This window comes from Coptis chinensis, chromosome 1 (assembly GCF_015680905.1).
Source record: "Coptis chinensis isolate HL-2020 chromosome 1, ASM1568090v1, whole genome shotgun sequence".
NCBI classification, from domain to species: Eukaryota; Viridiplantae; Streptophyta; class Magnoliopsida; order Ranunculales; family Ranunculaceae; genus Coptis; species Coptis chinensis.
In genome coordinates, this window is record NC_141456.1 from 35,667,824 (window position 1) to 35,739,912 (window position 72,089).

Below are 72,089 nucleotides of genomic sequence, written 5' to 3' on the forward strand. Positions count from 1 at the left end.
TGGCCTAGAGGAAGAATTTCCACCCAAATAGTTGTCCCAAAGGTACTGTGCTACTTGCTTTGCATCTTGAGTTGATGTTAAGAGGTAAGCACCATCACCTCCTATCACAGCCCGAATTTCTAAACAATTACAAAGTGAATATTTGAAATATAAATCTAGCTCAAACATCACTCGGTTCAATTGTCTAAAAACTCAGGCTATGACGGGGTGGATACAACACATGTCAAAACCTAAAACCCACATCATACAAGAATCTACTTAAATTAAAATAATCCCAACAATTTTCCACCATCACTTTATTAAGCTATCTCCTGTCCAAACAAAACATCAAACAGACTCTCTGAATAATAGTCCTCACTACCATGTTCTCATGTCATGCTAAAAAAAATATATAAACTACGTTATTACATCCTTTCAATAAGAATCAGACCTAAAAAAGAACTAACGGACTGCTTCAGGCAAAAATCCAAATCACATGCCGCGGTTCCACTGCCTTCCACCTATGTTCCCAAGAACACACCCACGTTACCAAAACAAAACAAACATGGGTCAGCAAAATGGAATTTGCTGATATGAGTAAACGACTAACCACATATAAATATTTCCAATCTTTACTTATCCAACTAACACCTTAAATATATCATAATATAATCATTCTTAGCTTGGAAGACAGGTAGTTCCGTCATTTCAACCGGCATAGTTTCTTCCCAAGCAAGACTCCTGTCACACCCCGAATTTCGACAGAATTCGGAAAAACATTATTTGTTCCCGACTCTTCGATCTCCGAGGTGTGACGCACTCTCAATTCCCAAAAACCCATAAACAGTTTAAATGTGTGGATAAATAAAACCAATAAAAATTTTAACTTAAACAAAAGTTTTCTTCATTACAAAAATTTACAAATGAAAATACAAATAACTTTGTCTCGACTGAAACTCTATATCACCTCAAAGGAAAACAAAACATATCCTGAGATGCAACGCTAACGCAAGCCACAAGCAGCAACCAATCATCTTCAACACTAAACCTGTCAAGACTTATCAACTGTGTTCATTTAATGAGCACACCCGATAAGCAAACATGCAAATCGGTCAAGATTATAAAAATGCTGGTGTGAGTAGCTCTAAAATATAAAATATAATTATACATATATATACACCATCCATAATGCAGTTAGTTCCTTCCCCGAGGCCTTTGAACTTTCAACAACTAAAACAACATCCTTAAGTACAATAATCTAGGTAGGTAGTTCCTCCAATCGGCCTTTAACTTCCAACAACTAATACAACATACCATACACATAATAAAAGGCATTTAGTTCCTCCACGAGGCCTTTAGGTTCTAACTAAACTACTAACCAATATTCCAAACATATACAATCATCTATCTAGAGATATATCATTTACCAACATATTACCATAATTATATTAGTTTAGACTTTCTTTGTGTGTCCCTAAAATTCACGTCATATCTATGTCTTACCTAGTTTCCCTGGCTACCACAATCGCTACCCAACGCCGAACATGTACATCCACATGCCTCCCCTTACATAATGAACCACTCCGTATGTAACCACCACCCGAAATGATGCCGCGACACCGTAAATCCTCACACGGAAGCAATTATGTAAGTAATGCCACTATTCGGCATAAAATATCGCGCGTCTCGTTCTATTTTGCGAACGGAATAATCAAACCACTATTCGGCTACGATTGCCCAACACATGGGTCAATCAACATCTTATATATACAACATCTTATATATCATATACCACACACGTATGATCACATGAGTTGTGGTAGTCGTTCTAGGATTTTTGTTACGTAATTTATTCGGTGTCATACATTTATGACTCATAAACATTCCACTATATCAATGCGGTCAAATACCTTATTGCACTAAACCACAATATTTAGAAATATCTCAATTATATCTCATAACCAATTTCATTCTTTCACGTGCCAATATATTATTGCACTACGCCATACTCCCGTGGGAAATATCCACAAATACTCTACTAGCATCTCATAAATATAATAATGGAGCGTTTATACATTTATTCCTCCAAAACTATTGCATGTAATATATATATATATATATATATATATCCAAACATATTATATAATGTAACAATATCAACGTCAAATCTTAATTAGATAATGACAACCAAATTTATATCAGCTTCCACATCATTTCAACATTTGATTTGTCCATACAATTTACAACATAAAATGTAGCACAATTAAACAATCTACAGTCCACAATCAAAGCCCAATATATATATGTTTTACACACTACTCACGTCAAATCATAATTAGATAATGACAAACAACGTTATATAATGTTCGACAACATTTTATTACTATATTTGTCCATATTCTTAAATATGTGAAAAACTGGAAAAAGTCAACATTCCACAGTCAACGGTCAAAGTCAAACGGTCAAATGTCAAAGTCAACGGTCGACGGTCAAAGCCAAAGTCAACACATCATGGTCAAAGTCAACACATCATGGTCAAAGTCAAAGTCAACACATCATGGTCAAAATCAAAGTCAACCCATCATGGTCAAAGTCAACACATCATGGTCAAAGCCAAAGTCCACCCATCATGGTCAAAGTCCAATGTCAACGGTCAAAGTCAAACTGGCATGGTCAAAGTCAACGGTCGACGGACAAAGCCAAAGTCAACACATCATGGTCAAAATCAAAGTCAACACATCATGGTCAAAGTCAAAGTCAAAGTCAACCCATCATGGTCAAAGTCAACACATCATGGTCAACGTCAAAATCAACACGTCATGGTCGGTCAAACAAACCGCATTGTTGCGAAGTCAAACTGCCGTTTCCATGTTCGACAAGTTTAGTCATAGTTATGGTTCATGGCTAAAGTCAACGCATGGCTCGTGGGCTCGTGACTAAGGTAATGGTTCGGACCTAACCGCCCAAAATTTAAACCTTAGAACGAAAGTCTAAAACCAACTTATTTATTCTACGACCCAATTGGGATCTATATTAAGTCCTATGGACCGCCCCCAAATATTAAACGCCCCAAAAACTTATAATCGACCGCCCAAAACATAATTGGATTCGCCCAAAAACTTTAAATTGAACTCGGTCCACAAAATAAGAGAAAACCGCCCATAATTACAAAAATTAGAACGGCCCATAACAAGTTAACAACTAATAGGAAAAAGGCCCAAACAAACAAAAATAGAACCTACCCAACATAGCTAATGTGTTTGGCTCCAACCGACAGGCCCAAGCCCAAAATTGGTTCTTGTTCATCTTCCTCCCTAAATTTTCTTCCACCACCGCCACCAAAGTCCTCCACACGACCACCCCCTTTCAAACCCACGGTTTTTGATCCCCATACCAACCCATACAACTTTAATGAAAACGAAAACCACAAATATTAGTAAATCAAACTCTTCTCAACCTAGATCTACAATTTTTGGGCCACCATCAAAGCTTGTTTCAAGCTCTTACATACCTCACTCGACGTTCCCACTACCACCATACATCAAACCGCCAACCCACCATACAAAACACAGTTCAAAACACAAACAAATAAACACAAATATCAAAACCTTCAAGAGCTCAAGAATGACGCGTTTTTTCTAACAGGGGAGGAGGTGTGGGGCTCGCGCCTCCATAGACGCTCCCTTCAAGCTTCCATAGCCCCCTCCAAACCAACAATCCATCCCCAACAACCAGTTCCAACCAAAACCCAAGCAACAAGTTTAATTTAAACTGGCGATTTCTGGCCGCCATTAATGGAGCTTCGACAGCTCCCATCTATCGCCCTCACACACCCTACACGACCCCATCACTACAAACCATTCAAGCTGACAACTTACAAAAAAAACAAAGTGACAGGCGACGCCATTACGCCTGTTCAGAGCTTGAACAGAGCTTCCACAGTTTAATTACAAAAAACGAAATTCAACAAAGTTAAATAATACAAATGACACGAAGTCCAATACAACAGGATAATGAGCAGTACATACAAAACATAAATATTAGACAGTATACACCGATACCCGAAAACCATAAATCCGGTGAAATAGCAAAATAGCTACTCACCTTTACGTAACAGCTCGACGAATCCTCCTAGTCCGAATCGTCGCGCTCCAACGCTCGAGCAAACAAGCTTCAAGCTCTGCCTCCATTTTCATTATTTTTATTATTTTTAAAACCCTATTCTCTATAAAAATGTGTTTATATACTTGGGTCCGAAACCCAAGCCCAAAACAGACTCGGGCCCAAAAACCAGGCCCACATGTCCCGAGTCCAATCCAACCAATTTTTTTAAATAAATAAATTAATTAATAAATAAATAAATAAAAACGTATTTTAAAAAATACGGGCGTTACAACTCCCATCTTATTAACTCGTTATAATAACTTGTTTTGATAACTAAGTAATTAAACTAAAACTTACCGATATCCATCGGCCAGATTAGGGTAGGACCGGCCCACGCACAAAATATTATTAAGTCCTACCCTCCTGCAAAAGAAAGTTAGAAATCTTATATAACATATGTAGATCTCCTATAGGTATTCAAATATAAGCTCAAACACACTCGCATAATCAAATCAATTTCTCTTATCAATTAATCAATTACTTTTCTTATACACCCACCCTTTAGTACCTACTCCACGATTTGCACTCCACACATTTGCCAAATCACACATTCATGTGTGCCTCTCTCCCACCGAATACCTCAATATCATAGCCACCTCTGGGCTTTCATACACATATTTCACAGCCTCTTTGGGCACAAAACTCAGGTAATTCATGGCACATTCAATGAATACCTTAGGTCATTCCCGCCACATTCAAGAAATACCTATCATATCACTAACGGACTATTCATGGCACATTCAATGAATGCCCTGGGTCATTCCCGCCACATTCAAGGAATACCCAACCCTACATTCCCGTACACTCAAGGAATACAACTAACCCGCAAGGCGAATACCTTAGTTCCTCTTTAGGGCAGTCCAAACAATCTGGTCATTCATGGCACATTCAATGAATACCCATATATAACGCTAACGGGCCATTTATGGCATATTCAATAAATGCCCACCTAACATATGACATCATCAGTCATAAAACTCAATTCCAAAACTTGAGGCGTGGAGAGTTCTAAAAGGGTGCGGTAAATTTGCTTACGCATTATTGAACTTTATTGCATATATTATTTCAGAGAACGACGGAGTATCTTGATTCATGTATATTTGGTTTACGCGTTATTAATTTTATGGATGTATAAGTGTCATAACGTTGTATATCGTAAAAGACTGAAATATCATATAGTAGTCAATACACGTACACAAGTATATATAGAAAGGTCTTAGCCTAAAGCCAAACATGCTACTAGTCCTAGACCGAATCATAATCCGAGTTAAAAGTCAAATTGGGTCAATTGGTCAAAGTCAACCCTGGTCAACAGTCAAAGTCAACCTGCCCATGGTCAACAGTCAAAGTCAACCTGCCCATGGTCAACTAGCCACTGGTCAACAGCAGTTAACCAGACCTAAACTCCTCTAACCCAAAAGCCCAAAGCTTAAGGCCCAAAGTCTAACTTAAGTCCAAAATGAAAAATCTAAAATTTTAAACACGTAAGCCCACCCACGATTTGGCCCAAGCCCAAATCGAAATTCACTGTTCATCTTCTTCCTCACAACACCTCCCCTCCACTTCCAGCCACCACCGGCCAACCACTCGTCAGCTCTCTCCACCTAACCAAAAATACTCCCCTTCAAAACCCCTATAACATTTACAAAAACAATAATCTCAATTCTTAATTTCGAAAACCTTCAACCAAAGCTAGATCTGAAATTTCTCTCTACCATTAACGCTCCTCCGGAGCTTCAACAGCACACCAAATTTCAACCCAATCCCAACCACCGATACTAAACCCGTCCTCCATCTCTAAAACCCCGACATCAACCAAATCAAAAACAACCCACACACAACAGTATAACAGTTCAACGATATAGTCTCGCGCCGCCATCAACTCTCTCTCCAGCGCCCAATCAAACCTCAATAATAAAAAACCAACTAACAATATAACATCACCACAAAATTTCTAACAAAACAATCAATTAAACACAACAAAGAAATAGGACGCTTTGGTTCTGAGGTTGACGCCAGTAACAACTGGTTTCAAGGCTTCGACAACGTTTCGAACCCATAACTCTCCATCCAACCGAAGCACGAATACATAAATCATCCAGTTTGTTTATAGCCAACAATCAATTTACTACCCTTATTTTTTTATCCACTTCTGTATATAGGTTCTTCAAAGTTATATACTTAGTTAACATTAAATAGTATATCGTACTGACTAAACAAAACATCATGTGAACAGTATCTCGTATCATGAAATCTATAGTAAACAAGAAATAAAAACGTAAAATATCTATTCACAGTTATAAACCGAACAGCTTTCCGAAAGCGGAAAAACCCCGAAAGATCGAAATAGACTGTCGCGCGAAAAAATGATCTTCCTTGTTCAAAACCCTTTTTCTTTTCTTTTTTTTTTTCCAGTAAAACTCTCCCTTTTTTTTTTCCAAAAAACTCTACGTGAGAACACTCCTTTTTTTTTTATGTTTTTAGAAACCTCCCCGAAAAACAAGGATAACACTTATCTAGTTACTTACGGGACTTTTATCCCTAAGTTGATAGTTATCATATATCTATTTTATCTATTATTATTATTATTATTATTATTATTATTATTATTATTATTATTGGAAAACAAATAAGAAAAAAACGGGGTGTTATACCTCCCCCAATTGACAAGATGATCTTCACCCCTTTGCTTTGGCACATTAATATCCTTAGCGAGACTGGTGCACCCATTGGTGCTCGAATCATAGTGATCATACAAGTTAAGCTGCGGGGTTATACTGTTTCTGAAACAACAAAGGAATGCTATGTTAATGTATTCAAAGCGCCAAGTGGCACACGTATCAGCCAGTGCTCCTTCTTTTACATTTTGTCCCCAGTATATCGATCTGCTCCCAGAGTATGATAATGTTGTCAAGGTGGCTGAGATGAGGAACAAGAGAAAGAGCTTAATATGTGACATTTTAATGTGTAAGATTGGAAAGTGCACTCATTGTTTGAAGTTTTAAGAACATAGTTATATACATTTTTCTTGGACTGTACGTTCTTGGCACAAATTAAGAAGAATAAGCTGCATCTTAAAGATTATCAGATCGATACAGTTAGATGAGTAATTTGTAGTGGGAAAAACATCCAAGAGGGAGGAACAATGGATAATACACAATGCCAACAAAGAATCTGAAGAGAATAATTTTGCAAGTGTTTTAAGTTGTTCATGTGTAAGTTTGGCATGTGTTTTGTTGGGTCCCTTTTGGATTTATGGGATACTAGGAAAGTAGGGACAATACAAACAGGGACAGTCAGGATTCTAAGTCGGGGGTGCGAGATTATGTGCACACTCCACCCCACCAAATATATATATATATATATATAGCCCGGCTCCTAAAAGGACCTTAAATAAGTATCAAATCTAAAACACCCATAACTTTACCTACAAAATGATTTATAACCTAATCTTTTGTGCATATGATTTACTAACCATAAAGAATATCTCTACAAAAATTCAACTCGTTTGACAATTTTTAACATTGACAAAAGATAATTGCAAAAACTAGACATTTCTGGACCTTTATATATTTTTTCAAAAGTGGAAAACAATTTTATTTAAGTTAAAGTATATCAAACGAGTTGAATTTTTGTAGAGATGTTTTTTATGGTTAGTAGATCATATGCACAAAAGATTAGGTTTTAAATCATTTTGTAGGTGAAGTTGTGGGTGTTTTAGATTTGGTACTTATTTAAGGTCCTTTTAGGAGCCGGGCTGTATATATAATCTAGTCTACAAGTCTACAACAATTTTACAAATTGTTAACTTCCTATAATGTAATAAGTCTATATAACCCTACTATCATGTAGAGAAAACTATAAAAGATTAACATTGAAAGTAAAAAATTATCTTGATTTTTTTTTTTTTTTTTTTAAAGTGAAAATTTTATTGATAATGATAACGAGTTTTACAAATAATTAGGACAAACATGCAATAAGCTGCACCACAAGCTCTTTCTAAATTTGTTTTTTGTTTTTTGTTTTGTTTTAATTTTTGTCTTTTTTCTTTTTTTTGGGTTGAGGTTTGACACTTGTTTAAGAATTGAGGGTGAAAGAAAGGAGGGAGAATTTACGGGTTTGTTATGGGTGATTAGAATTATACAAAGTAACCGGTTGGGCTTTGGGTATTTGAGTATTTGTTTTAGTCTCATTAACCCATCAAACATTCAAAGACACATTTGTCAATCTTTAATGGTTTTGGACTCAAAACAAATGATAAATTATATATATATTTCATCAAACATTCAAAGACACATATATCCATTTATGTTGGTGGCTATGTTGCCAGTAGAGGACCGATGACGGTGCATTCGGCTTTCGTGAACAGAGCTTATCAACATTATCGATATTTTGAAGTAATGGCTGTTAATGAAATTGGTCCAAACAATGGTAGAATTGAGCGCACATGTTTTCATATAGAGGTTTATAGATTAGACAATTACCCTCAATACTCTCCTCCACCTAATTATGTGGTAAGTAAGACTATTCAATGAGACTACTTTATTTAAAATTCCAGTTCCTTAATTTATTTGTTTAAACATAACTTATTCTTGAACTTTTGTAGTTGTGGAGGTGCATGCTTGTGAAGCTGTACGTGGCTTAGTAATGTAAGTTGTTTATTGTCATTCTGCACGTGTGTGATTGTTTTTTTTTTAGTTAAACCATGTGTGATTGTTTGGGATTCCAATGTTTGTATTGTTAATTGTTTTAATGTTTATTACGTCGTGTTATATATGTTTGTGTTAGTTATGTACCATTATATGTGATTCTATTAAAAGAAAAGAGAAGTAAAAAAAACGTTGGTTTATTGGAATGTTTTTTATTAGTTTTATATATATATATTATTTATTATTATATTCTCACTGTAGTTGTAAAATTTTTGGAGGTGTACGGTAGTGGAAGTTTGTTAAAATAATTTGGGGGGGGGGGGTGCGAGTCATTATAGTTTGAAGATTTTTATAGACAATTAGTTATGTGATAGTGGAGCTTTTCTAATCCACTATCTAATTTCAGGGGGTTAAACCTATGGGCAGTTAACTAAATATGAATACCTATATCCATCTATGAGTACAAAAAATATAATAACACAGATTAAACCAATGGGCAGTTAACTAAATATGAATAGTAAGATATAGAGATAAGCCCCAAGTAATTAATTAACCTAATGTTGTCAAACAAGGACTAATTGGATTAATAGCCATTAAGATAATCACATTTGTTTATGTTGATAGGCACGTACACTAATAAAGTAAGAATGGACATCTGATCGCGATTGTTAGGCCTCCAAATGTAAATTTTCTCCCAAAGAAGGCTGAACCAAAATTTCAATTGCTAGTGCAGTAGTAGTGCGAAGCTCAAAATTGGCCACTCCAAAAAGTCTTCAAGTCTTCCACAAACTAGGATTGATTCTCATTGGGCTTGGGCTAATTGAGCCCATCAACCCGAAAATCAAACATGAGATTGTAAAACATGAACCATTCAACACCTTTTGTAGGGGTGTTCATGGGTCGGTTATGGATCGGTTCTTATCGGTTTCGGTTTTGAGTCTATTTTTAGCAGTTCCTATCGAGTTCGGTTCTTTCGGTTTTTTTTTTAATATTTTGAAAACCCGGACCCATACCCATTAATTAAGTCAGTTTCAGTTCCGATTTCGGTTCCTTATCGGGTTATATATTTTTATTGCTAAAATTATTTTTTTTAGTTATATAACCGATATAAAAGTTGGTTTACAGCGACTATAACACTTGTCATCGATATTTTTGTCCTCTCATAAGAATTAATGGTCCTAAATTCAATAATAATATTTGAAAATTATCTAAAATTTTTAAATACATTCTCATACATTATACACATGTATATATTTTAAATCGAACATATGTATATTATACTATACGTAATGCGTCATATATAGAATAAATACCACATGTACTACAATTGTTAGTTAGCATTGCACGTATTCGTTATCTAATATATACATATGTAATATATCAAGCAGGTATATGTTAATGCATTAGTTAATATAGACAGTGCATTACACTATACATATAGACGTAGACACGTAAACATTATTATTAATATTTATAATACACATATTTAATGTAATATTATAAAACATATATTTAATAACACACATTCACTATTATATTAAATGTTATATATATTTAGTATAATTTTACACCTAACAAATATAGACTATATATAATAATAATATTTGGGTTTGTCTTTATTTAGTGTAATATAATACTAAATTTTATATATCAAAATCAAACTAATCGGTTCCGGTTTCGATTCGGATATCCATCAGTTTTTTACTATTCAGTTCTAACGGTTTTTGTTATTTATCGGGTCGGTTTTTAAAGACCCATTTTAAATATGTTTAATATTTTAATACTCAGACCCGCTATAAATGATTCCGGTTCCGGTTCAAATTCGGATAATTGGTACCATGCACACCCCTCGTCCTTTTGCACCATGTGGTGTAAGTTACGATATTCTTCATTATCTACCAAGTGCACAACCACCACACTTGCTACTTTCAACTTTCTAACTTTATCCAATTTTCATCATCGACCAATTCATTTCAGTGATTGTGGTCCATCACCGAAAAACAAATTATCCTTCTAGTTTTTTTGCTTGGTATATATTCAAGCAGCCCCTTAATACGAAAAATAAATTTTTATTATTTCAAAGAGTCAAGAAAACATACATGCACATGCACAGAGCACCACATATATAATAATGGGATATCCTTTCACTCAAACAAAACCATCCTGTGCCTTGACACTTCTCATCTCTACACGTAGCTAACCTCAATTTCCACTTTCCAGGTACCATTTTAGTTCATTTTAAGGTATCTCATTTCTACATGCAAAATTTTATCATTAATCAATGTCGGGGGTGCTTGTTTTTTGTCATTTTAATGTTGGCTTATTGCTATATCATCTTATCATGCTTTTGTGTTTCTGTTGATCTGGAAACTTGGGTTGTATCTTTCTTTGGACTAATTTGTCTTTTGGTGCTTCTAAATGCCTGAATTAGTAATGTTGTTGAAATTGAAATTGAGATGTAACTGTATCAAGAAGGTTAGGTGTTTTATAAACTACTACTCTCACCATGAATATTATGTTAGAACGTAAACTATAGGTCATATGGCATTAGGAATTACGCGTGGATTTATCTCATATGCATCTTAATTTTCAGTTATGTAATTTGCATACAAGTGATTAAGTGAATAGAATAAGAACAATACACAGCTTCATTCTAATTTTCCCTTTGACATAGATAGGAATTAAAAGCATTCAGATAGATTATATTCCTTTTGCACTGTTTACTCATTTTGATTCCCCATGAAAATTTTCAGTTGGAAGTCTGAGCTTTAGATCGGCACTGGGAACACTAATAACTACTCAATTATGTCAAAGGGATTAGACCATGACACACTGAATGAGAACGTGAAGAAGGCTCAATATGCTGTGAGAGGTGAGCTCTATCTTAGAGCTTCCGAGCTTCAGAAGGAAGGAAAGAAGGTAAATGTATTTTCAGTTTTGTTAGTAGTTTCTGCTTAAGGACTCTTCAATTAGATTTTGATCACCTTCTATTCCCTTTTTATTAGTTTCTCTTTATACTGAATAGTAATATTTAAAAGGCATTTTTAGACCCCGGGCCAAGCAGCAGCTATATTTCGTGTTGGCTATCATTATCCCCTACTCCCCTAGTCTAGTTTGCAATGGTTTCTGTAACTCTATAAGTATCATTAGCATTTATCTCTCCAGGTGTTCCTAAACACAATTATATTTGCATTTAAGACTACTTACTGCTTATCTTTGTTTTGTTAAAAATTAACATGTGAACATTTATTGTTTGAAGCAGTGCCAGTAAACTTCAGATTTAGTAGACTAGAACCTAGGAAGCAAGGACTCTGATAATGATGTTTTGATCGTGTCGGACACATCCAATACTTGTCCTAATATTATTACCAGGGACGGAGCCAGTAATCCGGTCTTGGGGGAGGGGGAATATATGAGGGGGTAGTAGTACACTTTCTCAAAAGCTTTGGAATGGCAAAGCCTCTATAGTTTCAGGAAATTCTGCACTGCTAGTAACATAAGATGGAAACCCTGATTATCATCTTATTTAAGATGGAAACCCTGGACATCTTGTATGTCACTTTTAGGACATTTTTACAACTATGTGGAATGGTGTTGGTGTGTAACACATCATTTTGTACAACAACAACGTTCTAGTTCTACATAGGGATGTGATCGTACATCGATGAAATGCAGACACAGTCTGTGTTTTTAATCTACAGGCTGCCTTGTAAAAGAATTTTCATCAATAGGATACTGACATTATACATTATCACAATTGATCACCAATCAACCAAATATATAGGGTTATATAAATTTAAAGTCGTGTCCTCGCTGGTACGCCTGTACCTGTGTTCCGGTTTTTCAATATCTGTCATATAGCTGTGTTGGTGTCGTGTTTGACATTATACTCATTTCCGTGTCTGCGCTTCCTAGACCAGTCAGAGTGCCCTTAAAATTATTGCCTAGGAACACACACGAGCTTTTTGATTAACTGTTTACATTTACATAGTAATGTACTTTAATGTGCTCTACGAGTTCATAAATCAGTGAATCTGCAAATTTTATCTGAGCAAATTGTGAAATCTCATGGGTTTGTATGTATAATACTATAATACCTGTGGGATTTTCGTCCTTTTAAAATACTGAGATGAATATGGATAATTTTTTCAAGGTTATCGTTTATTTTGATCAATTATTTCGTATGTAATCCATACTTTATCTAGGTTCTTGCTTAGTAGATTCTCTTTCAATCAAGCATTTCAACTTATGTGCAGATTATATTTACAAATGTTGGCAACCCGCATGCTTTAGGACAGAAGCCACTGACCTTCCCTCGCCAGGTTTATCACTATTCTGTTCTCTTTTGTCCTATACTTTATTCATTGCACGATGATATTTTTTCCCATCTTGCAAATTGATTATCTTGAAGATATTTGGTTGGTCCTTTGAAGATTAAATAAACGGGTTCTGCAGTATCCTTTGAGAAGTAGCTTGGATGCACATGATTTTAGTGGTTTTTCACTAACTGCCAACTTAAGAAAGCTGTTCGTTCCAGGTTGTGGCTCTATGCCAAGCTCCATTTCTACTGGATGATCCTAATGTGGGACTCGTCTTCCCAGCAGATGCCATTGCTAGAGCTAAACATTACCTTTCTTTGACATCGGGTGGCCTAGGTGTGCTTTCTAATGCGCCATAATGAGCTTTCTATTTTACCACTCTTTATATCTACATATATTTTTATGTTTTAGAGGAACTTGATAGTGTCTGCCTCTTTAAATCTATTAGGTGCCTACAGTGATTCCCGAGGACTTCCAGGAGTGCGGAAGGAAGTGGCAGAGTTTATTGAAAGGCGTGATGGCTATCCAAGGTCGCAGAATATGATACTTATTTACAAAACATACTTCTAAGTACCCGAGGAAAATGAACTCTGTTCCTAAAGTGAATCTGACCTTTTTTCTCTGGAATTTGTACCGACTGCAGTGACCCAGAACTGATATATCTGACGGATGGTGCTAGCAAAGGAGTAATGCAAATCTTGAATACAATTATACGTGGTCAAAGTGATGGGGTACTAGATCTTCCTGAGTAGCTTTGTGATCTTTTACTCTCACTTTTGAGACACTTGCCCTTATTCTCTGTGCATTTTCATTTTATTCTAAAATGTTTTTGACTTCTGCACTGGCAGATTCTGGTTCCAGTTCCACAATACCCACTTTATTCAGCTGCAATATCTTTATATGGTGGTTCTCTTGTTCCATATTACTTGGAAGAGACTGCAAATTGGGGTCTTGATGTAAATAACCTTCGCCAGTCAGTTGCAGAAGCCCGTTCAAGAGGCATAACTGTGAGTATGCATCTATTTATGAATTGAAGGAGTCTGTTTACAGACCACTCTTTCACCCATGAACTTGTCTGGTTTTACTTAATTTAAAACAATTCATTATAATATGTGGAGAACTTAGTTATGATAAACGCAAATTGACATGTGCTCTTGATGAAACTTGACTAAGCTCACCTAATTATGATGTTTGCCACTGCTGGATAAATAGATGTTCATGATAGTGGAGGACAAGCCAAATAGCCATACCCATGCATCACATACATATGCCGACTCTCGAAATACAAGGTTCCTATTGTCCTTACGATTACCAAAGCAGTAAGTTGGAGTGTCCCGTATGTGTTTCTAGATTAGTTCTTGGGAAATCAAATACTCCTATGAAGTGAGTGAGTGAAATGGTAAGAGAACATGCACTTTGACGTACAAAGGATATGGCAATCATGCATTGCTTGTAGAGCCCAACCAAGCTAATCTATAAACATGTTTGAGTCGATGAAAAGTACCTTCAACACACGTCTATGTATTTTCTGACAGATGGTCTATAATATTCTATTAAGCCATCCCATGAACATGATGCTGTTCATGGTATACATTACCTATTAGGGAAAATTATCATGATTCATGCTTTCTGAATTCGGATTTTCATACAGTATTCATTACGTGGGAAAACTGCTTATTCTTCTGGTTTTTATATGTTGGGATGTGATTAGGTGAGGGCCATGGTGATTATAAACCCAGGAAACCCGACTGGTCAGTGTTTGAGCGAAGCCAATCTGCAGGAAATACTAAAATTTTGTTACCGAGAAAAGTTGGTCCTTATGGCAGATGAAGTTTATCAGCAGAACATATACCAGGATGCACGGCCCTTCTTAAGTGCAAGAAAGGTATAATAGTTATATGTTTCTTAGCCCTCATTCCATTATAACACTTCTGGAGCTTACCTTGAACTAAAATTAATCACTCGAACACTGATAGGTTTTGCTGGACATGGGTCTACCCGTAAGCAAGGAAGTCCAACTTGTATCTTTCCACACTGTGTCTAAAGGGTATTGGGGAGAATGCGGACAGCGAGGAGGGTACTTTGAAATGGCAAATATTCCTCCACAGGTTCTTAACTTTTTTAATGTGACTTCTTCTGCAGAGTATTCTCTCATTTCAAGCTGTATTTAATTGCTAATGTTTACGCATCATGTTAACCTGGATTGCAGACTGTTGACGAAATTTATAAGATTGCGTCCATATCACTCAGTCCAAATGTTCCTGGACAAATATTTGTAAGTAATGATTCAGTTATGCTGTCTCAAACTTGTCATGTAACAAGTGAAAACCAAATAGCTTAGCACATTTTAGCTCATTCTTGTCATATCCTATCACTTTCTGACTCTCTGTGCTATTTATGCTCATGCTCCTATATATCTGATGCTTCCAGCTTCCTGTGGTAGATATATTTAATGAGTCCTCTAAATGGATTTATTTGTTCTTTTTTGTTCAGATGGGTTTGATGGTCAGTCCTCCCAAGCCAGGAGACATCTCATATCAGAAGTATGTTCAGGAGAGGTATGAACGGAATCTATTGTTGATAGCTGAAATAAAAACAAATCTATTTTGTTTTTTGGTTGGTTGGTTAGTTCTTCTGTTTTCACCATGATTAGCTTTGATGACCAATTATTACTGCTTTCACATGACAATTGCCTGGCTCGTGGCTGACATTGTGTTTATATTTCTTGAAAGATACGATAGAATATAATGACACTCGGTGGCTGAAGAACAAAAATGGCTTTAAACTTGCTAGTCAAACTGAAAGCCTGAAAGATAAATACTAGAAATTGAATGTGTACCTAACTTTTGAGAAGTTTATTTCAAAGTATTCATCTGCCTTTGCTCAAGGTTCATCATAGACCAAGAACTTGATCCCGTGATCGGAAATGACTTGTGTAGCTGAAACACCACCTGACGATGTTTTAACTGATGGCTTATTGCATTTGCTCTAATTTTGCCATCTTACATTCTTATTCATATGGATATAACATATAACTAGATTTGTCAGTATGATCTATTCCTTGGGGAATATATATCTAGGAATGGGATGGCCCGGGATGGATGTTTTCTATATGAAGATTACATAATATATCTTTACTGGTCATGACTCACTATCCTTTTGCAGCAACTCAGTTCTTGAATCATTAAGGAGGAGAGCCCACATAATGACTAATGGATTCAACAGTTGCAGAAATGTAGTTTGCAACTTTACAGAAGGTGTCTAGTGGTTCTATCAGTAACCATTACGATTTTATGTGTTGCATGTGGTTTTATTGCACCAATTTTTTTTAAGGAGCGGCTTCTAATAGAAATGCGTTTTCAGGAGCTATGTATTCATTCCCACAAATAAGATTACCACCAAAAGCGATCGAAGTTGCGAAAAAGGCTGGAAAAGTCCCCGATGTTTTCTATTGTCTCAAGCTATTGGAAGCCACTGGCATTTCTACCGTCCCTGGTTCTGGATTTGGTCAGAAAGAAGGGTAACAATCTACTCCAAGTTTTCCCCTGTACTGTTTTGCTGAAGAAAAAGATGCACGAGACTGTCCTAGTATTTTTGTCAATGTCAATCAGTAGATGAATATGAGAACCATATTGCTCATAGACCCCACTTAGTTTACTTGATTTAATCTTTCTACAATGTACTAAGGTATAATATGAAATGGAATAGGTCTAATACTTTGCTTCTTTACAGGGTTTTCCACCTAAGGACAACCATCTTACCAGCTGAAGAAGACATGCCTGCAATCATGGAAAGTTTTAAGAAGTTCAATGACGAGTTCATGGAACAATATGAGGAACATAGAGGATATTCAAGGATGTAAAGGAGTTGAAAAGAAATCATAATTTGTATACAGTTCTGTCAATTCATTTACACCCTACCTTCTGCCGACTCTCCTCTCTTAAAAGGGGTATATCCTTGTGTATTTTCACTGGTTCAAACTTGCATTTGTATTTTATGTACATGGATTGATTTTTCTCTCATGTTCAAGGTTTCTACATATCCATTGGCTTCTCAATTCTGAATCATGCAATAAAGTACACCAAAGTTCAGCATGAAGGATGACAGCTTAGACTGAAAACTAATGTAAATTATGTTTTGGGTTGTATTCTTGTCAAATTTTCGACTTCTCTGAGATAGTGAGTCTTCTTGACATGGACAGGTTGCCACCAAAGAATCGAAGAGTTGTAGTTCCAAAACCTATAAAATTTAGATTTCTGTAGGTGGAGGCAACCAGTTTGCACAGACATAAGAATTTATAAACTTAGCGACCTGGAGGTCCGTAGGCTGAAAGAAATCAAATACATCATTAGCTTAAACGAAGCAAAATATTTTCCAGCAAACACTCTACTGCCGGTTGAGAACAAGAAGGATCGATAGTTTCCAAGCTCAGTTGCTGCAACTTTGCGTCCCTCGTGGCAATTATGCTACTTGGCTCAGCATTAACAAACACCAACTAGCTTTGAAGTGATGGGAAATAGAACAAACCAGCGAGTACTACCATTTGTCATAGGATGACAAGGAGAATTATTTTATTTTTGTAATGTTGCAAGCAAATCAGTAGCACAGACCAGCATTATCATGAGGGAGGACTAATATGCTCGGTTTTTAGCCAAAACGAACAGTTTATGTGCGCTAGCTAGGGCTGGTTAGGCTGGTAGCTATTTTATTGCATGCTAGATCCCTAGTTGGCTACTTCAATGTTCAGCAGATATACCAGGTCCATTTTCACGTCCGCGTAATTTACAACCAAGAGCACGATATTTTCAAACATTTTTTTTTTTCCGATAATACCTTATATATTAACAAGAAATAAGCCAAAAGGCCCTAATTCCAGTTTTTATCACTGATAAAACCAACTGGATTTACAAATCATTGGTTAGGACAAGTTAGACGTCATAATCACTAATAAAACTGGTTTTTGGTTTTTAATCATTCAAAAGGACAAGTCCATGTTGACTTGACTTTTTTTTTTTTTAATATCCAATTATACCCTTCTATGTTTCGTAGTATATAAGTCATCATTCATTTGAACTAAAACAAAAAAAAATTGGAAAAACCATCGAGCCTACGCATTTGAATATTAAAGCCAATCTAGAGATTCTATATTTCATTTGATTCATTTGAAGGTTTGTCTCAACTTTATTATTCAAATCAAATTGATTCGATTCGATGTTTGTTTTGATTCATTTTATTTGTTTGTTGAATTATAAATGTTTTGTTTTTTGTTAACTATTTTATTAATATATGTTTATTTTGATTTGATTCGATTTTTTTTTTTTGTTTGATTCATTATGGATCTAACTTTTTGAGTATGCACTAACAACTGTGCATACCACATTTTTTAATGATGTGGTTGGTTGATTTTGCAAAGTGCTATGGATTTTAGTGTGCTACCACCAAATGTCAAGAGGGGTCCTGGTAGACCATGTTTTAAGAGAATTGAGAATACAGGTGCAATGCTAAAAAACCATAAGTGCGAAAATGTCATTCGACCGACCACCACAATCGCAAGACTTGCACTTGGGAAAAAGAATGCACTAACCAAAAGAATGAGGGGCAAAGGAATGAGGGGAAAGGAGTGAGGCATTCGATGTTGCAATTATTTTTTCAATGTCAACACATACATTCAAGTAAACATACATGATTCTCTATTGGATATTCTCCGTAATTCAATAAAAGTTTATTTTAGTTTGTTGGTTCCATTTTTTGTTTTTCGTACATCTATCCCGGAATTTCATCTCCTCAATCAAATCCACATTATTTTTGTATGTGAGAGGGTATGCGTAGTTTTCAACCGACAGTTTTTGCCTTTTGGTGGTGGTAGTTCATCAACAAAACTAATTGTCGGCTACCACAATACATACACACAACCATCTCAAGCTGCATTGAAGCAAATCCATGAGGAGAGACAAGTAGTGTGGTTGAAACATTACCGTTAATTGAAACAATGTATCCTACATCGACATGGTATGCCTTAGATTTTTTTGTTTGTTTTGTACAAAACCACAACATGTAAACTTGGTTAATGCACAATTAATACTTATACTATATTCAATTGCATGAATTAAATTCATTAAAAGAAAAATATATAATGTAAACCAAAGATTGTAACATTCATTAAAAAGTACTTGTTTTCAACTTAAATTCATTATCCAACAAAACATACATCGCTGGCACTTGAAAGTTGCAACTAACAATTTCATCCATTTGACCAACATACATTTTCACAATCAAATTTCCATCAAATTCACGTTGTGTTTGGTATCCATCGATGTCACCTCGTGATACCAAAGAAGTAGTATGCACCGACACTTGTGCATACCATTTTCTTTGTGATGTTTGGTATGCACCGATGTCTCAAGCATATCTCGCGCATACCAAAGAAGTAGTATGCACACTTGTTGTGCATACTATTTTCTTTTGTGATGTTTGGTATGCATCACGCGTTTGTGCATACCTGATTCCAAGAGGTAGTATGCAATGACACTTGTGCATAACATTTTCTTTGTGATGTTTGGTATGCATTGATGTTTGTGCATACTAAGGTGGTATGCACCGACACCTGTGCATACCAGGGTACTATTGTCTTTTTCGGACAAAAGTCAACTATTGTCCTTGAGAGTGTTTTTGAAATGCGGGTGGGTTTTTTGGTTCATTATTTCGGAATTTTGTCCTTTTTAGTTTTGTCCCCATATATTAATAATCAACCATCAAACTATTACAGGGATAACCTTGTCTGTCAGGATACATTCTAGTAGCTGAACCATTTGCTGCTGATGGGAAGCCCATTTAGCCAACAAATGTGCCTCTCCATTAGATCTCCTGTTAATCCACTTAAACTTACAAAAAGCAAAATCAGAGCTTAAACTAACTACATAATCTCTCAAGCTCTCATACATCTATGAACAAGAATGGCTATTAAATGCCTTAATAACCTCTAGGCTTCTACATACACAGCATTCCACCCAGAGGCAAGAGCAAGCCCTATTGCCACCTCAGCAGCCACCATCTCTGCTTCCTCTGCTGACCTAGCTTGGAATCTTCTGGTGCCTGCCCCTACTACTCTCTCTTCTGAATCCCAAGCTATTGTTCCAGCTGTTGCCTCTCCTGAAGTAACCTGAAACGCAGCATCAAACCTAATGTTAATACAATCATTAGGAATAACTGGAAACTTAGAATCTAAATCAAAGTTGGATTGATCAAAAGAAGACTCAGGAAGGTTAGTATGTTCATGTTGTAGGTTGCTTGCTGCAAGTCCATTATAACAATTGCATGCCTCCACCTCACTTCTTATGAGAGTTCTTTCTCTGTTTGGTAACCTATGCTTCATTTCTTGTTTTCCAAATGTTGTATAGCAGGTAGCAAGCCTGAACCCCTGCCTGGGATATGTGTTGGCTCTTATTATTGCTCCAACTAAGAAATTTAGTAACCCATTCTCTGGCATTATTCCAGCCCCTGACTCTCCATTCTTAGAACCAAGCCTAAGGAGAACCACAAAGTTCTGGACCATTCACATTCAAAGAACAGATGGCTATCTGTTTCCAAACTTTTATAACACAAGGGGCAAGAGAAATCCCCCAATATTTTCCTAGAAGCCAACCTATCCCCCATTGGCAAAACATACATGTATACTTTCCAAAGGAACATCTAGATATTGGCTGACAATCTAGCTTTCCAAAGGAGCTTAACAGTATGGGTATCAAAGCTAGAACTCTGCCCTACAACATTATCCTTGGATAAATACTTGTAGGCAGATTTCACTGTGAATCTCCCAGACTTCTCCCCACTCCAAACCATCCTGTCCTTTCCAAGACCCAAAGGTCTGATCATAACCTCCTTGATTCTTGTAACTAGGAAATGTGGGAAGAAAGTTGTAAGCTTGGCCTCATCCCAGCCAGTCCTATCCTCATGAAACAAGTCAACCACATGGAGCTCTTCCAGTTTGGGATCCTCCACCCCTAATTCTCTTAAGGTCTTAGGTTTCCCATTGCAGATCACCCAAGGGTCATCCAAGATAGATGTGGAAGTACCACTATGAATCCCCTAGACCAACCCTCCACTAATAAGGTTGAAAGTTCTGTGTATACATTTCCAAAAGAAAGAGGCATACCCAGGTGGTTTCCAAACATCCTCAATCCAGTTTTTTCCATATATACTAGCAAGGGGTTTTGTCCATATAGATTCAATATCAGTGGCAGTTTTCCAAGGAAGCTTGGCTAGCATGGCTACATTTAAGTCTCTCATCTTCCTGAGTCCCAATCATCTTTCAGACTTGGGTTTACATAAGTTGTCCCACCTAATGGTGTGAACACTTTTTGAATTTTCCAAACCATGCCAAAAAAAATCTCTACATGCTTTGTCAATTTTGTTACAGGTAGACATAGGAAGCATATAGGTAGACATAGCATATAAATGGGTGGCCTGTACCACAGACTGGATCAGGGTAGCCCTTCCAGCTGTGAGAGTACCTTAGCCTTCCATCCTTTAATCTTATTATGGATCTAGTCCACTAAGAAGTCAAAATCCTCTGTCTTCTTTTGAGAAAGCATGATAGGGATGCCCAAATATTTATCTTTTGGGTCAAACAGTCTCATCTTCCAAAACTTTTTCAACTTGATCTTGTTTCTAAAGTTGATATTTCTACTGAAAAACATACTTGATTTGTCAAAATTGATCAATTGACCAGAAGCAACAGCACAGTAATCTTGAAGGATGTCCTTAAGGTGACCCCCATCCTCAAGATTACCTCTGGTGAATAGAATCAAATCATCAGCATAAAGAAGATGGGATATGGGGGGAGAGGCTCTCCTGATCTTAATCCCATGGACTTTCTCTTCAACCTCAGCTATAGTAATCATCCTAGATAGGGCCTCAGACATGATGATAAACACGTAAGGTGATAAAGGATCACCCTATCTGAGGCCTCTTTCAGGGATGATCTTATTAAGAGGACTCTCATTCAATAAAACTTGGAAAGATACAGTGGATATGCATTGCTTGATCAGGGTTCTCCACTTTTGACTGAACCCCAGCCTCTTAAAGATGTTATCTACCAAAGACCATTCTACCCTATCATAAGCTTTTGCCATATCCATCTTTAAAGCAACCCACCCATGATGCTTATCTTTCATGTTTTTCATGTGATGAAACAGCTCACATGCTAACCCAGTATTGTCTCCTATGTTTCTCCCTTTAATGAAATCCCTTTGAAAGGGTGAGACAATTTTATTCAGATGACTCTTTAAGCCTATTGGCTAAATTTTTTGAAATAACTTTATAACAGAAGTTGCATAGACTGATAGGCCTAAAATTTGCCACAATCTCAGGATTATTGATCTTGGGAATAAGAGCTATATAGGTTTCATTAAAGGTGAGGTTGAGCTCCCCCTTAGTAAAAAAATCCTTCACAAAGGCAACAATACTGCCCACAATATCCCAGGTGTTTTGATAAAAATACCCTTGGAACCCATCAGGTCCAGGAGCCTTTAGACTGCCCATCTTTCTGACCACTCTCCAAATATCCTCATATGTAGGAATGGCACTGTCAGAATCTCATTTTCCTTAGCTGTAATATAAGGTTGAAACAAATTGAGAATACTATCATTTTTTTGGAGATGATCAGAGTTGAAGAGAGCTCTAAAGTATAGTAGGAATTAATGTTATCCCCCACTTCAGCTCTCCCCACACTCCATCCCCCCTTGCTTCTGTAGCATTTCAATGTTGTTCTTCCTTCTTCTAAAGATGGTTGAAAGATGGAAAAACCTTGTGTTTCTCCCACCATCTTTCAACCAATGATTAGTGGATTTCTGTTTCCAAAAACTCTCCTCCTTAACCAACTAATCAAACAGCTCAGTTTTTAAACCTTTAGCTTTTTCATAGTTGGTTAGGAAGAAAAGTTTTTTCAACACATCCTCCAGCTCTTTATTCACTTTTTTAATATTAGTGAAGATGTTGCCAAACACCTTCTTATTCCAAATAGATAGATGTTGCTGTGTCATCTTATACTTTAGGATAACATTAATATCAGGCATACCATGAGATATAGAATTCCAAGCAATATCTATCACAGGCATGTATGAGTTATTAGAGAACCACATATTGTAGAATCTAAAAGTTTGTTATGTTCAGCTCTATTGTCTTCTTTAGCACTGAGGTTTATCATAATAAACAGGTGATCAGAACTAACATTAACAACATTATTCACATGCATATTAGGAAAGAGGATAACCCAGTCATCAGTAGTCATAACTCTATCTAATCTCTCTAGGATATGATTATGAGGGGCACTGTTATTGCTCTAAGTATACTTAGGACCCTTGAACCCTAGATCAATCAGCCCAAGGTCATTAATTAAACCATTAAACTCAACCATACTCTTATAAAAAATACTCCTACTACCTATTTTTTCATCAAGAGATCTAATGGCATTGAAATCCCCAAACAGACACTAAGGTCCAGTTATCAGGGTGGCACATCCCTGAGCTCAGTCCAAACTTTATGTCTATTACATGCTAATGGTTCCCCATAAACAAAAGAAAAGAACCAAGACTCATTACAAAAGTAATTTGTAAGTTTACCTGTCACTTGGTTCCGAGTTGCCCCCAAGATTTCCAGATCCACCCCTTCTTTCCAGAGAACTACAAGCCTCCCACTTAGACCCACAGCTGGAACACAGAAACATCCCATATACTTAACCATCCTACTAATCCCTTGCATCCTATCACTTCCAACCTTAGTTTCAGACAAACATATAATATCAGGGTCAAACCTACCTATTAAGTCTTTTAAATTTTGAATTGTCATGGAGGAACTGATTCCCCGGCAATTCCAGGTTTGTATCATGGTTGACGAGGATAGCTGTCGCGAACCTTAGAGGAGACACCAGACCCCCACTGTTTCCAGACTCCTCTCCACCACAGTTATTTTCTTCACCAACCCTACAGCCCCCATCATAGCCACTTACCTGAACTGAACATTCCCCCTTATACTATTTCTTATCTATACAGGACCTCTTTCTTATCAACAAATAATCATCAATAGCTATTGCCTTTGGCTGTGGGAATTTGACCTGAGAGATACTGTCCTCTGATTCATATCCACCATCTTCCAAACTTCCTTGAATTAAATCCACACGCGCATTTCCTATTGACACTTCCTCTTGCAAACCACCATTCTGATCCCCCATATTATTGCCAGCCTCTAGAGAGTGATACTCTTCCCCCATTATGTAAAAGCATCTGATGGAATTTGATCTTCTGGAAAGGAATGTCCCGAAATATCAGATGGGATGGTAGAATCCATAGATCTATTCGAGATAGACGGTTCCGTTGATACCATTGAATCACTTGAAATACTTATAACTGGGGCTGCTTCAGGGATAAGCATGTGTCCCAATCCTCTAGCCCTCAGATCATCAGCCTCTCTTTTAGCCTTCTTTGATTGTTTTGCTACCATCCTTAGACAATATCTTTCCAATTCACCATCATCCATATTTTCAAACTTTTTTCCAGATCTTGAGAGATACTTTCATTTTTCTCCCACACTAGCCCCTTGTACAGAACCAACTCTCCGTTTATCAAAACCTTTACTTTTTCCTCGAGACACCAAAGTCTTAAACCTCCGTCCACGTGGAGGTAAACCAGAGAAACTGAAAATGTTTTGCTCTTTTCCAGCTGGTGGATTGGTTTGAGAAATCCCATTGTGTTTGGTATTCTCAAGAAAAGGTATGAGTGTCTTGGAACAAGGTGAGAGAAAAATTGGCGAGGCGTGATCATTTTAAGATTTGTTTCCTGTTCCCAAAGATCCCTCCATCAGAGCTAGAGCCCTTAGCCCTACACCTGTACCTTCCAGAGAATCTGATCTCTCCTCTTGGGCCTGATGTGATCCAACCACCATGGACTCTCTTTGTTAATCCAGGTCCATCTCCGAAGAACCAAAGCCCCAGACTACTAAGGCCTTTTCTTTATATCCTGGCCCATGACCCAACCTCAGGAAAATCTCTTGGGCTTCTTGGGCCCCTGTCTCATGGGTATGGGCCGGACTTACCATGCATTGATCCACATTATCCAAACTCTGTCCTTCCATCTCTGCATCCCCAACGGCTACTGAATCAGAATTCCCCATAGCTGATCCACCCGTTCTGACCTCTGTCAGACCAGACCGTTTCTCCTCCATATCTTTTGTACTATTCTCCAACCCACTTGCCACCTGAGCTACCCTAGGCGGTGTTAAGATGAGCCCCGCCCCTTGCCAGTGTCTTCTGCCTAGAGAACCTTTATTTCTAGCTGGGATCTAATCCAGTCTTGGTTTCTGAGGGATTCCCGAGATAGTGACTGTTGCCAGGGAGGAGGAGGCCACTCCATTGTAGAACACATTTGCCCTCAGAAGGAAAGAAAAGTTGTTTTTTATATCCCTAGGGGATCCTCCCAGTTTCCTTAACTCCACACTATGTTTTTCTCTAATGTTATAGTAATGCAAACCATGTCCAATACAACCACAGAAGTAACAAAAAATGTCCAGTTTTTTCATATTTGAAGGTAACTGGAAGAACTTCCCCCAGCTCCGTGCACAATTCTATACCTTTAAGTAATCTTTCTTTGATATCCATACGAACTCTAACCCTTGCAACTGGTTTTTTAAACTCAGATAAACAACAGAGGTCCAACCCCTTTACTTTGCCTAGATTCAACCCAATGGTTTGGACATTTTCCTTATTTATCCGATCTCTTGGATGCCCATAGATTTGGACCCAGAAATCCACTCTATCAAACTTCCGATCAGCTTCCCAAGAGTTCAGCGTATTTATCTTTTTTGATGGACAGAATAAAACCTTGTATCAGCCAAGGACCATTCTGTCTGACATGGTTGTATTCATCCACATTGTCAAACACCATCTTGTAAAGGCCTTTTGAAATCACTCCTATGCTTGTCTCTCCTTTTGTTTGCTAGCACTTATGTACCTCCTCCGCGAAATCTTGCAAAGGGATATGCTTGTCCCCATACAGCTTACCCACCAAGGTTGTGTGTTCTCTAGGGTCTTCTGCCAAGTTCTTACAGCCAATCTCTACAAACTTTTTTTCTTTTGAACAAAACAGATTCTGCATATCAGCTTGGAGTTTTTCTATTCTTATTCTGGTATTCTCCCCTTGTTCGTCATCACCCACATTACTCCCTTGTGTCACTTCCATTTAAAGCCAGGTGACCCCAAGATGCAACAGAAAAAACAAAGGTGGTTAGCTAAAGGAGGGGTTGAAAAAGAGACCAAGAGCTAGGATGTATGTATAAGAAGGGAGATGGGATGATATAGTTTAGCAAACAATATGATGGATACAGGCTAGTGTCTCTTTGTTTGCAGATCCACCCAGTCAGAAGTATCCAGAAAAGCTACTCAGATCTCTAGAAACAAACCAACCAATCTATTTCTTTTCTCCTGAAGAGATTAAATCACAACCCAGCCAGGAAAAGATTAGGATACACAGTTTGAAATTTGAAATGATAAGAGGGGGAAAGAAAGAAAGAAAGAAAGGAAGAAAGTTTGAAGAAAGTTTACTTTTAGCCGCAGGAGAGATCTCTTATTACATAGTCCCGACTCCTCTCGGATCGACAAGCTCAAAGTACCAAAGGTGTTCTGGTATTTTTCAAACATTCACTATTGCAGCATTGCATACTAAAGTAAATGATCCAAAAATTTGGACAAATCCATAAACTTAATCATGGGATTGTTAGGATACTAAGGTTCTGCCATATGGAACTACATCTAGATCGCTACATGTTTAATAGTGTTCTGCCATCTGTAGTTAGTTATGTAAACAATCCTACTATGTACTGCCATCTGTTGTAGGTCGTTGTGTAAACTGCCATAGAAGTTACATGTGCGTTGTATATAAACTATTGAAGATTATGAATAAAGAAAGAAGTTATGTTAGTAAAATATTGGAGGAAGATTTCCCTTGAAGTGAATCAATTGTTCTAGGATTAAGATCCTAATATCTGGTATCAGAGCATTTCTATTCCTGATATCTACAATGGTTACTGCAAAAGATGTACATGATAGGGTTGAAATTATCGAGCCTCGACTCGATCGTTTGACCAGTGATGTGAAAAAAGTGAAGGAGACCATGCGATCCATTCAATTAAGTCTGGAACGTTTGGTTACAAACCAATCAACATCGATTGGTTCTGTTGTTGCAAATCAGATTCAGAGAGATGGAAATTTTCAAGGAGGACCGCTAATACAAGGTCGTTCTCTGCGCATTGATTTCCTGACTTTTGAAGGAGATTATCCAAAAAGTTGGATTTTCCGTCTTGAGCAGTACCAAGAATTGAATCATTTAACAAATGATCAAATGGTTCAACTTGTTGCTGTCCATCTAACTGGAGATGCTATTGCTTGGTACCGCTGGATGCATCGGTCAATTGGACTGATGTCTTGGCCCCAATTCACAAGAGCTCTTTGTTCTCGGTTTTGTTCCCATGAGTTTGTAGACCCTGGTGGTGCTCTTTCAAAACTTAGACAAACTAGCACCGTAGTCATTCCTTATTAGTTGCTTTCTTTCGGGTTTGAGAGATGATATTCGGGTTGGAATTCATGTCCTTCATCCTGCTACTTTAACTGAAGCAATTCGCCAAGAAGAATCAGTTAAGGTAAGACAAGATTTCGTGCAAAGACCTTTCAATAAGTTCCCAATTAATAAATCTATCGCTGGATCTACTCCCAACATTACAACCACTCCGTTTCGAAAACTCTCATATGCTGAACAAGAAGAACGTAGTAAGAAAGGCTTATGCTTTAATTGTGATGAATTGTTCAGACCTGGACATCGTTGCAAGCGGCCACAACTCTTGCTTCTCGAGGGTGGTGAAAGGCAGGAAGAGGAAGAAGAAGAACTGGGAGTTGAAGGGTGCGGTGATACATCTGAACCTGCTATCTCTCTTCATGCAATCACAGGCACAAATCAACCACATACCATGCGCCTTACTGGATTCTTAAAAAGGCGTAAGGTAACCATTTTGGTTGATTCAGGTTAAACTCACAACTTTATAAATCCTTTTTTAGTTCAGCAATCTGGATGCTTGGTACATAATTCAGAACCTTTTCATGTTACCATAGCCAACGGTGGAGTTGTTTTAAGTCATGGGAAGTGTACAAACATATCTCTCAATCTCCAAGACTATGAATTCAATTATGAATATTTTGTACTTCTCGTTACTGGTTGTGACATTGTTTTAGGAGCAGTTTGGTTGCGTTCTCTTGGAGCTATAACTTGGGACTTTGATAAATTGATTATGTCTTTTGTTAGCAAGAAACAGACGTATACTTTAGTTGGAAATGGTTCTCCTATTGAACCTACTACTAACAGTGGGGAGCTTCATCGCTTATTATTACAGGCCACTCATGGAATTCTTTTCCAACTCTTGAAAAATGTTCCACCAATTGATGACTCTACCCTGCCACCAGCCATCTTAAAGATTGTTACAGAATTCAAAGATCTTTTCAGTGAACCGAAAGAATTGCCTCCTCAACGTGCGCATGATCATCAAATACCATTAATTCCAGGAAGCTCACCAACCAATGTTTGTCCTTACCGATATCCTTATTTTCAAAAGACTGAAATTGAGAAAATGATTAAGGAGATGCTTGATACAGGACTAATTCGTTCTAGTGTTAGTCCCTACTCTTCTCCGGTTTTGTATGTTCGCAAAAAAGATGGTTCGTGGCGTATGTGTATAGATTATCGCTCTCTTAACAATATTATTGTTAAAGATCGATACCCTATTCCTATAATTGATGAACTTCTTGATGAGTTACATGGCGCTACAGTTTTCTCAAAGTTGGACCTTCGTTTTGGCTATCATCAAATTCGTCTCCATGAATCAGATATTTCTAAGATGGTTTTCCGTACACATGATGGGCATTATGAATTCCTTGTTATGCCATTTGGTCTGTCAAATGCACCAGCCACCTTCCAGAGTCTAATGAATGACATCTTTCGGCCTTATTTAAGGAGGTTTGTGCTTGTTTTCTTCGACGATATACTTGTTTACAGTCCATCTATTGACGAACATGCTAAACATCTTTCGTGGGTTTTGCAACGTCTCCACCAACATCAACTGTATGTTAAAAAATCCAAGTGCTACTTTGCAACAACTTCTATTGATTATTTGGGGCATGTTATTTCTCACAATGGAGTGCAAGTTGATCCGGAAAAAATTCGTTCAGTTCTTGCTTGGCCCAAACCTGTTTCTTTGAAGGCTTTACGTGGATTCCTTGGTCTTACTGGATACTATCGAAAATTAGTGAAAGATTATGGAAAACTTGCATCTACATTAACTAACATGCTTAAGAAAGACTCTTTTTGTTGGACTCCAGACGCGGAAGTTGCTTTTGACAGACTCAAGCATGCTATGACCAGTACTCCTGTCCTAGCTTTACCAGATTTTTCTAAAGAATTTATTCTTGAATGTGATGCATCAGGGACCGGTATTGGCGTTGTTTTGATGCAAGAAGGTCATCCAATAGCCTTCGTAAGCAAAGCCTTATCCCCAAAGAATTTAAACCTCTCTATTTATGATAAGAAAATGTTGGCAATTGTCTTTGCTATGAACAAATGGAGGCCATATCTTTTGGGCAGGCATTTTAAGATTCTAACCGATCATCGCAATCTCAAGTTCTTTTTGGAGCAGCGTATCTCTTCTTGTGAACAACAAAAATGGGTGACCAAGTTACTGGGGTATGATTATGAAATTCTTTATCGAAAGGGAACGGAAAACATTGCAGCAAATGCTCTCTCACGACAAGTAGAGAATTATTCAGAACTCCTTGCCATTTCTCACCTATTTTCTCAGCTATTCCAGAAATTTCTAACCACTGCTACAAGGACCCTGATACACTTGCCATTATCAATTGTCTTAATCATTGTTCTACACCAGATCCACATTATTCTCTAGTGGATGGTGTTCTTCGTTATCGTGGACGCATTGTAGTTCCTCGTTCCTCACCTTGGTGTGCGAAAATTTTAGCCAAACTCCATTCATCAGCTATTGGTGGACATTCTGGTTTCTTACGTACTTACAAAAGGGTAGCTCACAGTTTTTATTGAAAAGGTCTCAAGGGTAGCACAAAAAAATATGTAGCTGAATGTGATGTTTGCCAACGAAATAAGTCTGAATTGGTTTCTCCACCCAGGTTTCTATATCCTTTACCACTCCCTGATCAAGTATGGGCTGATATGTCCATGGACTTCATTGATGGGTTACCTGCATCTCATAAAAAACTTCAATCCTGGTGGTTGTTGATTGTTTCTCAAAATATGCTCACTTCAGTCCCATTTCTCACCCTTACTCTGCTTCATTGGTGGCTGAAATCTATGTACGAGATGTTGCTAAATTACACGATATGCCAAAAATAATTGTTGATCGTGACCCTGTTTTCACGAGTTAGTTTTGGGAAGCTTTCTTCAAGATGCAAGGTACACAACTTTGCAAAAGTTTTGCCTATCATCCCCATCCGATGGGCAAACAGAAGTTGTAAACTGATCCTTGAAAGCTTATTTGCGTTGTTTTGATGGTGAGAAACCTTCCACTTGGAGTAAATGGTTGCCATGGGCAGAATGGTGGTATAATACTTCCTACCATGCTTCGACAAAGATGACTCCTTTTGAGATTGTATATGCCCGCCCCCCACCACGCATTGACGCCTATTTACCTGGCACGACAGCCGTCCATTCAGTTGATTTGGCTCTTCGAGAACGTGACTCTACTTTAAAGCTACTTAAGGAAAACTTACAAGCTGCCCAAACTCGCATGAAATTCTTTGCAGATAAAAAAAGGACTGAAAGCAATTTCGATGTAGGTGATTGGGTTTTCTTGCGTCTACAACCCTATCGACAACTTTCAATGTCTGCAAGTGCCTAACACAAACTATCTCCACGGTTCTATGGACCTTTTCAAATTATCTCTCGTATTGGAACTGTGGCTTATAAGTTATATTTACCATCTGGTTCACGCATTCATCCTGTTTTTCATGTATCATACCTCAAGAAGAAGTTTGGTTCTCTTACTACAACTTTTTCTCAGCTGGCATCTGTTTCTGATGATCCAACCTTCATTTGGAAGCCACTCAAAGTTCTGGATCGTGGTCTTTTCAAGCACAACAATAGAGCTATTACTAAACTGTTAATTCAGTGGGAAGGCTTACAGCCCGAGGATGCTACTTGGGAGAGCTTCACTGAGTTCACTACTCGTTTTCCAGATTTCTAAACTTGAGGACAAGTCTGGACTCAAGGGGGAGCAGATGTTAGGATACTAGGGTTCTGCCATCTGGAACTGCATCTAGATCGCCACATGTTTAATAGTGTTCTGCCATCTGGAGTTAGTTATGTAAACAATTCTACTATGTACTGCCATCTGTTGTAGGTCGTTATGTAAACTGCCATAGCATTTACATGTGCGTTGTATATAAACTATTGAAGATTATGAATAAAGAAAGAAGTTATGTTAGTAAAATATTGGAGGAAGATTCCCCTTGAAGTGAATCAATTGTTCTAGGATTAGGATCCTAATAGGGATAAAAACAGTTCAAAATCCCTTTTGTTTTAGCACCAAAACTAGAAAGAAAAACAAAAATGGCTAGTTATCATCATCATCATAAACTAAAGAGTATGAATTTATGAAAAGGAGTCCACATATTAACATAGCATCTCAAAGCAGCAGGCAAAGCTTCCTTCCATGCATCAAAATCAGGAAGCTCACCAGTTAAAGCAACAGAACTATCTTCATTCCTATTCCGAAGACTCAAAACTAACAACTCATCACCAAACACACAATGCATTGCTTTCAAAGTCTCTTCCATAACCAAATTACCATCTCTACCCTCATCTTCAGCTTCCACACAGCTCCCTCCCACATTCACCATAATTCTCCCTCCTTTTTTCAAACTTTTCTTCAACTTTTCCCACGTTCTTGTTTCTTGCAGCTCAAGTAACAAACTTCCTTTACAAAACAAGTCCACTAAAATCCCTGCAAACTTCTCTTCAACAACACTAGCTTCTAAAGCGTCACCTATATGAATCAAAAGCCTAGTCGGGTTTTGTTCTTCGAGCTTCGAAAGCTCGAAAAACTCTCTTCCCACTGATATTACTGATGGATCAAGCTCATATCCATGAATATTAACATCTGGGTATAACTCTAAAAGCAAATGTGCAGCTGAACCAGCTCCAAAACCAAGAATGGCTAATGGGCCAGGTGGTAGTAATGGTGGTAATGTAGCGAAAACATCGAAATAAGTATTGGTTTTAAGTTTCTTGAATAGAAATGATATACTGTGAATGTTTCCTGGGGTATCTAGTAATAGAAGTCTAGAACCTGCAAATGGGTGATCAGCTTTTCTTGAAACTTGAATAACTCTTATGTTATTATACTTTGACTTGAATTTCACAAGTAGTTTAACATCATTGACAGGGATGGTGTCTTCTTGTGACTTGTTTTGAGGTTTAGTGAGATGGGTTTGTTGAGATTTTGAGAAATTACTTGAAATTGGAGTGTGTTTGTGTGGAAAGTTGAGATTTTGAGGGGAAATTTGAATTAGGTGTAGGCTTAACGGTCGAATTTGGGTTGGGAGAGATGTCATAGTGAAGTGAGAGTGAGGGAAAGAGTGTTGTTTCTGAGCCAATGTTTGAGGTGTTGAGGAGTTTTGAGTTCAGGACTAGTAGCTGTTCACATTGTTGATAAGACTATTTTGCCCCCTTAAATGTTTCGGTGAGTATTACTCTGCTTTGGAGCTGTTTGTATAAATGTATGCTGAATAATGAATCTAATTCATCATCTAGGTTTTTTTTTTTTTTGTTGTCAAAAGTTGAATTGTGTTACTTAATATAAGTATTCTAGACTATTTATTTGAAGCCAGCTACTTCATGAATCCTTTGTTGAAATGCAAATGCGTAGTAGTGACTTAGTTTATTGTGTTTAGGTATCATACATGCAGACACAGTGAAATAAACGACGAGCAGGCTCAGCCAATGCAGTAGTATAGGATGTTCGACATTTATAGGAAGATGGACAGTCCTTCCAACAATCCGACCCTGTTTCAGAGGAGGAAAGTGATGCAACACAATGATTTCTGTTACTTGAAGTTATGGACTTTAAGCTGCTAGCAGAATCTCCCTGAGAAAAGAACGTTTTACTTTGATTGGCTATAAGGTATAATTCCTTGTTCTATGGTTCTTGGGCTGATTTTGTCTTGATGATTTAGTAATTGGCTATTAACCAGAACGAGAAAATGATTTTGATTTTATGCATTGTCCTACTTTAGTTTCGGTATCTTTGCATTTCATACTAGGCGTATTATATAATTTTTTATATTCTCTGAGACCTGCTACATATTGAAATTCTTATCTAACTGATGCAATTAAAGAGATGGCACGCGTAATTGTATTCCATATATTTGTCGAATATACAAAGCGAATTACTATACACCCAAATATAGTTCTTTCCAATGGAATTTATTACAATCTAATCAAATTAATGCAAACAAATCAACATCTTCTTATGCACACTATAAAGCTTCACTCGCCATATTCAGATACTCAAACCTTAGTAGTAAGAGGAGTTCTAATACAGTTCTCATGAAAGACTCAACTGTCACCAATCATCTGCATTCTCATTTTGGTGTTGGTTACTTATGGTGGTGAGATGATTTCCCAATTATGGCTTTCTTCACCTTGGAAATTGAGTGTTTGACTTTGGACCCAACACCCGATAGTATGTTGTGGGATTTCTTCGGTGTTGGCTTGACATCTATGTCTCTTGAGGCTTCAACCATGACTGGAGCATCAGAGCCTGAGTCTTCCTTTCTGTGTTCATTTTCTTCTTCCCCTTCTTCCCCTTCTTCATCTTTCTCATTTTCTTCTGTTTTTTCATCTTTGTTTTCTGGTTCTACCTCCTCGAGTTGGCCAACTGTCTGCACAGTTTCTTTGCTAGATTCATGTACGAGTTCATATGATGAAAGTCCTTCTCTTTCCAATGCTCCCGGATTAATATTTGTTTCTTCATCAATATTATGCATTATTTTATCTGCTTCACATTCTACTTCATTCATTGCCGAGTCGTTTCCTTGAGGCTCTCCATGTTTACCATTTTCAACCTCAGCTCTTTGTAAGGACTGCTCAAAGAGAGTCTCTGGCATTGATGGAATTTCTGTACTGCCAGCAGTTTTTCTTGTGTTTTCTCAATAAATTCTGCTTCTCCGAAGATCTGTTTTTCAGCAGGCGCTGCATCAGTTTCATTCACCATATTCGAGTCTTGAGAGATCTCAGCCTGTTTCAAAACTGGTGTTTCTTCTTCGTCATTTGCACATATTTTGTCTTGAGTATTGAGCTCACTCCGCATCTTCACACCATCTGTTGACTTTTCTGCTACTGGAGCCTGCGTAACAGTATAAGTCATTATTCATTACAGGAGATTGAGTGTTAAGGTTTTTATGCATTTATTATTCATGGTGGTGTTTCTTTTATTTTTGTTACTAATAATAATAGTTGCGATTCTTCTCTCCTTAGAGTTTACCTCATCCTTAACGTTCTTTTCATTCTGTTCTGTTGGTATAATCACTTCATTTGTTCCTTGCTTGACAAATACTGCCTCCTCTTTTTCCTCATTGTCAGTGCTCTTGCCTTCCTCTTCTTGTGTTTCTTCCAGTGAAGCCTCTGTAAGACATGCAGCATCAGGATTGTCAGCGGGAGGCTCCTCAATATTTTCTATTACATTCTTGGAAATTTCTTTACTGCTTATGGCGGTCTCTTCTTCCGTTTTTCCAATATAATCTGTTTCCATGGAGATCTGTGTTTCAGCTGACGCGTCATCAGTTTCATTTGGCATTTGGTACTCTTGAGGGATCTCAGCCTGTTTATGAACTTGTGTTTCTCCTTCCTCGTTTGCACATATTTTTTCTTGACTATTGAGCTTAGTTAGCTTTTTCGCACCTTCCTTTAATATATCTGGTACTGGAGCCTGCATAACAGATCAAGTCATTACAGGTAATTAATTGAGTGTTCAGGTTTAACTTAGATTTTATTTTTTGTGTTGGTGTTGCTTTCATTTTTTTCACTACTAATAATATTTGCAATTCCCCATGGCCATAAAATATACCTGATCCTCAATGTTCTCTTCATTTTCTTCTATTGGTAAGCTCACTTGATATGTTCCTTGCTCGACAACTTCAACCTCTTTCTCCTCATCATCAGCACTGTTGCTTTCTTTTTCTTGCATTTGTTTCAGTGAAGCATCAGGATTATCAGCAGGAAGCTCTTCTTTGATATGCGATTCTTCCATACTCATTGTTCTGGATACTGAATTGCAAGACTTCTCATCTTCGACGAAGTCTTCTAAAGAAGTTTCATCTTTCGCTGCACTTCCTTTGTTTTCTGATGTTTTGGCAACCATTTCATTGATCGGATCTTCAGGCACAATATCAGATTCCTCAAGCTCTTTGCTTACTTCCATAGGTGCTTCTTCAGATGGTGCATTTTTAACTGGTGGAGCATCAAGTTTCCTGCTTGCTGTTTCCGTTTTGTCAGTGACATCTTCTTGTATTATATTTTGTTCCTCCAGCACCAGATCAGAACTTTTTATCTGCATGATGGAAAAGCCTTTTAGATGAATGCAAAAAAGTGAGAAGAGTTAAAAGGACTCCTTACCAAATGCAAGCGCAAAGCTTGGTTCAATAATGTATGCTGTTATCACAAGTGGGATGAAGTAAAAGAGGTTGAGGGTGACTACTCACTGGTGAACTAGCGGGCTACCACAAAATTTACTGTGATGCCATCACATGGCAAAAGATGCTGAAAGACATGGTAAAAGTGAGTTGGAAGTCAGAGAGACACTTACGACTTCATTTGTCATTTCTTTCTCAGTGCTCTCAATTGTTTTCCTGCCTTCTTCTTGTACACCTTCAGATTCAAAACATGGTTTCTCAGTCTCCAAAGTAATTGGTACTTCCTCAAACATGGCTTCTCCTTGTTGGCTCTTTTGAAGTGATTCTTCTCCCACAGACACCAAGTGTGGGTCCTCTACTGATTCTTCTTCCTGTATGACTTGTTTTTCAGTATTATGACTAGCACCACTGTCCTTAGGCCCCTCAGTCACCTAATAGAAGACAAAGCCTCAGTCAAAAGAAACAAAAAGAAGCGCTTGAAATGTAATAATAAGACCAGTTCTTATACTCCATTTGACCTCTTCATTTGAATATTCAATGTCTGGAGTCTCATTTGCTTCATCTGCGCCCTCTATTTGAACTTTTTTAGCATTTGATTGAGGATTCTGTTCATCAGTGTCTAATCTGGTTGCTTTTTCGTTGACTTTTTCAATTTTCTCTTCATCTACTTCACAGCTTTCTTTATTTGAATTTTGATCAGTAGTTACTAGGTATGAGGCCTTAGCAGCTTCCTGTTCCTCTAAAAATTGTGTCTCATTGTTCTCAATTTCACTAGCATTCTCATGCCACGTGGGGACCTGTACATATATGATAAAAACAACCACATAAGATGACCAATAACATAAAAACTGAGAATCTCTGCTTATTAAGTCTGCATACCTCTTCACTTACAGTATCATCTTCTGTTTTCTCATTTGCTTCACTTGTTTTCTTATTCTTATCATCTTCCGCTTCAAACTTGGATTCTGCTTCCTTGACACTGTCTTCCTTTTCTTCCTCTTGAAAGCTTTCTCCTACACTTCCATCTCCAACAGATAGAGTATTGTAACCCTTAGCTGCGCCTTCATCTTCCTTATCTTCAGTTACCTCTGCCACCATTTGTGTTTCGTGAACCTGGACCTCAGAGACTGATTCAACAGACCATTTGTGCCTTTTGGGTTCAGAATCTGAGTCTTCCTCGCATAGTTCACTTGACTGAGTAATAGATACACTTTCAATGGTCTTTTCTGGTCTCGCTAAATCAGCAGTTTCAGACATCTCCCTTGGAACAACTGCTTCAGCATTCTGTTCCACAAATACTTGATCAGTTAAAGAGTCCAACAAGGATCAAAGGTTGACTGATGGTGTGTCTTTGTATATGTTCGGAAACCACATTACTGTACCTCTTCAATAATAGCTTTGGATCTTAATTTTTTTTAGGAAAACGATAAAATAGAGTTGATGATTGATCTGAATTCCTTTGGACTTTAAGTACTTTGCCGTTAATCTGTTAATTTCACCAACCTTTTGATCTTCCTCGGAGCTTTCTTCTGTGTCTTTAGCAGGATGATCACTCCCTTGGATACAGTTTCCATCGTTTTCAGCTGTGACTCCCTCCTGATTTTTTTCTCCACTTTTTTCGTTGGGAAGTTGAGTGACCAAGTCAGATGTTTCCTCATGGCTTATTGTTTCCATGCTGCCAGTGGATCTAAAATCTGAGTCGCTCACCTATTTAGCAGATAATTATCCAAGTTGATAATTAATTGAATGAAGAGAAAGGAAAAACGGAAGTCATGATAAAGATTGGATATCATGCTCATTTTTGTATAATAGCTGACCTCTCTAACTATTGTGTTATCTGCTAATGCTTCAACATCTTTAGCAGCAGCCTCTTCGTCTATGGCCTGTTTTTCTATGTTCTCATTTTCGCCAGCTCTCTCAACTCCATCAGGCATCTGTTACAAGAGTTAAAGCTTCAAGAAGTAGATCACAAACGAAATGTATAGTGGATTGACAACAACATATATCTATATTTCATTTTACCTCGTTATTTACAGTTGTAGCCTCCATAGGATTATTCATGTGGTCATTTTGAACTTCAGGATTTAATTTGGATTCTACTTCTTCATGATCATTATTTTCCTTTTCCTCTGCTTGAAAGTGTTGACCAACTGTATGATCTTCAGTTGACCCAGAATATTGGTGGTGTTTGACCTCTTCATCTTTCACAACTTCAATCTTTTCAGCTTCAAGGAGCGTCTGAACTTGATTATGATCTATTGTTTCAGTGATGTCTGGTTTTCTCAACTCCTCACATGGATCAGCTACTTCAACATTCTTCTGTACATATTACATTAGTATATTTTAAAATGGATGAAAATGAAGTAAAACACATTATAGTAAACAATTTGATATTGAAAAGCTAAGCAGTCTGTAGGATTTTATAACCTGTACGAGAGTGACATTTTCAGTGGTATTGTATGACTCATTGGTTTTGTGCTTAGCGTTAATTCCATCGAGATTTTTCTCAACTTCATTGCATTCCTCTCTAGTCCCTTTAGAGTTTTGATCATGTTCCTTTACAGGATTATTTTTTTCTCTAGGATATCCGTTTCCATGTTGGCACATGCACCAGTTGTCTCTAGTTCCTCAGTAAACGCGTCATATTTTTCTTCGCCTTTTATTATGTTTTGCTTGAAATCTCGGTCTGGAGTTTCTGGTATGGAAACTTGACTGAATTCATTCAGCTCATTGATTTTCTTACTCTCTAAATTCACATCGGCAGCTTTTGTTTCAGAGGTAAGTATTTCACAGTTTAAATCAGGATTCAAAGTCATCTTCTCAATATCTTTGATTCCTATCTCAGAGCCTTCCTCGGCGTTCAGATGCTCATTCTTTTGAACATTTATCTCTTCTTTTGTGTGTACCACTTCCAGGTCCTTATCCATGATTTCATAGTTTAATGGAGGCTCATCTCCAGTCGTCTCTTTCATTTTGACTGACTCGAGCTCCTGTTTCTGTGATAACAACATAGGACATTCCTGTGGCTTCTCATTTGATGAATCAGCAGAGAAGGCCTTGCTATCAGTTGTCTCTGATGCAAAAGTTTCTTCAATGTCCTTATCTACTGATTGTGGTACTACAATAGAAGCTTCCTCTGGACTTTCAGATTTTTCTTGCTTACCTTCATCTGCATCTATGCTGAATGCATCCTCAGTCACATTCTCATCTGCGTTGGAGATTTGCTTGTGTATCACGTGTTCATCATCTAAACCCTGTGAGCTATATCCAGTTGCTTCGATTGGTAGATATATTTCTTTGGAATTGAGATCATAAGCATCTACCAGCTTCCCACTCTCTGCTTCGGCGTCCTGTAAGCTTAACTCTTCTGTAGCCATTGTAAGAGAGGCAGGTTCATGTTCGTTAATTGTGTTCTCTGTTTCCTCTGGGATCTCCTCTTTGATCAGTTCCTCAGACATGGTAGAGGTATAAGAGAGGTCGTCGTTGCTTTGTTTCTGTTTCACTTCATTACCTGTACCAAACCCCTCTACAGATTTTTTATCTTCGTGCATGGCTTTCTGTGCACTCACCTCTTCTGTTACCACTATAACAGGTTCAGTATGACCCATGCCACCAGTATCACCTTCTTCCTCTTTGATATCCTTTTTCATGTTGTTTTCAGAAACATCTGATAGTGCATTATTGACCTCTTCAAGATTTTCACAACCTGATTGTGGTACTACAATAGAAGCTTCCTCTGGACTTTCAGATTTTTCTTGCTTACCTTCATCTTCATCTATGCTGAATGCATCCTCAGTCACATTCTCATCTGCATTGGAGATTTGCTTGTGTATCACGTGTTCATCATCTAAACCCTGTGAGCTATATCCAGTTGCTTCGATTGGTAGATATATTTCTTCGGAATTGAGATCATAAGCATCTACCAGCTTCCCACTGTCTGCTTCAGCATCTTGTAAGCTTAACTCTTCTGTAGCCATTGTAAGAGAGGCAGGTTCATGTTCGTTACTTGTGTTCTCTGTTTCCTCTGGGATCTCCTCTTTGATCAGTTCCTCAGACATGGTAGAGGTATAAGAGAGGTTGTCATTGCTTTGTTTCTGTTTCACTTCATTACCTGTACCAAACCCCTCGACAGATTTTTTATCTTCGTGCATGGCTTTCTGTGCACTCACCTCTTCTGTTACCACTATAACAGGTGCAGTATGACCCATGCCACCAGTATCACCTTCTTCCTCTTTGATATCCTTTTTCATGTTGTTTTCAGAAACATCTGATAGTGCATTATTGACCTCTTCAAGCTTTTCACAACCTGATTGTGGTACTACAATAGAAGCTTCCTCTGGACTTTCAGATTTTTCTTGCTTACCTTCATCTGCATCTATGCCGAATGCATCCTCAGTCACATTCTCATCTGCATTTGAGATTTGCTTGTGTATCACGTGTTCATCATCTAAACCCTGTGAGCTATACCCAGTTGGTTCGATTGGTAGATATATTTCTTTGGAATTGAGATCATAAGCATCTACCAGCTTCCCACTCTCTGCTTCGGCATCTTGTAAGCTTAACTCTTCTGTAGCCATTGTAAGAGAGGCAGGTTCATGTTCGTTAATTGTGTTCTCTGTTTCCTCTGGGATCTCCTCTTTGATCAGTTCCTCAGACATGGTAGAGGTATAAGAGAGATCGTCGTTGCTTTGTTTCTGTTTCACTTCATTACCTGTACCAAACCCCTCAACTGATTTTTTATCTTCGCGCATGGCTTTCTGTGCACTCACCTCTTCTGTTACCACTATAACAGGTGCAGTATGACCCATGCCACCAGTATCACCTTCTTCCTCTTTGATATCCTTTTTCATGTTGTTTTCAGAAACATCTGATAGTGCATTATTGACCTCTTCAAGCTTTTCACAACCTGAGTGCTTTAATATTTCTTCTCCTGATGCTTCTGTATCAGGATTTTCAACTACCTTCTCATTCAAGTCTTTCACATAGGTTAAGGTCTCAGCTTCTGTCTTCTCATTGCAATATAAGACTTCAGTATTGCACTCAGTGGATCTAAAATCTGAGTCTCTCACCTATTTAGCAGATAATAATCCAAGTTGAAATTAAATCAATGAAGAGAAAGAAAAAAGAAAAGGGAACTAATATAAAGAGATCATACTCATGCTTATATGATGTCTGACCTCTTTAACTAACTTGTTATCTGCTAATGCTTCAACATCTTTAGCAGCAACATCCTCCTCTATGGTCTGTTTTTCTATGTTCTCATTTTCGTCTGCTCTCTCAACTCCATGAGGCATCTGTAACAAGAGGTAAAGCTTCAATTTAACAAACAAACATAAAGTGGATTGGAAACAACATAAATTGTATACTGCATTTTTACCTCTTTATTTACAATTGTATCCTCCATTGGATGATTTACATCATTCATGTGGTCATTTTTAACTTCAGCATTCGATTTGTATTCTACTTCTTCAAGGTTATGTTTCTCCTTTTCCTCTGCTTGAAAGCTTTGGGCAACTGTGTGATCATCAATTGACACAGAACCTGGGTCCTGTATGATCTCCTCTTCTTTTACAACTTCAATCTTTTCTGTTTCTGGGTTCGTCTGACTTTGATCACGATCTATTGTTTCAGTGATTTCTGATTTTTTCATCTCCTCACATGGATCAGCTGCTCTCTGTACAGATATTAGATAGTATATTTCAACATAGAGGAAAGTGAACTGAGAATTTTTTTAGTAATCTGTTTGATGATGAAAAGCTATGCAGTTTGTAGAATTTCTAACCTGTACAAGAGTCACGTTTTCAATGGCATTGTATGTTTCGTCGATTTCATGCTTACAGTTAATTCCAACCAGCTTGCTCTCAAGTACATTGCATTCCTCTTTAGTTTCCTTAAAGTTTTGATCAAGTTCCTTTACAGGATTATCCTTTTTGTCTAGGAAAACTGTTTCCGTGTTGCCACATGCACCAGATGTCTCATCGTATTTTTCTTTGTCTTTTACAATGTTTTGCTTGAAATCTGGATCCGGAGTTTCAGGTATGGAATTTTGACTGAACTCATTCAGCTCATTAATTTTCTCACTCTCTAAATTCATGTCAGCAGCTTTTGCTTCAGAGGCAAGTATTTCGCAATCTAATAAAGGATTCAAATTTATTTTCTCAATATCTTTAATTCCTTTCTCAGAGCCTTCCTCGTCGTTCAGATGCTCTTCCTTTTGAACATTTATCACTCCTTTCGTTTGTACCACTTCCAGGTCCTTATCCATGATTTCATATTTTACTGGAGGCTCATCTCCAGTCATCTCTTTCATTTTAACTGACTCGAGCTCCTGTATCTGTGATACCAACATAGGACATGGTTTCTCATATGATGTATCAGCAGAGAATGTCTTGCTATCAGTTATCTCTCCCGCAAAAATTGTTTCAATGTCCTTATCAACTGATTGTGGTTTGACTACAGAAGCTTCGTCTGAACTTTCTGACTTTTCTCGCTTACCTTTAACTGCATCTTTGCTGAACGTATCACCAATCTCATTCGCATCTAAGTTGGAGATTTTGTGTTCACCATCTAGGATCTGTGAGCTTCCCCCATCTGCTTTGATTTTTGGTAATATTTCTACCGAAGTAAGATCACAAGCATCAACCAGCTTCCTGGCTTCTGGTAAGCTTAACTTTTCTGGAACCATTGGAAGAGGGGAAGGTTCATGCTCAGTACTGTTGTTCTCTGTTCCATCTGGGAGCTCCTCTTTGATCCGTTCCTCAGACACCGCATACTTGGTAGAGGTATAAGAGAGCTTGTCATTGATTTCTACTGGTGCTTCTGTACCACTAAAAGCAGTCAGGTCTTCCTCCTCCATCAGAGGCACTTCTATTTCTTTTGTGGAATAAGTTCCCGCCTCAGAGTATGTAATAGTAGATTCCTTTACCTGTTATTAACTTGGAGTTATTAGATAATCTGGGAAAACAGTTGGAGTTATATATTAGCAAGTAGAAAACATAACCTAAACAGTTACATAGATCTTAGTTTTTACAAATATATTTTCAGTATTACCTCTGCTCCTGACACGTTTGCCTCCTTTTCCTCTTCCTGAGAGCCAGTTTTAATTGTTTGTTCTCTTACCGGAAACATAGATATTTCTGGAGCTTGCAGTTCCTCTGTGGTCTGTATCTTAACTGCCGCAACGGCATTGGTTTCCCCTAGTCTCTCATGCACCTGTGTAACAATAACATGTAGAAATTTGTTTAAAATGTTTAATAAGCAATCACTTGTGAGAAAAGAAGAGAGAAACTCCTAAGCAAAGAATTTCATGTTCAAGCCAACCTCTTCTTCGCGAGTGCTAGTTTTAACTTCTTCAATAGGTGCCGTGAAAGAGGCTGTAGAAGCATCCATCTCTAGGGTTCGATCTTCTATGTCCTTGCCTGCACTAGCTTTCTCATCTCCGGACTCCTGCATATTGTATCAAATAAAACCTTTATGGCAGAAATAAAAGGAAGTAAGAAAGAGAGAATGAAATCAACTAGATTTCAATGTAAGTTGAAAAAGCAACACTAAGGAAGCGGTCAACTTCAAATTTTAATTTAAGCTCACGTCTTCTTTTATAGTTAGTGTCTCTTTATCATTCTCTTCAAATCTCTCTATGACCATTTCTTCTCCCATGAACTCTGTGTAGTTGGTATCGATAGCACCAGCAACCTCTGTTGTATGTGCTTTAATGTCCTTGGGCATCTCAAGTTCCAGAAAAACCTATATAATAAATGCACGTTTAACTTTAGGAACAGGATACATGAGGGATGAAATGGAAGAGAAAAGTAATAGAATTGAAGTTTAGAACATATTGTTAGTGATGATAATGCCAGAGACTGAGCTCCAAACTATATCTTGTTGCTGACCTCTTCTTCGGGTTTCTTATCCTCGTTGTCATCTTCCTTAGAGCTCTCTTTAGCTGTGGATTCTCCAGTGTAGATTGTGGAATGATCCTCAAAGACATCCTTTTCTTCTATGATGTCTTCCTCTATGTCCTTGCTACCTTTTGCCACCTCAAGACACTCAAATACCTGCATACCACCAGATGAATTTTCAAACTGTAACTATTATAATAAAACAGAGAGGACTGGTGTAAATCAAAAGTAGAACTGGTGTTTAGACATCAAAATTTTAGGGATACATTTTCAAAATTTGTTTTCAAATGACCTCTTCTTTATGCTCTTTTGACACCTGTTCATCTATCTGGGAGTTATCTTTAAGTGCTTCTTCTCCATTAGTATTTGTTGAGTGCTCCTTGAGTGTTGCTTCTTCTATTACCTCTTTTTCGGTGCACTCATTTTTCCTACTTACCTATAATTAAAGGAAGCTTATTAAACAAGATCAAAATAGCAAAAGAAATGAAATAAGTTCAATTATGGAAAAGACTGGAAATGGAAAGGAAATAACAGAATAAAAATTTAATTATTCAGTTTCACCTCTCCAGCAGGTGTCAATGACTCCCTTTTATATTCCTCCAAACTCACATCAATTGCCTCCTCTTCAGTACATACAGCACTGATGTCCTTCACAGAAGATTCTTCCTCATTTACTTTTTCAATGTCCTCACTGAGATCGGAGATCCTGGGATGATCACATACCTATATGGTAGTGAAGCTGAAATCTTCAGTATAAAATGAAAGAACAGAAAAACAGAACAAATGTGGGTACTATTTTTACACATTCACTGAGATGAATGCGGCAGAACTGTTAAAACCCTGGGATCATGTAAATGGCAAGCAGGAAGCGGTGTATAAAAAAAACAAAAAAATCTTTGATGCTTTTGTTGTGGTCTGACCTCTTCATTCTCTATTCTGATTTCTGCGGCACTAGTTGTGTGAATCGTAGCTTCACTGTCCAGTTCTGGTTCCAATTCAATATTCTTTTGCTCCTTTTCATCTTCACTCTGACCATCTATTGTCTCCGCTTGCTGTGATATTATACTTTCTTCTCCTTCAACAATTTCAGCTGATTCTTTTATATGGTCTTTCTCTTTGGGAAAATCTCCATTTTCTTCTGTAACAACATCAGAATCTTCTATTACTCCTTGCACAGGATCTTCAAGTAATTGAAGAGTACTGGCTGAATCACCGGCATGTTTGTTTTGACTCTCTACTGCCACACATTCATTCTCCTCACTCAAACCAACTAGTTTATGATCCTCTCCCATAGCTCCTAGATCAGTGAAAGCCACTACCTATAGAAAGAGTAAAATTGAGTAAACATAAGTGCAAAAAGGAGAAATCATTTTATGTGTTTCAAAGTTAATATTTCTGACCTCTTCTTTTAGAGTATCATTGCTTCCAAGACGATCTTTTATTTCTTCAGGGAAGCTTTCCTCGAATTTATTTATGGACCCTTGTTCGTTCTTGCAGATACTTATTTCAATACTGCTAACTGAAGTGGCCATGTCAAGTCCCTTTGACACGTCGCTCAACTTCTTGCCTTCTGATCCAGTTTCTTCAGAGGATGCAATTTTAAGAATGTCATTAGTGCCTTCTTCTTGCTCTGTGAGCTCCTCTTTTCTCTGCTCTGAAACTTGAGGAAACAAAGAGGAGGCTTCAACAAGCTTCTCACTGATCTCATTATGTATTTTTTCTTCTTCTGTGGTTTCTTTGATGTTGTCGGCATCTTGGCTCTTATATAAGTCCTTCACATCGTTGACATTTGTTGTTTCTATCTTCTCTGCATTATCTTCAGCTTCAATGCTCGACCTAATGCAGTTGTCTTCAAGCTCTTCACTGTTTTTATTTTGTAGAGTTTCTCCTGCGGATTCTGTTACACATTTAATGTCTTGGTTCTCATGCTGTTCTTCCTCATCCAGTAACCTCACTGATTCTACCTTGTCTGCGGATTCTGGTGTTTCTAACTCCTTGGACAAACCAGATTCCTCAGCCTGTTTGAACAGATTGATTTCACATTAACCACTGGAAATTAGCACCATTTTGTTAATGCATCAAAGTGTATAACTACAACTTACAAATAAGCCCACCTCGCCTTTGTTTTCTATTGCCTCCATCTTATCTTCTTGAGACTTCTCTATAGTTGCTGCTTCTCCGCAGAAAACAGTGGAGTGGTTTGTAACAGATGGATTGTCCATATTCTCTTCTACAGCATCCTTGCCTGCCCCGGTTATCTCAAGTTCCTGGCAAACCTGTGAAAGAGATGGAGCTATAAGAAGAGTTTAACATTATAATCACGACATGGGGTGAAACGACAGCGAGATAGGTAGAGGATTGCATCTCAGCTTCATCAAAACTAAGCTAAAATTTGGACAAAGAAGGTTAGCTGCAATTCTTAATTTTCATACTGAAGCTGACCTCAGTTCCCTGAGAGCTATTACTAACTATTTCTTCTCTAATAGAATTTCTGTCAAGAGCTACGACAGATTCACTTTCAGCATCAAATATCTTTTCAGCATCTTCTTCAGGAGATGAATTGAGCCCCTCATGAACCTGTATGACAGGCGAAACCATAAATTTAGCAACTAATTAATAAGGAAGAAAGGTGGGAAAGAAAAAGGTTCAATAAAATGTTACTAGGTTTTCAATCAATCATTCCGTTATCGTTAAGCGGTAATATTCAATTACTAAATTTCAGTTTCATCTTTAATGTAGGTTTCCTTGTTTGCTTCTTCCTTGACGGTTGTTGCGGAGAGGTCTGGAACAACACCCTCCTCTAGGATTGGCATTCTGATGTTTGGTTTTGCACCATCTATCTCTAATCCCTCAATTGCCTATACAAAGGTAAAGCTTCAAATTAGGAACAATGGTATAAAGGTATGGAATGCCAAGAAAGGTGGAATAATCCTAGATATTATCTTGAGGTTCAGATTGTAGCCTTGAGCTTGTTTTTCAGTTTCTTCTGTATATCCTTTTCTTTTCTCTATCATTTTCAAGGGTGTACTCCTGCAAAAGTTAGACATTCTTCATCTCTGTTTTATTTCTCCTCAACTACCCATACACATTGAACCGTTGGTGATAGAACAGGTTACATAAGGTAATTCTCACAGGTTAAGATTCAAATTCATATTCAAGCAGGCCTCTCTTTTAGGATTACTTGCCTCATTCTCATCTTTGTTGGACACTGTAGAAAGTTCCTTAATAGTTCCATCTTCCTCTTTATTATTTTCATTGTGCTTGTCTTCATCTGCTTTCTTAAGTTCTTCATTGACCTGTATAATTCATTGAAGCTTTAATTTATCAAACATGAGTGAGACAAACAAATCCATATACATGTGATAGGCGAGACTTTGAAAGACACTGTAAGAGGCAAAAACTTAATTGAAAAAAATAGAAAGAGAAGGAAAAAAGGACGGATCAAGCATCAGTAACTCTTTGGAATCTGACCTCTCCTTCTAGGTTCTTTGGCTCTTTATCTTCCTTAGATCTCTCATTTCCTGGTATTTTTCCCATCACCTTTGCAGTGAGGTCCTTCACATCAAGCTCCTTCTCTTTGACGCCTTCTTGTATATCCTCACTTGCATCTGTGATCTTTGGTTCCATGTTTACCTGTACACCCGATGAAATTGTGAATCAAATTACCAAAATGAGGGAGGAAGTAAAAAAGGTCAGAAAGAAAGTTCATTAATCTTCAGTTTTACGATCTAAACTGACCTGTCCAATTGGAGTGACATCCGTGCTGTCATCTGCATCATTTGTTTTACAATCCAGACTTGAATGTTTTGCTTCAGGTGCTAGTTCTGATTCCTTTTTTTCTGACTGCTCTGAAACTTCATCAACGTTAGTCTCAACTCTTTCAGTTGTGTCGATGATGTTACTATCCTCAGTTTCATGTTCCACTGCATTCTCCTCATCCTTTTCCTTGCCTGAGCCAAGTGGTTTTAGACTTGTATCTTCCAAAGTTATGCTGGATGTTGATGCAGGTGAACCACTTTCTCCTCCTCTTGTACGTAAGCTTGTCCCTTCTTTTATCATTTCGAATGACGGGTTTTTAATCTCTGAGATATCTGCTTCATTACTATGATACTTTGAGCTTGTCGTGTCTGATGAGATGTTGAGGATTGTGTCTACATGTACATCTCCCTCCTTTTTATCATCATTTCTATCTTCAGGATACTTTTCGTTCTCTATACATTCAACTTTTGCTTCTCGAAAGCCAGATTGTTTTGCCTCCTCTTTGATAGATATGTTGTGGGTCTCGAAGTTGCCGGCTGTTGTATCCTCTTCGTAATGAGGTTCTTGTTCAATATCATTAACCATGTCTGAATCTTCACCTGACTTCTTGCCATCTATCTTGTCTTTCTGTGAGCTAAATACTGCTTTATCTTCTTCAATGCCCTGACTTGTGAATACTGCTTTTATCCCTTGATCATCAGAGATAGGAAGGTGATGTATGATATTATCACTCTGCTGGAGTTCTACAACTGGACCCTCTTTATCATCAACGAGTGTCTCATTTGTTTGTTCTATAATATCCAGGACAGCACCATTCCCGCCTTCAGTATTCCCTTCTTGTGCGCTCAGTTCGTTTGAAGCAGTAATCGGTGGTAGAACTGGAAGCTTCTCTCCTGTGTTTTCCTTGGCATTCTGCTTCTCTGTTGGGAATTCAGAAAGTCTCACAAGTGCAACATCGTCTACTCTTGCATCAGTCTTATCATCTTTTACTGTATTGTCTATCACCTCTAAAGATTCTTTTGTTTGATCTTTCTGCAATCTGCTTTCATTCCCCAACGCCTCTGTTTTTTTTGGAACTGGATTTAGTTGGTCTTCACAATCTTTAGAAGCACTGTCTATTTCTCCTAAAGCTTTTATGGCGAGTGAGGGTGATTCTGAGAAACTTTCACTCTCAGAGACACCTATATCGGGATCCATGATTTCATTCTTAGAGCTTTGAGGTACTTCCATTTTTTCTGCTTTTGTGGAGTTTTCAACTGTTGCTGGAGGTAGATTGATCTCATCTTCACCCTTCTGCAAATCCTCTGGTGGAGCTTTATTTGCAACTGTTTCAATCTGGCTGCATATTATCTCTTTCGTCTCCTCTAGTTTCTGCATAAAACATAGGAGTATGAAGAATTAGACCGTTGCAAAAGACGAAGGGATAGCAGGGGAAATAAAATTGCGACAATCAATAAGGAATATTTTTATGGATCAATCACAACTTCATTTTCTGAAGCAGTATATGATGCTAACACTCTAAATCTGAGGTTTATAGAGACACATGAAACGGAAAGGAAATTCATTATCCGCAGTACTCTTATAGAGACAAAAACTAGGTATATTCAATTTCCATCCATGTTTAATCGTGTACATAAAGGAACACGCAATTGATTAGTCTGATGCTACATTCAAGAATGAATGCCACCTCTTAGTTCATACTTCAGGGATTGGCACATCCAACTTCTAGTTTTGAGTGTTTCGTCGTGGCTGTAGTGAGTAGGCTGACAGACATCCAACAGATATAACTCTGGCGGTGCTGATTTTCGGGTGAATGAGTTAATCAAGGAATGGACCTTGTTACACATGGCACCAGGTCTTGTGACCATAGAACAGTCACGATACATCCTGTGTCTTTCCATCTGATGCCAATCTGTAGTGATATTGTTTTCTATGGCAGTATGAGTTTCAGTATGCTACCTAAAGAACTGTTTCTGGTTTCCAGAGAAAACCATGAATAGTATGTCTTACCCTCCTCACACTTAACTCATTCCTTGTGTCAGGAATCATTTATACAATGAAATTTATCATCTGTTGATACTTGCTAGAGCATTGACAGGTTGAAGTGTTCATACAAATACTGCATTTTATTTCTTTAAGGTACCTGAAAGACAGCTTTAACCTTTAACATTGGTTTAAGGCAAGTGAACTAAAGTTTGTGGTTAAGGATATGATGTAAAGTTAAGGACCGCTAGAAACACCAAACTGCAAGAAAGGAAAAGTAACGAAATTCGATCTTTATTTACTAGACAACTGCAAACTTACATGTTGCCCGGATCATAACTTGGTTTCGGAAAATAATTTAGTAACAAGACGAAAACATTAAAGTTTCTGGTCTTCAAATTCAGAATTTGGTTAATACCAAATGGAACGTGATTTTCATGTCTAAGCAAATTAATCTTTATCTTAAAGCATGAACTATTCTTCTTACAGTCTTATGTAATATATCTGCAGATATCTCAGGCCAAAACTAATTTCCAGTTCCTATTTGAAATAAATTTTTGTTCTGGGACTTTTGAGGAAAAGAAAATTGAACGTAGTCCATTTAATGCAGGATGGTGTTAGTGGTGGCTTACAGATAGCCTGTGATACAGAATGACATAAAAAGAACAACTATCTAAAAAGTAGGGAGTTGATCTTGCTTACCACTGCAGCTACAGGGTCTGGTGTTTCAGCTTCAGTTTCCATTATTCATGCAGCAGAACTTGTTCAAGATCCAGGTGATCTGATTCCAACACTTTCTCCTTATGATGAACTCTCAAAATATGCTTGATAACTAAGATTGTTCCTCACTTTCTGTTAAAGCTATAAGTTCTGTAGTTTGAGTTGGAAATATTTGGACATTGAATCATTTCATTAGGTGGTATGTAATATCTTTGATTTGCTAAAGTTGGAATGAAATGACAATATGCCACTTGTTATTGCTATTAAGTTTCTTCCTATTTGTTTTGCTAGATATATATGGTCCTAGGAAAAAGAAACATTAATAAGCAATTCACTTACTATCTTTACTACCTTTTGCTAAACTGCCAAGACTGTCCATTTCCCTACCTATTGTCAAAATTCAAAATAAGCTACGGAGTATTGTTCCTTTTAGTGAAAGGAGAGTGAGTTCAAATGCAGAGGGGTTTCAGCAATTTAAGATTCCTTACGGGACAATGGCAATAGTGCCCTTAGATTGTGTTGAGAAATAATTGCATGAAAGTGTTTAACCTATTCTCCTATCAGAAGAATGATTGAATACCTTTTACATTTACACTGTCAATTTTTTTCTTGTTAGAAATGGCTATTAAATTAGTGTAGCAATTGCTTATCTATCAACCACAACTATTGTCACATGTTAGCTGATACTTGTTACCCTCTTGATCTGTTATCAGAACTTCGGTGCCTTTTGTCATTCTAGGTTAGCATCTAAAACCTTGACCTTATGTAGTATATCCAACTTTAGTGTATTTAAAGTTTTATATATTAACGCATTTTGCAAAAGTTTATCTTAATTAACTTTTAAGAAGGTTGTGACATCTTTGTCTGGTGTGCAGTGTGCTGCATTCAGTTTCACTGTAATGAACTAATGATGTGGGAATTTTTTTCTAAAAGTTATTTTCTTTTGGCTGGGGCCTGTGTACTGAATTTTTTTAAGTTAAGCAAATCCATACACTGTTTTATGGAAGAATTTCAAGTTAAGTAATGTTTTATAAGGACATTAGGGCATAATGTTTTCGAAGACCGTCACTATAACTGGTCCCATATCTGTGCTTGCTAGCATGGCAATGCTTTTTCATTATTTTCAAGATCATAATTCAGAAGAACAATCAAGTCTCTTTAGTTTTGTCCTTTTTTGTTCTTTCAGAAATTCTTATTAAGTCAGAATGTCAGATATGCTAGTTTAAACCGTATACGTAATTGATCACACGACCATCATCACAGGGCGCTATCACGATAAGGTTGGTTGAATGAAGTATGCCTGATGACTCTCCCTTCAAAACTATCCATGACCATTATCATCCTGGCCTTATCACATATATGTAAATTGTCACTCTGATTCCAATAGCCATTTCTGTTTCAGCATAAATTGTATTAATCTTCTGCATAAACTGTACATCGAGATATAGACATGAAAGAGCAACTAATTGTTTGGTAAACTGATACGAATTGATCCCCAATAAAATAATTTGTACTTGGACAATCTACTACTCCAATAAAAAATCGAATCTTTCACTACAACCAACAACCGCAATCCTAATCTATAGATATAACAATAGAAATATAAAACAAGTAAAACATACCACAACACAAATATGTAACTTGCTTCGGCAAATGATATATACTTCCACAAGAGCTAATCCTTTTATAAGTATAGGAAAAAAGATTACAATCACTCCTCTCAAGTCTCTTCGCCTTACTAGATCACTCATGTCTCTTTACAATCTTTTCTCTTTCCAAGGGTTTTCTTTCAATTTTGATTGCTCTCAAAATTGGGTTTATAAGACTTGGTTTTTCAAAACCTAACTTCTGTTTTTATACTAAATTAATTTTTAATGTTCTTTGTAGAAATAGAAACCCGACAAACTTAGGCATGAGCTGCTCTCAAGAAAAAGAAAATCGAAAATCTTGGCGTTCTCTTATTTTTCTCAAACCCAAATTCCAATAAAACACCTATTGTGAAAAATCAAGTTCTTTTTCACGGCAAGACGCGGGCGCGCCTTGAGCAAGGCTATGTCGAGCGCGTGCGCGCTCCGACTTCTTCAAACGAACAGTAATTGTTTCTCCAGTTTCTTCCTCATCCTCATGTGAGGGATAACGCCAACACTAATTGTTACTCTTCAGTGAAATTCTTAGCAAAGAGTGTATAATTATCATTTTTCTGTTAAGCTCAAAGAAAATTTTAAATTTATAGCTCAGTATTCCATGGAAAATCACTTCATTATTTAGGACATTATCAGCTTGGAAATTTCTTTTCCACAAAGAGAAAATGGTTTAAGATTCATGTATTATAGTTTTTTTTATGACTAAAGTATGTAACTAGTGGTAGCCAGAATTGTGCAACTAGATGTATAGTACCTTTATAAATAATCAAAAAGAACAAAAAACCCATCTAAATCACCGTCCAAAATAAAAAGATTCTTGTTTTATTTCGCCGCCCTTAGGTGGATGAGTGGATCTAGACCAACTGAAAGGTGTTTTGATGGCTAACAATTTTTAAGGCATTATTGAAGAGAATGTGTGAGAATATTAGTCTGAGGTCATCCATTTGATTAATGTTAGAATTAGTTGAAAGCCATCTTTGTCATGCTGCTCATTCATTGATTTCTAAATTAATTTAGTTTTTATGAGTTTGAATGACTAAATTAATCTGCCCAGATTCAACATTCTATATTCCTACCAAAGTACCAACTTGTTCATGAAAGTAGCATTAAAATGGTGTCTAAGATTATTTTTACACGGAACAATGCCAGGTTTATAATTGGACAAGTGATGAGAGAAATGGGTCCGGGAAGAACGGGTACAAAACTACAAACTATGAGATTGAAATGTAGGACAGTAGGAGAAGGTTTGATCCCTGCCATAAAGGAAGGCAAGGTGGGATCTGGGGACGGACTGCTGGATTGAGATGATCTGTGTGAGTTGTCTTTGAATTTGTACATTGTTAGGGACCCAGGCGATAAGAACAGCCACATGGTCCAAATTTCCAAGTGGAGATGCACTCACAGTCCTCTTGATCTACGCGGTTCCGCTTCCTTGGATTGGCTAGCAATTTAGCATCTTCGTTCGTAGATTCTATTAGATGATCAACAGTGATGATGAAATGTTCTTGCTCAGTTGCTTTACATCAATCAATGCACGTACCATACTGCTTTTTTATTTTGATGCAAATCTGAAGTTTCATTCATCCAGTGAATATTCTCGTCAAAAGTACAAAATACCATTGGGCCACTTTCGTGAATGAACCATAGTGTGTTCATTGTAATTGTTCAGTCGTTTGAAACAATAACAAGATAGGACCTGAAGACTCAAGTATATCGTTAAAGTCAGCAATACGTTCGTGTTCAAAGTAGAACTAAAGCAAGGGTAATTTGAATGTTTTTGCAAAGTGTTCCACTACCAAAATCGCTGTCAAACATACAGGAAGCTATACTTTGCGACCATTTTAAAACTACAATTTGAATGGCTTTAGCATCGATGTAGTAAGTTTGGAATGAACAAGTCAATAACTAATTTCTAACTCCTAAAATGCCCATATCGTACTTAAAAAACTGTTCAGAGTTTGCCTTGCAATCTGTTTGGGCCAAGCAGCGCCGGCACTGCACTTACCCGTTGTACATTTATTTATTTGTGCTGCAATGACATTTTATAGGAAGTTGAAATTGAATGTTTTGATAGGTAGGTGCTGCTTGGTATGAAGCAAATAGAAGTGCCCAAAATATCACTGAGATATCTGAGATATCGCTGAGATATTTTATTTTTTGGTACACCGAGATAGAAATATCTGATATATCTCAACCGAATATTGAATCTATTTTTTTCTGATATATTTCACAATTTATAATATAACGATATATATCGACCAATATATATATATCGATATAAATTGTTGATTTTGACCGAATATTGTTGACTTTGACTAATATATTGACGATATTTCCGATACATCAAAATTTTAATTGGTCAACAAAAAAATAAATATCTCCGATATATTTCGTTTTTTTGGTACATCGAGATATTCACCAAATTTGATATTTTAGTCCTTACATCTCATGGCGAGAAAAGGTTGTGGCATAGAGATGTAATTCTAGGATCCATAGGCCTAACCCCCCAAGGCCCCCACAGTGGAAGGGATCACTGTTGTATCTAGAGCTTCTTTGGTAAAATCGTCCCACACTTGGAATCTTGGATACAAGACTTTTACAGGATGGCACACTTACGGCTTACCTACTTCTTTCTACAATCGTTATCTGTAACTCTAATTTGCAATCATTTGCTTTAGACGAAATAAAGGGGAAATAGCATATCGTATGAATGAAGATTTGGTACATCCAGAGCTTTATCAAATAGAGAGTTGCACACTTGCATTTGTAAATGTAAACGAGAATTGTCGCGGACAATAAGAATTTAGAAGACATAGATTGAAGCTACCATCATTGAACCACGCATGAATACTATTTATGTTGTGGTTGTTTTGTTTTCTTGCATCATTCAATAGTTCCTTACTCAGTTCACCATGGTAAACTTCAGGGGCTATCCATTTGCGAAAAATAAGTTTCTAATTTACAAACTTTGGTTGGATGCATGCCAAGTCTAACCAGTAATGCTTTTAATTTTGTAGTGTCTAGTACATTTCGAAGTTGCATTTTCAAGTTTTTCAGTGATGGGATTTTGAGTAGTATTTCTATAGCTCATGTAGCTTCCTTCTCTCCAAAAAATTTCTATAATGTTGTAACATTTCTATGTTGGCAAAGCCAAAAGACATTAGAGCGTACAATTCCCTCCAGTATTTGACAACATACTACTTCAAATCCAAATGCTTCAATTTCCTCCAATATTTTACAGTTTAATTAGCTGAATTCTTCCTCTGTATTCATCCTAGTGAGCACCCACCTAATGTGAAATGTGATATATTAGTTAACCAACATCCATGAATAAAAGTATAATGGTAAATTACTGATTCAGCCATGATAATGTCATTTTGTTCTTAATCCGGCCATTGTCAGCAACTCAGTGCAAAAAGTTGCTAACATTATCCCACTAGTTGCTGACAAAATGCGCTAAGTTGCAATTTGTGGCCAAATTGGAAACACATTGACATTATCATGGCGAATCAGAAATTTACCCAAATTATAATTCAATTTCCTACCAATTAGCGTGAGTTAACATGGGGTCACAAGAATAACAATTTGTGATATTCACACAAGCGAAATGATTGGTTAATTGTATTCTTATTTCTATTAGTTAAACACCCTTTCAGTTTAAAACTAGATTTTGGACCCGGCCGTATGTCCGCTATCTATTAAATATTTTGTGTGCTAAAAAGGCTTTACAAAATGTCTCACACAAATTTTCGAATTAGAATATATTTTTATTGAAAATAAACCAAAATACGCTAATGAGCAGCGATTATAGTGCATAAGTAATTGGGAACTAAGGGATCAAATTGAGATAGCCTCTTCACTTTGTGGTTTAGGATATTAATCTATAATTTTCAAATAGAATTATCTTAAACTCGATCTAGCTTGTATAATAATTTTCTTAGATTTATAGTGATTTAGTGGCAAATTTTCGAATCAGAATATATTTTTATTAAAAATAAATCAAAATACGTTAATGAACAGCGATTATGATGTATAAGTACTTGGAAACTAAATGATCAAATTGAGATAGCCTCCTCACTTTGTGGTTTAGGATATTAATCCGTAATTTTCAAATATAATTATTTTAAACTCGATCTAGCTTGTATAATAGTTTTCTTAGATTTATGGTGATTTAGTGGCAAATTTTCGAATAAGAATATATTTTTATTGAAAATAAACCGAAATACATTAATGAGCAGCGATTATGGTGCATAAGTACTTGGAAACTAGGGGATCAAATTGAGAAAGCCTATTCACTTTGTGGTTTAGGGTATTAATCTGTAATTTTCAAATTGAATTATCTTAAACTCGATCTAGCTTGTATAATAGTTTTATTAGATTTATGGTGATTTAGCGGTAAATCTTATCACCACTCGGCTTACGCACTAATGTGTACAAATCACTAAAATAGATTAATTGTTTCCATATCTTCAAATAATACACTACTCCCACTTGAAAAGATTTATTACATGAACGTGTCCTACGAACAGGTGTCGTTATATTAAATTATTCTAAAAAATATTAGCAACTATGCATAGCTATGAGATATGAAAATTATATTAATTACTCATTTAAATTTCTTGCACCACTCTCTATAAAAAGGAAGCATCAAACCTCGATAAAACTTATCGACTTCTTTTTATTGTTAGGTTTAACAATAGAAGTTTGATTGAAGTTTTGTGAGAATGCCCAATGTGACGAAGATAATATTGAAGCTACTTGAATAACAAAACAATTTCAATCACAATAAAAGAATTATGATAAACACTACTTAAAATGCAAAACTATATTTGTCGAGACATTTATTCCTCATACATATAACACAAATATGTTTTAGGGTTATTAATTCAATGCAATTTGCATCAAGTTTCTGATTTTCCATTAATTATTCTTTGAGGTTAGTTTAATGTAGTACGTTGCATCCAATTTCTAATTTCTCATTAATTACTCTTTGAGGTTAGTTCAATGCAATTGCATCAAGTTTCAAATTTTCTATTAATTATTATTTGAGGTTAGTTCAGTGCAATTGCATCCACTTTATGATTTTCCGTTAGTTATTCATTAAGGTTAATTTAGTACAGTTGCATCCAGTTTTCGATGTTTCATTAATTAGTATTTGAGATTAGTTCATTGCATTTGCATCCAGGTTCTAATCTCCCGTTAATTACTCTTTGAGATTAGTTCAATACATCTGCATCTAGTTTCTGATTTCCCGTTAATTATTTTTCTAGGTTAGTTCGATAGTTTATAATTTCTATACAGTTTGCATACATGTAAGAGTCTGTTTTCATAAACTCACTTTCGTTTTGGGTTCCTAATTACTCGTAATTACTCATATGAGAAGGCTAAAAAAATGGACATTTATGCTTTGAGATCAGTGCGATGCAGTTACATCCGACTTCCGATTTCCAGTTAACTATTTTTTGAGGTTATTTCAATGCATTTGCATCCAATTTCTGATTTTCCATTAGTTAATCTCTGATTTTAGTTTAATGCAGTTGCATCCAGTTTTTGGATTTTTGTTAATTATTCTTTGAGGTTAGTTCAATGCAGTTGCATCCAATTTTCAATTTTATATTAATTATTCTTTGATGTTAGTTCAATGCATTTGCATCAAGTTTTCGATTTCCCGTTAATTATTTTTTGAGGTTAGTTCAATGCAGTTACATCAAATTTATAATTTCCCATTAATGTTAATTATTCATTTAGGTTAGTGCAGTGCAGTTTCATCCATTTTTCAATGTTTCGTTAATTAGTCTTTGAGATTAGTTCATTGCATTTGGATCCAGTTTTGGATTTCCTGTTAATAACTCTTTAAGGTTAGTTCAATACATATGCATCTAGTTTCTGATTATTTATGTTTTGAGGTTAGTTCGATGCAATTATATCCGGTTTCTAATTTCCCGTTAATTATTCTTTAAGATGATTTAAATGCATTTGCATTTAGTTTTCGATTTCCCACCAATTATTCCATGAGATTAGTTCAATGCAGTTGCATTCGGTTTTTGATTTTCTGTTAATTATTTTTGAGTTTAGTTCAATGCATTTGTATCCAGTTTTTGGTTTCTCATTAATTATTATCTAAGGTTTGTTTGATATATTTGCATACCGTTTTCGATTTCCCGTTAAATATTTTTCAAGGATTTGCATCCAATTTCTAATTTCCCGTTAGTTATTATCTGACGTTACTTTTATGCAATTGCATCTAGTTTCCGATTTCTAATTAATTACTTTTTTAGTTTAGTTTATTGCATTTGCATAAAGTTTCCGATTTCCCGTTAATTACTCTTTGAGCTCAGTTATGTATTTGAATCCAGTTTCCGATTTCCTTTTAATTATCCAATGTGGTGTGTAATACCAACTTCTACTAATCCATCTATAGTGTCCTTGCAAACATGACATAAAGAGTAAATTATGTTTGATTTACTATGTTGGATCATCGAAGATTATCCAGTTTCCGATTTTCCATTAATTATTCTTTAAATTATGCATGACTCACTATGTGAAACTTCAAAGATTATCTATGAACGGGTGTTGTTATATTAATTATTTTGAAAAATATTTACAAATATGCATAACTATTATATATTAATATTATATTGATCACTCAACCAAATTTCTTATATCGTGAAAACCTCACTCTCCATTTTTTTAAAAAAAAAAAACTCACCTTTGATAAAACCCTTCAACTTCATTTTGTTGTTTATTAAAAGAAGTTTGATTGAAGTTTTGTGAGATTGCCTAGTAAGGTGAAGTTCATATATATTGAAGCTACTTGAATAGTGTAGTGGTAGGATTAGTGGTATTGAGGATGAAGGGTGAAGCGACCTAATGTAGGTTATGAGAGGGTGAGCCGAGGAGTAGGGGATCGGCATTGGGATGGGCCCGATGCAAGATATGCTGATAACTGGGGTGCATAGTATCAGTCCGCGGTCATGAGGGTACCCAACAGTAACCCTACATGTGGAGGAGGAGGAGCGAGGGATGGGAGGACAGGTGGACGGCTACGACGGGAGACTAGGGAGTATAAAAAGAACAGGTGGAGAGAGAGAAAAGGAGGTCATTTTGGCTAAACCAGAGAGGCTAGAGGAGGAAAAGGAGGAAAAGGTGAGGGTGGGTCTTAAGAGCTCCAACATTTGGCACCTGTCTGTGGGGACCAAGATCTAAACAACTTGAGAAATGGCCGCAAGAGTGAAGAGAAATGTAGGAAGGCCAAGGAAGGTGGCGGTGGCAGAGGAGGAGGTGGAGTCAGTGAGGAATGAGGGGGGAGAGCCAGGAGGAGAGGAGACCACCACGTCCGGGTCGGAGGAAACACGATTGTTACTCGAGGAAATAGCGAGGTTGAGAGAAGAAAACGAAGGGCTACGGAGGGAGAAAGAAACCATAGAAGAGTTAGAGGGAGAGGCGTCTGAGTCGGAAAAAAAGGAGGAGGGGAGACCCAACTTGGCGGATAATGTGTTATCGGGACTCACCAGGGAGCAAGTGAGGGAAATGATAGCCAATGACCTGAGAGCGAATCTGGGGCAAGCTAAGGGTATAAGTGGAGCAGCGAGCCGAGTGGTGGCGGGGCTGAACCGCAACCCGCTGGCTGACGCAATTTGGAAGTCTGAGGTCCCAAAGCGGTTCAACCAGCCCAGATTTGAGAGGAATGACGAGAAGGGAGATCCCGCAGATCATATCCATCACTTCCGACAACAGATGCCGCTGTGGCAAGAACCTAGATATGATGGACTACAATGTATGATGTTCCCCGCGAGCTTAAAGGGGGGAGCTTCCGACTGGTATTACAGGTTGCCATCGAAGAGCATAAACAATTTCCAAAAGTTAGAGCGAGCGTTCGTGGACTGATAAGCACCCAAAACTGTAATATTAAACCCCGAGAGACATAGCATTTTGGTCGATTATGTGTTTAATAATCATGTAATAGTTATATTTTCGTACTTTTGCAGGTTTCCGCAATTAAAATGAATATAATGATAAAACATATATGCATCGAAGTATGGGAATACTAGAATATTTGAAGTTTCCCACTCAACCCCCGTGAAGCCCAACAAAGCCTGACTAGAGCCGAAGTTTCCAAAAGAACAAAACCAGTGCAGAACGGGTCCACATATAAAGAAGCAAAGAAACTTCCGAAGCTCAAATCGGAGAAATCTAGATGCCGACGTTGGCTAGTGAAGCTGCCATAGCGACCCGGGCGACGAACTCTGCGCAAGGACAAAAAGTCGTAAAATGCCAAAATCGGCGCAGCCACTGGACACACTAAGTGGACCCACTCTGCGGGCCCAGAAGGCATGACGAGTCAGCATAGGCAGGTGGCAAAGGATGGTTTCAATTTGGTACCACCTGGCAAGAGAGAAGACACGTACCAATTCAAACCAGGTGGTTTGAATTGAAATGAGCTACAAGACGAAACTTAAAAAGCAAAAAGACAAAAATTAAAACAGTTAAAACAAAACTTTGTTTCAAACCATTCAATTAGCATAAATCCAAATTAAAACATTCACGGATAGCCTTCCTGTATCAGCCTATATATATGAGGGGGTGGCCTTCGTATATCGGTCTTCAGCATATTCATGCTTTAGCTTCCGCCTAGTTAGTTTATTTCTTCAGTACTTACATTCTGTCATTTCCATTCCAGCACCTTAAATACTGTAAGTTATTTTACCCTTAATAACAGTCATTTCTTTTCTAGTTTAATTCCTGTCTTGCATTTATTTACTTAATGTATACAGCAAGTTTATTTATTCCTTCTATGACCATGAGCTAATCCCCTCGGGGGGGTTATCTTTGCGTCGCCGTAAAAATCGGATTGACTCTTTAATATTCTAGAGTCACTACTTTCAGAATTAGGCTTAGATTTGACATCCGGTCCCAAAATGATCGAGACTGCATAAAGTTGGATGGCGATGCTCGTAACAGCCTCGTCGCGCGATCTAAAATGTCTCGCGACTCTACAGTGTCGATACTCTCCAATTCGTCGGTGATGTGAAATCAAGCGGGAGCTGAAATAATATACCGTAGATGAGATATTATTGAAACTCCTTATGCTAGTGAAATGCGACCTAGAGATGTGGGCATGCACCAGGGATCAATACTCGATGTCGTCTCCGAAAACGAGACGAATTAGAGATGTAGTGACGTGGTAATATAAACTGTTGAAAAATGATTCTCGCATGAGTATGACTAACTCTCTCCCTGTTTCTCTATTTTTGTTTACCTACATATAATCGCCGTAGTAATTTATATTATTTGCATTACCGTTATTTTAATTAAAACCAACTAAAAGAAACCTAAAAATCCTACTCACCAAAAGTTGTAATTCCAGTTGTGAACCTATCCGAGCCCTAAGGTTTGGACGATCCCTTACTCGACCTATCCTACCAAACCCACGTGAGTAAGATAACTTGACTGAAACGTACGACTATACGGACGTTGGACTTTGGACTTTGGACTTAACGTAATAACTGGAATACATCCATAAAAACCCCCTCCCCTACCTCCTCATCCTTTTAATTTTCATTTCTGTTACAATACTAACAAGTTACGTAACTCTTTACCCTAACTTTTTCTACTAACAAATATTTGTGAACCAAGTTTTGTTTATTTTTATTAGCACAGTTTAAGTATTCCGTAGAAACTTGAAGTACTGAACTGACAAAAGAGTCTCGGACGAGACTAAATTAGTAGCGCGAGAGACTAACCTGGAGTATCAACACTCCAGTTTTCATGTACAGGCCACTTTCCTTTTCAGTACTCTTTTGGGCTCTTTGGTCCTGTTTTTCTAGTAAGCATAAGCTCGGGAGTAGTCGATCGCTATACGAGGAATCGCAGGACGCCAGGTTTCAAACTCTTAAACTCCTCAAACTTTGTCAAGGATATTATTTGCTATAACCTGTTTTACCTCGTATATTTGTATGTTGGCATGAGAACTCCGTGCATGTAAAGGTGGTTCGTCATTACATATTCACATAACACAATTAATATGATTTGAATATATTTTGATATATGCGTAGCGTCAAACCACCTGCTTAGAATATTTTTGTATGTGTATGTTACATCAATTCACGTATGCGGTATTCAATTGCATGAGTTCGTTCTCGACATTTCCCTAGCTCACGTATAACTTACATATAGTTGCACGTATAGGTAATATAGATTTGCATGGGTAGACTTTCTGCGTAAACTAGTATATGCTAGTTAGTTTCTATTTTGGCATCTATCGTTTTTAATTGCATATTTCGTAATCACGTCTCCATAATACACTAATTACGTAAATTAAAATAAAAAAATAAAAAATAATAATAAAAATAAAAAAAAAAAAAAATCATAGTAATTAAAAATTTCATCTAAATCATCTTAATAACACCCCGCATAATACACCATCATAAATCATCATCCTATTCCATCAGTGCCTAGAAAACTTGAAAATAATTGAGGTTGCCTAATTAAGGAACGTGCTAGCACGAACAACCTCCCTCAATTCTCTCAGGTAACCTGGCTGTTGGAATATTCACACGTTGTCCTAGCTTCCCTGCTCGAGTTAGCAACAACTCATGAAGACGTGCTTCAACTCCCTCCTTCCTAAATTCTAAAACCTCCAGTCATTATTCGTTCCTTATGAGCCTTAAATTAAAATTTATATTTGTATGAGACTACGGTCTGGTAAACATAAGGAATTAGAACTTACATATTGTCGTCGAAAATACAAGAAACAACTGTTTATGTTATCTCCTAGACATAGTTCCTCCTCCGTAAATCAACCTCGTCAAACATCTCCGTTGCCATTATCTCCTTTAATTATGGCTGAGGAAAATCTCACAGTCAAGAAACCCCTTTCGGATTTCTATACTACCTTACAGGAAGGACCTGCTTCCTGTATTAAACTCGATGCGATTGTAGGTGATTTTCGCATTCCGCCAAACATTTTCGGTTTGTTACCTGTTTACCATGGTTTAGACCATGAAAAACCGTACAATCATCTTCGTCGGATGCAACAAGTAGTCACCACTTTCCGCCATCCGACAGTTACCAACGAACAAGTCTTGCTTAGGTTGTTTCCCTTCACCTTAGCTGATAAAGCTTCAGTTTGGCTCGTCGGACAAGCACCGCAATCCATTGACACATGGGCCAAACTCGTACAAGCATTCATGATAAAGTTCTATATACCGAAAAAACTACGAAAATGCTTCAAAAGATTCAATTCTTTCGCCCGGCACCCCGGAATCCTTTTCGAAGCGTGGAGCAGATTTATGATCTACTTCTCGAATGTCCCCATCATCAACTCGACACCGCCAGTATTAGTCCGTTCATTCTTTAATGGTCTCTCGACCATCAAAAGGAAACATTAGATATCATGAACCACGCGGTTGTTTCATGGACAAGGGCGCCATCTTGAAGCATACACTTTTCTTTTGAGAAACAGGCTTCACGGCACCCATTGGGAAACACGATTCTTCTAGATCTTCTAAAGACACTACTACCAAAGTTACGTCTATGTTCTAGGTCAAACCCGATCCGGAATTAAAAACTCTAATCGAGTCCCTAAACAAAAAGGTCGATGCTCTTTCGGTACAAGTAAATAAACAAAAACCCAAATAGCCCTCTTTGCTTAAGTCCTGAGCACGCCGATTCTTATTGTCCTTTGGTATACGAGTGTCCTCCCCAACCTTCTGAAGAGGCTTGTGCTTTCAACATCCCTAATGCACCTTGGCGACAACATCCGAATTTAGCTTGGGCACCCCCTGTCCAACAACAAGCTCCTCCAGGTGGAAACAACGTTCCTGTACGACCACCCGCGAACTACAATTCCTATCGTCAAGGAAATCTTCCACAATTCCAGCAAGGGCAAAGTAATTTTCCCAACAACGCAAATATAGGGTACCAAAACAACCGCAACCTTGTTCCCGCTAATCAAAGATATGGCTACCAAAATCAACCCGTGAATAATAACCGTGAACTAGTTCCTGGCTTCCTGCTGCTCCTTTGGTACAATCCACAGCCGATAAAACGGCTGAAACTTTCCTGACATACATGAATCAACAGAATCAAATCCTAGCTTCTATTCAACGATCTCTTTCAAATTTGTTAGCTCAGATAAAAGTCAAAGGCGTGTTCCCCGGGCAAGCAAGCGGTCCAAACCCTAAGCCTACAAACACTACCTTTGAACTCAACAATGCACTGTGGACCTAGTAATCCAAGCCCGGTGAGGTAAATGCCATTACCACTCTTCATTCTGGCCGAACCATCGACAATAATATACGTATGCCAGACGAGGAATCGACGGAAGCCACGACTGACGTCCTTCCAACTCCTACCTCGCAACCTATAACGGACGAAGTTGTACCTTCAAAATCTACACCCACATCCCTAGGAAAAGATACCACTGATCCTTATAGGCGATTCCACACAAAAGCTCCGTTCCCCGCCCGTTTGGTAAAGAACAAACATGACGAACATTTTGATGAGATCCGTGAAACCTTCAAAAATTTGACCATAAACTTACCTTTCCTAGATGCGCTAAAGCATTTGCCCAAGCATGCCAAGTTTTTTAAGGACATGTGCACCACCAAACGACGTACGAATGTACCTCAACAAGCGTTTCTCACTGAGCAGTTTCCCTCGATTACCACTACCAATGGTGTGGTAAAGTACAAGGACCCAGATCGACTAACTGTACCATGCACGTTGGGTGACAAGTATACCGCTACTGCACTTTTAGACCTAGGTGCCAGTGTTAACCTACTTCCCTACTACTTATTTAAGCAGTTAGGTTTTCATGAATTAAAACCTACCAATATGACTCTGCAACTGGCAGATCGCTCCATCAAGTACCCAAAAGGCATAGTAGAGAACGTTATAGTAAAGGTCCAAGATTTTTACTACCCAGTGGATTTTGTCATTTTAGATACTGAGGTGGCCTGTGACTCCATTCCTATCATTTTGGGACGTCCTTTTCTTGCAACTGCTAACGCTCTCATAAATTGTCGGGACGGTTCAATGACATTGTCTTTCGGGAACCTTTCTGTCGAACTCAACGTGTTCAAATTAATGAAACAGTTTCCCGATCCTATAATGGAAGACGAGATTAGCCTGGTTGATAGTCTGGAACATGATTATTTCACAAACTCTTTTCCCCCAGACGAGATACACCAATTTCTTTCTTTTGATAATCCGGAGTTTGACGATGACTCATACATAAAGGATGTCCATGCATTATTAGAGTCAGTACCACTATTTGACCCTAATGCTGCGGTGCAAACTGATTCAGAAGAACCGGATTCGCTCTTTTCCATTGAAGAGATGATCCCTCACGAATCCTTGATCCCCAATCCCCCAACTCTAGATTTAAAACCTCTACCCTTTGATTTGAAGTACGTGCATCTCGATCTTGATGGTAGTCACCCTATAATAATTTATGCTCACTTGACTACAGACGAAGAGGCACGTTTGATTCATGTCATTCGTGAACACCGCTCCGCTATCAGATGGTCCTTAGATGATATCAAGGGAATAGACCCTAGCATATGCACGCATCGCATACATCTCGATGACGGCACAAAGACATCGCGAGAACCACAACGCCGCCTTAATCCCGCCATGAAGGAAGTGGTGAGAGAGGAAGTTTTACATTTACTTGATGCGGGTATCATATACCCTATCTCTGATAGTGATTGGGTTAGTCCTGTCCACGTTGTTCCCAAAAAGTCCGGCATTCAAGTTGTACAAAATAAAAATGGTGAGTGCATCTCCACTCGCATTCCTTTGAAATGGAGAATTTGCATTGACTATCGTAAACTTAATGCCAGAACCCGTAAAGATCACTTCCCTCTCCCATTCATTGACCAGATGCTAGAACGCGTTTAGCCGGTCATGCTTACTACTTGTTTTCTTGATGGCTATTCGAATACTTCCAAATTGTCATCGATCCCTATCCGATCAAGAAAAGACAACTTTCACGTGTCCCTTTGGAACCTTTGCATACGCATCTAATGCCTTTTGGTCTTTGTAATGCCCCGCACTTTCCAACGCCGCATGCTTCACATTTTTTAGTGATATGGTGGAACGCGTTATATGGAAGTCTTCATGGATGACTTTTCCATTTACGGAAATTTCTTTGACGAATTGTTTATCCAACCTTTCTAAAGTATTAACGCGTTGCGAGAAAAATCTGGTACTCGATTGGGAGAAGTGTCATTTCATGGTTACCAAAGGACTTGTTCTAGGTCATATTGTTTTGAAAAGACGGGATAGAGGTCGATAAAGCTAAAATTGTTAAAATTGCTTCGCTACCTTTTCCGCGTCATGATTAAGTGATATCCGTGCCTTTTAGGCCACTGGTTTTTACTGAGATTCATTCAGGATTTTTCTAAAGTTGCTCGACCTTTAACCAATCCCCTGCTTAAGGATGCAGTATTCGACTTCAATTTCAATTGGAAACAAGCTTTTGATACTCTAAAAACACCTCTGACTACCGCTCCTATCATTCAACCCCCTGATTGGTCTCAACCATTCGAACTGATGTGTGACACTAGCGACTTTGCTATTGGTGCCGTGCTAGGCCAACGATGTGACAACAAACCCATTGTCATTTACTACGCTAGTAAAACTCTTAACGACGCTCAACGTAATTATACCACAACTGAGAAAGAGTTCCTAGCTGTTGTATATGCTTTGGATAAGTTTCGCCCCTACCTAGTTGGAACATCGACCATCGTATATACTGACCATGCCGCAATTCGGTACTTACTTACAAAAAAAAGGACGAAAACAATGATTGTTCCGCTGGATCCTTCTCTTACAAGAATTCACCCCGAAATCAAAGACAAGAAAGGAACCGAAAATGTCGTGAGCCACCATTTATCAAGGCTGGTTGGTGACATCGATAGTGATTCCGAAGCTATCGGTGATTCCTTCCCGCATCGAATACTTGTACTCTATTTTCTCATCTCCATGGTACGGGATATCGTTAACTACCTGAATTCTCGAGGAAGTCCCTCCTTTTAGTCACGTCCCGATCATAAAAAGTTCTTATCCATCGTAAAATATTATTTCGGATGAACCCTACCTCTTTAAATATTGTTCCGACCAACTCATTCGTCATTTGCATCCCCGACCGGGAACACACCGACGATTATCCTTTGCCATGAACAATCTTGCGGAGGTCATTTCAGTGGAAAGAAAACTGCGGCCAAGGTGTTACAATGTGGTTTTCTTGGCCTACCCTTTTTCGCGATGCACACCTAACATTGCATAGCTTGCATTCATTGTCGGCACCTAGGTCGAATTACCAAAATGAAAAATATGATGCCCCTAAATCCTATCTTGATTGTGGAAATTTTTAATGTTTGGGGCATTGATTTTATGGGACCCTTCCCTATTTCTCAAGGTTTTCTATACATTTTAGTCGCTGTAGACTATGTGTCCAAATGGATTGAGGCACTCGCATGTCGCTCAAATGACCATAAGACTGTCGTGAGATTTGTAAAAGAAAACATTTTCTCTCTTTTTGGTGTTCCCAAAGCTATCATCAGTGATGGGGGTACACATTTTTGTAACAAAATTTTTGGGTTTTTAATGAAGAAATATGGAGTTACTCACAAGGTCGCTACTCCATACCACCCACAAACGAGTGGCCAAGTGGAAGTCTCCAACAGAGAGATAAAGTCTATTCTGGAGAAAACTGTCAACCCATCAAGAAAGGACTGGTCTCTCCGCTTATCGGATGCCTTGTGGGCATACCGAGCGGCATTTAAGACACCTATAGGGATGTCTCCTTACCGCATTGTTTTGGAAAACCTTGTCATCCGCCAAATAACTTGAGCATCGTGCCTTTTGGGCCATCAAAAGCCTCAATTACAATATCATTAAAGGCAAAGGAAGCGAAAACCGCAAATTAAATGAGCTGGAGGAGATTCGAGTGATGCTTATGATCTCTCAAATCCTACAAAGCTAATATGAAAAGAGTGCACGACAAGCACATTTTATGTAAGGGATTTCAAAATTGGCCAAAAAGTTTTAATTGTCTGACTCCGTGATTACACATCTTTCCCCGGTAAATTGAAAACACAATGGTCCGGTCCTTTCATTGTGTCACCGTGAAACATTATGGGGCAATCTCTTTGCTTAATCCAAAAGATAACAAATGAATTTCAAGTCAATGGACAACGCCTAAAACATTACCACAATTCACGCCACCGGATGTTGAATGACTCTTCTTCGGGATCCGGTATATACACCGACTAGATGTTTTGTTTGGCATACTCAATCTTGTTTCTATAGAGGGTACGCCATTTTTTGGTAGCCGGGTCATCTTCTATCTTATGATCTCCAAAGTTCTTTGAAGTGTGTGGTTGGTTGCAAAGCGGGAACCTTAGTCCACGAAAACTCTTTTCAGAACCGAGTATAAATGTCTTCCGCAACACGAAAGCAAACGCGTGTTTTTCGATGCTTGATGGGTACCTAAAATTTCACCTCCTTCCTTCTCTTCCCTTTTCTACTCTCTACCTCGCGAACTTCAAATAATCTTTTGGTGTAAGTCTCACTCATCACGAATAGGGAATGGTCGTAGTTCTTTTGCTCGTAACGGCGTGTCGCGAAGGATGGGCTGGTGTATGCATTGCCAAACACCCTTCGTCTAGGCTCGACTTCCTATCCGATACTAGCCAGTTTAAGGTATACTTTTGTCTAACACCACCTTGGCGGATAATCTTCGTCGCCGCGCCCGTTTCTCCCACAGTTTGGGATTCATCTTGAGAATCGGCGTTAAAAGACTTCGATTAAATTCTTGAGGATCCGACGTTAAAAGACTTCGACTTCGTCTTGAGGATCTGACGTTAAAAGACTCATCTTGTAGATATGTTTATATTATTGCCTTTTCCCTTTGCATTAAGTTTTGCACATGAGATTCGTGTCCAACCTCGATGTCGCGATACTTGGAACATAAACGAGCAATGGATTCCACCGCACCAACCCTAGAATTGGTTACTTTGAGTTCCCTTGGGGGTTTTGAGGATAGCCGTTATGTAATAAGGGGCAATTTTATTAGACCGTAAGCGCGCGGGTCTAGGATGGTACCGCCCCCACCCCCTAACCCCATAATACATAGAGGTGAAGCCACCACCGGCTGGATTGGGTTAAATCGAGCCGACATACATGACAGTTGTCTATGATTTAAGATGGTGACTCCCCTGGACATCCATTGTTCTTCACGTTTATCTCCTTTGTATATAAATAAAATCTTGGTTTATAAATAAAACACCCTCCTTCTTTTTAAAAACTCTTGTGACCTTCAAGAATGACTCATACAATTGGATAGCATTTTTCGTGTCGATCGTTTTGGTATCTCATTCGTCCAATTCGGAGTCCAAACGAGTCGTGGGTAAGCATTTAGATTTTTTAGGTTTAAATCAGGCTTTAGGCTTGATTTGGGCTTCGGGAAAATTTTTGGCCCAACCAAAATATCAATTTCTCGGTCCATTTAAACACAAAAAACCGGAAAACACGTGTCACATTTACATCATTCTTCTTCCTAAAAAACCAGATCTTGCCCCCTCTCGATTTAGCTCGCACGAGACAGGCCCACACTAAAACCAGGTCTCTCGTGGCGAGACCCTCACATCTCCGACCAAGTTTTCCTTCCGTTCCGTAACATCCCAATTCTTCCCTCATCAAGAATCAATAGCCATCCTCTCTCTAAGACCGAATGGCCGGAAAACGTGGATTTGTGTGGAAATTTTTTGGAAATTTGTTTGAAAACGGGATGTTTGCTCCATTCTTTGACCACGAAAATTCACTCTAGAGGATGGGAGAGTTTGTTATATGCCAATGGAGGGCTTTATTCCAAGGATTTGGTGATGAAATTCTCTAACGACAATGGGAGCTTTAATGGCGACCATTTTTGGAATCACCGTCGGGGTGTGCCCACGAAAGTCACACCTGTGTTGCTCTCCCGGATCACGGGCATTCCTGCAGTCGACCACGTACTAACTTCGGCAGAAGAGCCCGGTACCTACCCACGGACTTACGACCTAAATGCTCGACACGCTAATCGAGGAGATACAACATCGACGGAAATGCGCGGCGTATCGGCCTTCGGTCGCGAACCACCGGTACCGTGACTCAATGGTCGGATCGAACGTCATTGGCACCTCGAAGCCTTCGGACATCAACAAGACCTTCCTCCACGTTCTCTAGATCCTCCAAGAGCGAAAGGGTAACTTCTGCATCGTTACCTTTCTTTTTGATATTATCACACATGCTACTCTTAGGTCAGCCCCTCTTGCCATTCTAGTATGGCAAGTTATGATTAATCTGGGTTTTCTGTCCGCCACCCCACTACTCCCTATACCACAATATGAGAATATGCTTGTCTTCAAGAAATGCATACAGGACCCTTGAGAACCCACAACACCTAGGGCTGCCGAGCACGCTAGCGTAGGATCCTCTCACCCACCATACTTTGATGAGACTGCCATGAGTAAGATCACCCAACCCATAGAGGCCCTACGTCTTTGTGAGCGATGATCCGAGAGACATGTACACTTTCGCCCGGTATCGATGAGACGTACCTTGGGCGAAGTTAAGGACGATATATGACTACTCGCCACGAAGTCAATGACAATGAACATGGGCGAATTCCAGCAGGAAATGAGAGCTTCCATGACTAACTACATTTCGGACAATATGCTTACTTCGCCCGAACCCGGTTCAAATGAATGATCATGGCGAGCCGACAAAGATTTCGCTTCGGTGTGATGGATACTCTTGGTGATATCCGGGGGCGCTTAGCTTCCACGGAGAGCAGACTACATGACGTCGCGGGACTCCCCGGTTCTTCTTCGCGGCCCGAGGATTCTCGCTCAAAGCCACCGAGGATCATCAGTAGCTAGATTTATTTTTTCCGGTCTTGTATAATATTTATATCAGATATTTTATTTACGTGTTTGCATTTTTTAGCTTAATAGTAGATGGTTCCTAAATATTTCTATCTTGATATATTAGTTATATCTAATATTATAGTATATAGATAGGAACATATATTGGTAATAATAAATTATATATATAAATATATACTTTAAATGTCATACTTAAACAACAAATTTTAACGTAAACTAACGTTTTATAAAACGTTCAGAAACCGATAATGAAAACGCATAAAAAACGGTCAGAAAACGGTCATGAACACATCTAAAAAACGGTCAGAAACCGGTCATGAACCACATCTAAAAAACGGTCAGAAAACGGTAATTTTCTTTCTATAAATAAGTTCAACTCTTCCTCCATATTCACTCATTTCATATTCTTCCCTCTACACTTCTTATTCTAAAAAAACATTTTTAGATCACTCCAAGCTCAAGATTCATGGATGCACTAGAAAAGTTTGAGCAGCGGAAGATTGAATATGTTACTCACGTCTTCATGCTCGGTTGTTTTATTATAGTCATGTTGTTAATGTGGCATATAGTTCTATCTAATATTTAGGTTTGTATTTAATTCCTCGTATCATTATGTTATGTCTCCATACCGTTGTACGTTCTTACATCTTATTGTGATAGTATACTACATTTTCCTTGTCCTTCTACTTACGCTTAAAAAAAAAACAAAAAAAAATGGGGCACTCCTTGTCACATGCCCCATTCTTCTCATCCACACTACATCCACTTTTATGCATATCTTAGAAGATACACGTGGTCTAACTACCCCTGTGACACCTCGAACGTATATCTTTTACATTTTTCGGTGGGTGCCTATTTATAACAAGGATAGACACCTCAAAAATTTAACTTCCCTTTTTCAAAAATAATCTTTTTCACCACTCCATCTTTAATGGCCCTCACTAGAAGTTTAGTGCCCGAGCAAAATTTTATGGAAAATTTCCAAAATGGTCTTTTTTCATCCTTTTTTTACATTTGAAATATTACGTCGAGGATGGTACCCTCTTTTTACACCATAAGCAAGCATTTTATTCCGAGAATTGGTCTTGTTATTTTATAAAAGCGGTTATTTCCAAAATGGACAATTCTTTGTCCGTGCTAACGGATCGAACATGAATTGACTATGGAAATCATCTCTAAGGTACTTCAAATTCCTATTACAAACCAAGGAGTACACCTTCGAATTCACCTTTTCGATAATATCCGGCATCGATGTTTGCAACTATCCTTCCGCGGCGAATACAACCGAAAAAA

General features: G+C 37.8%; 3 protein-coding genes, 2 long non-coding RNA genes and 1 pseudogene across 9 annotated transcripts; 2 read left to right on the forward strand and 4 right to left on the reverse strand.

Moving 5' to 3' along the window:
* LOC147523702 (hevamine-A-like) overlaps positions 1-7,102 on the reverse strand; it is a 7,663-nt pseudogene extending 561 nt beyond the window's left edge.
* Positions 7,103-10,685: 3,583 nt separating this feature from the next.
* Positions 10,686-17,133, forward strand: LOC147523703 (glutamate--glyoxylate aminotransferase 2). Of its 3 annotated transcripts, none has more exons than XM_086599388.1 (14): positions 10,686-11,012; positions 11,546-11,711; positions 13,049-13,114; positions 13,330-13,447; positions 13,560-13,641; positions 13,755-13,842; positions 13,960-14,118; positions 14,823-14,996; positions 15,088-15,219; positions 15,321-15,386; positions 15,605-15,669; positions 16,277-16,368; positions 16,475-16,631; positions 16,844-17,133. In XM_086599388.1, the coding sequence occupies exons 2-14, from the start codon at positions 11,598-11,600 to the stop codon at positions 16,971-16,973; spliced, it is 1,443 nt and encodes a 480-aa protein (XP_086455514.1). In that variant the 5' UTR covers positions 10,686-11,012; positions 11,546-11,597; the 3' UTR covers positions 16,974-17,133. The 3 variants fall into 3 exon arrangements, with proteins under 3 accessions (XP_086455514.1, XP_086455516.1, XP_086455520.1); XM_086599390.1 differs by having other exon boundaries at positions 10,910-11,035; XM_086599394.1 differs by lacking the exon at positions 10,686-11,012 and adding an exon at positions 11,049-11,267.
* A 2,644-nt stretch (positions 17,134-19,777) lies between these two features.
* Positions 19,778-24,982, reverse strand: LOC147523704 (uncharacterized). The gene is made up of 2 exons (XR_015196754.1): positions 23,731-24,982; positions 19,778-20,270 (listed from the first exon to the last, which is right to left on the reverse strand). It is a non-coding gene; the product is annotated as an uncharacterized LOC147523704 (long non-coding RNA).
* Positions 24,983-31,646: 6,664 nt separating this feature from the next.
* Positions 31,647-32,898, reverse strand: LOC147523705 (S-adenosyl-L-methionine-dependent methyltransferases superfamily protein). The gene has a single exon (XM_086599413.1). The coding sequence runs from the start codon at positions 32,778-32,780 to the stop codon at positions 31,797-31,799; it is 984 nt and encodes a 327-aa protein (XP_086455539.1). The 5' UTR covers positions 32,781-32,898; the 3' UTR covers positions 31,647-31,796.
* Positions 32,899-32,947: 49 nt separating this feature from the next.
* Positions 32,948-50,301, forward strand: LOC147523706 (uncharacterized). Its single transcript, XR_015217067.1, has 2 exons — positions 32,948-33,349; positions 50,109-50,301. It is a non-coding gene; the product is annotated as an uncharacterized LOC147523706 (long non-coding RNA).
* On the reverse strand, positions 36,764-50,341 carry LOC147523707 (uncharacterized). 3 transcript variants are annotated; one of them, XM_086599398.1, is made up of 23 exons: positions 50,201-50,341; positions 47,495-48,886; positions 47,228-47,389; positions 46,942-47,052; positions 46,500-46,614; positions 46,199-46,332; positions 45,859-46,032; positions 45,157-45,774; positions 44,677-45,075; positions 44,318-44,479; positions 44,049-44,192; positions 43,748-43,912; positions 43,446-43,601; positions 43,179-43,304; positions 42,909-43,070; positions 41,641-42,783; positions 41,236-41,532; positions 41,036-41,152; positions 38,286-40,927; positions 37,881-38,177; positions 37,676-37,792; positions 37,362-37,565; positions 36,764-37,142 (listed from the first exon to the last, which is right to left on the reverse strand). In XM_086599398.1, exons 1-19 carry the CDS (start codon positions 50,240-50,242, stop codon positions 38,417-38,419), a joined length of 8,130 nt encoding a protein of 2,709 aa, XP_086455524.1. In that variant the 5' UTR covers positions 50,243-50,341; the 3' UTR covers positions 36,764-37,142; positions 37,362-37,565; positions 37,676-37,792; positions 37,881-38,177; positions 38,286-38,416. The 3 variants fall into 3 exon arrangements, with proteins under 3 accessions (XP_086455524.1, XP_086455531.1, XP_086455527.1); XM_086599405.1 differs by lacking the exon at positions 46,500-46,614 and having other exon boundaries at positions 45,871-46,032; positions 46,199-46,333; XM_086599401.1 differs by lacking the exon at positions 46,500-46,614 and having other exon boundaries at positions 46,199-46,333.
* Between the last annotated feature and the right edge of the window lie 21,748 nt (positions 50,342-72,089).

What these genes read in the sequence shown, in the direction of transcription:
- LOC147523703 (XM_086599388.1), top strand. Translation starts at nt 11,598, where the DNA reads ATGTCAAAGGGATTAGACCATGACACACTGAATGAGAACGTGAAGAAG. An exon ending in AGTTTGCAACTTTACAGAAG is followed by an intron (nt 16,369 to 16,474) that starts GTGTCTAGTGGT and finishes ATGCGTTTTCAG; the next exon opens with GAGCTATGTATTCATTCCCA. An exon ending in GGATTTGGTCAGAAAGAAGG is followed by an intron (nt 16,632 to 16,843) that starts GTAACAATCTAC and finishes GCTTCTTTACAG; the next exon opens with GGTTTTCCACCTAAGGACAA.
- LOC147523705 (XM_086599413.1), bottom strand. Translation starts at nt 32,780, where the DNA reads ATGACATCTCTCCCAACCCAAATTCGACCGTTAAGCCTACACCTAATT.
- LOC147523707 (XM_086599398.1), bottom strand. Translation starts at nt 50,242, where the DNA reads ATGGAAACTGAAGCTGAAACACCAGACCCTGTAGCTGCAGTG. An exon ending in ATGTCACTCCAATTGGACAG is followed by an intron (nt 47,390 to 47,494) that starts GTCAGTTTAGAT and finishes TCGGGTGTACAG; the next exon opens with GTAAACATGGAACCAAAGAT. An exon ending in CATTGACACCTGCTGGAGAG is followed by an intron (nt 44,193 to 44,317) that starts GTGAAACTGAAT and finishes CTTTAATTATAG; the next exon opens with GTAAGTAGGAAAAATGAGTG.